The 51,352-nt window shown below is 43.1% G+C and overlaps 6 protein-coding genes across 7 annotated transcripts in view; 4 read left to right on the forward strand and 2 right to left on the reverse strand.

Annotated features, from left to right (window-relative positions):
- The window catches only part of fer1l6 (fer-1 like family member 6), a 65,549-nt gene extending 64,356 nt beyond the window's left edge, over positions 1 to 1,193 (forward strand). Inside the window, exon 46 of the mRNA XM_050048643.1 lies at positions 216 to 1,193. Coding sequence (XP_049904600.1) covers positions 216 to 396 — 181 coding nt within the window. The 3' untranslated portion in view covers positions 397 to 1,193. The remainder of the gene's footprint in view (positions 1 to 215) is intronic.
- A 1,159-nt stretch (positions 1,194 to 2,352) lies between these two features.
- Positions 2,353 to 10,347, reverse strand: si:ch211-67e16.4 (uncharacterized). Of its 2 annotated transcripts, none has more exons than XM_050048635.1 (10): positions 10,058 to 10,347; positions 8,027 to 8,508; positions 7,796 to 7,945; positions 7,090 to 7,307; positions 6,470 to 6,616; positions 6,078 to 6,165; positions 5,602 to 5,807; positions 5,367 to 5,453; positions 4,759 to 4,837; positions 2,353 to 3,327 (listed from the first exon to the last, which is right to left on the reverse strand). In XM_050048635.1, exons 2-10 carry the CDS (start codon positions 8,463 to 8,465, stop codon positions 3,068 to 3,070), a joined length of 1,674 nt encoding a protein of 557 aa, XP_049904592.1. In that variant the 5' UTR covers positions 8,466 to 8,508; positions 10,058 to 10,347; the 3' UTR covers positions 2,353 to 3,067. The 2 variants fall into 2 exon arrangements, with proteins under 2 accessions (XP_049904592.1, XP_049904591.1); XM_050048634.1 differs by having other exon boundaries at positions 7,090 to 7,325.
- Positions 10,348 to 17,875: 7,528 nt separating this feature from the next.
- Positions 17,876 to 18,808, forward strand: LOC126393472 (olfactory receptor 52L1-like). The gene has a single exon (XM_050049658.1). It carries the CDS (start codon positions 17,876 to 17,878, stop codon positions 18,806 to 18,808), a length of 933 nt encoding a protein of 310 aa, XP_049905615.1.
- A 9,171-nt stretch (positions 18,809 to 27,979) lies between these two features.
- On the forward strand, positions 27,980 to 28,965 carry LOC126393473 (olfactory receptor 5AC2-like). The gene is made up of 2 exons (XM_050049660.1): positions 27,980 to 28,431; positions 28,485 to 28,965. Exons 1-2 carry the CDS (start codon positions 27,980 to 27,982, stop codon positions 28,963 to 28,965), a joined length of 933 nt encoding a protein of 310 aa, XP_049905617.1.
- Positions 28,966 to 29,660: 695 nt separating this feature from the next.
- Positions 29,661 to 44,593, reverse strand: LOC126393077 (uncharacterized). The gene is made up of 24 exons (XM_050048933.1): positions 44,537 to 44,593; positions 43,086 to 43,797; positions 42,708 to 42,839; positions 41,921 to 42,067; positions 41,169 to 41,340; positions 40,386 to 40,537; positions 40,042 to 40,252; positions 39,663 to 39,748; positions 39,110 to 39,311; positions 37,485 to 37,628; positions 36,683 to 36,841; positions 36,101 to 36,223; positions 35,946 to 36,020; positions 35,405 to 35,484; positions 35,050 to 35,125; positions 34,751 to 34,968; positions 33,309 to 33,442; positions 33,020 to 33,209; positions 32,645 to 32,801; positions 32,145 to 32,530; positions 31,717 to 31,928; positions 31,429 to 31,601; positions 30,669 to 30,888; positions 29,661 to 29,977 (listed from the first exon to the last, which is right to left on the reverse strand). The coding sequence occupies exons 2-24, from the start codon at positions 43,194 to 43,196 to the stop codon at positions 29,803 to 29,805; spliced, it is 3,735 nt and encodes a 1,244-aa protein (XP_049904890.1). The 5' UTR covers positions 43,197 to 43,797; positions 44,537 to 44,593; the 3' UTR covers positions 29,661 to 29,802.
- Positions 44,594 to 47,588: 2,995 nt separating this feature from the next.
- On the forward strand, positions 47,589 to 48,536 carry LOC126393475 (olfactory receptor 2F1-like). The gene has a single exon (XM_050049662.1). The coding sequence runs from the start codon at positions 47,589 to 47,591 to the stop codon at positions 48,534 to 48,536; it is 948 nt and encodes a 315-aa protein (XP_049905619.1).
- The last annotated feature ends 2,816 nt before the right edge of the window (positions 48,537 to 51,352 follow it).

The following is a 51,352-nucleotide window of genomic DNA, read 5'->3' on the forward strand; positions in this document are numbered from 1 at the left end:
TAGTATAGCATGTCGTCCAAAATCATGAAAAAAATGTCATGACTATGGTGTACCCACCCACTTTTTGATGCACTGAAAAAAAGTAACGTTCATATGTCATTTATAGTCAGAATTACCCAAATTATTGTCTCTCCTTTAAGTAAGCTGATTTCAGTGCTTGCTAACTTTACCACGAAATGAAACTAATTAACTCTGTTCCCCTCTCTATCCTCTAGTCGTCCAGACACCTCCTTTTCGTGGTTTGTCAATCCATTCAAGTGTTTCTTCCACTTGGTGTGGCGAAGCTACAAGAAGTACATCATCATCGCTCTGGTCCTGCTCATCTCAGTGCTGTTCCTCGCCCTGCTGTTCTACACACTGCCAGGAGCCATTTCTCAGAAGATAGTCAATGGATAACATACACACAGATTATGTTCACACTGTAGCTCTCAATATGTATTCAAAATTATGGATGACTTTTAGATGACAGATGTTATGACATCATAACAAAATAATAAACATGTTCATTTCAACAGCTTGACCAAATGGGACCAAGAACTGTTACCTTTTCTTGCCAAACACACCTGATGCAGTGTTTTTCTCCCATTTGAATAACGTTGGGTAAAACCTAGCCAAGCCTTTTCCTTTAATGGAATTATATCTATATAACCACTTTTTAGAGATGTATGTCAATTAGGAACAAATGAGCTTAAGAGACATTCGTACCTTGTTAGGTGTCATGAGAGCAATTAGCATATTCATTTTTGGACTTTTCAAAGGAACTGTTGACTATAAAAGAATCTACAACACCGAAAGCCTCAGCCTTTAAAGCCTAGGTTTGGATTTTTTCAAGCCTAAGTACAACACTTGCATGCCAAATGTACATTAAAGGAGTTATTGATCACTGAAATACATCACCCTCTCCATACTGGCTATGGAAAACAAAATTGAATGTTCTTGTTCTTTCCAGAAATGTGTTTTGTTAAGCCAAAGCTTTGCAAGTTTGCAAATTGAGTGGGTATTTTCCAAATTCAAGGTCTTGTTATTAAGAGTCTGCTGTGCTTTGCTGCTGCGGGGGGAAAAGTGGCAGTAAACCTGCACATGTATGCCTACCAGCAGGGAGATACTAATTTCAATTGGATTTTACCATCAGCTTCAGATAAATTATGATGCATTTTAGACAAAACAAGAACTGTGGATCTTATCCCAACACAGTGCATTATAGACAGTATTCAGAGGAGGGATGATTGCAGTGTTGTCTACAGATAGACTTTAAAAAATCTGAACCTAAACTTTTAGGTTATTGACATTATTTTTACAAAAGAGACAAGCTTTGTTAAATAAAAGTTCGACACAGTGCTTATTTTAATCTGCATTTATTGTAAGTGAACAAGGTATTAGGCTTCTTTTGTTTTATCAGGAATGAAAGTTTGTTTTCTTAGCAACTTTGACATGTTTTTGGTATAAAGCAAAGTAACACTTCCCAGTTCATTTCTTTGTGTACTGATACTTCAACTCCACAACAAATTGCAATGATTACAATCACCCCAGCACTGGAAAACCCATTCTGCCTAATATTTGAAAGACAGTCAAATGCTCAATTTAAAAAAACAAACATAATAAATTGTCCCTGTTGCACTATATTTTTAGAGCCCAAGAAGGAACATAGAGGGTAAATCTCGGCAAGATCTCCAAATCTTTTTCATTTAGGTCTTTGTTATTCTGGGTCAGTTCAGCACTATGGAAACAACCGCTGCAATGGAGGGCACACACCCATGAGATTGGTCTCAAATATAAAATCTCTTTAGTGAGACATCTGAAGAGAATACCTAGCGCAAGTGAACACAGTTGTCACAAAGCATACCCTGATCTGGTACCCTCAATCGTCTTCCAAATCTACTTTATATTTTCCACCAAAATCAGCAGGGGTTTTTTTTAAACGCGGGAAAAAACCCGTTAAAAATAGGCTATAGATTCCTTTCCTATTGCAAATGGACAAGAGATGTGTACACGGCTTGGCAGCAGACGAGTGTGCCTTTCTGTATGTGTGGTGTGCCAACAGGCTGGTAAACGGGTTAGTAAACAGCAGAGATTTACATTAGAATTACTTTTAGAAAAATAAAACGCAATGTATCGCTTTGCTTATAGAAATGCAGTATTTTGAATCATAATGCCCATGTATCTTGATTTGTATCATATAGCCAGGTTCTTGCCAGCGCAAAACTCTATAGGACCCTAGTTTATCGCCAGGAGAGCCGACAGCAGCTCTGGAGACGGGTCTGCAGTAAGCGAATGAAGCTACTCTGCAGTGAGTGTAACAGCAGCAACAGAAAGTTTGCTGATCCCTGACCAACTCCCGACCAGATCAGCAAACTTTCTGTTACTGCCGTTACACAGGTTAGACCCAGCTCCGCAGCTGGCCACCAGCCTGCTGTGACATCCTGCCCTATGGTTTGCACTTCCATCATTGTGGTTGTTTCCATGGTGCCCAACTGACTTTGAGGTATGGTGTCCTAAATGAAAAGTTATAGTGAGAGCTCATAAAAGTAAACATTTTTTGTCCTCAACTTAATTTTTTCCCCTCCATGTCTCTTCCCATGCTCCGTAATATTTCAGTCAAATCAAACAAACATTTAACTATAAAACACATCAACAGTAAAGACGAACAAGAAAGATAACGATAACTTAAAAAGATAGCTTTGAAGGTTTCTGCATAAATACACTTTAAAATAATTTATGTTTCCTGTGTAGGAGAATGAGTTTATATAAGAATCTGAATGTTGTGTTTTTATTTGAATGTTTGACATTTTATAGAGTATGTGATTTAACGTAAGGACAAAAACAAGGTGATGCATTTTGTCTGTACATACGTGTAGGGATAAGGTGCTTTTAATTTTAACCTGTTGAAGATCCATAATGCTTTTCATTTATGCTGAATAAAGAAATGAATGAAATTGGCTCTGCTGTTACTGTGTTAATAGAAGTTCAATGTAAGGTAAGCAAATAAGACCAAATGCTTGATGGCTATGTATGTGACTGATTGTTCATGAACACCAATTTGACAAACACGTTATTAAAAATCTCTAGTTCATTGCAAGATATCTGTGTCTGTCAGAGAGATACTCTGCTGTAGGCTGACCTGGGGGTAGGAAGAGGATGGTGAAGATGTTGTGACCGTGTACTGATGTGGAGCCATGTTGGAGCCTCTCAGGAGCAGAGTAGAGGAGGAGGTGGAGGGGAGGAAGGGGAGAGTGGCAGAGATGCTGTTTGCTGCTGATGTGTTGCTGAGGAAGCTGTTGGACTGCGGCAGCGCTGAGCTCTGTCTCTGCTGACTGCTGGACGTCGCAGCTGAAACACAAGATGCAAAGTCTCTTATACTTTTCAAACTCTTTATTAACGACATCCAAACTCAAAACACGACTTCTACAAAATCTGAAAATGAATGAACCAATGTTCCAAATGAAAAACAGCCAGCCTGCTGTCATTGTATTCATCCATCTTTATCTGCACTTCCTCCTTAACTAGATCCAACCACAATTACAGTAATGTACAGTAAAACTACTTCAAACTTTATGTGGCCATACAAGATTTTTGCAGCTACTCAGCAAACCCACAGTAAACTGTAAAACCATGCTACGGCCTAAGCCTACTGGGAGGTGAGTTCACCGTCCTCGTCCTGCCAACACTGAGGGAAACTGGAGTAACTGGAGTAAATGTTTGTCAAATAATGAACTTAACCCTAACTTCACTGCTGTGCGGTGGCCATGTTTTTGTGTGTTTTTAGCCTCATCCTTCCGTGCCCTATCAGTGTCCTCTTTTAATGTCACAACGTTATCAGTTATAAATTTGTCCTTCACTTTGTGAGTAAATGAACGTGTGGAATGAGAGCATTTGAAAGCTGTCAATTGTAGGGATGCTGGATCGTGGATCGAAAATATGCTGCGATCCAGCCAAAAAACGTGGATCGGATCGCACTGCAGGGGAAAAGTGCGATACTAGCACTGTGATACTAGCACTCCATTCCACAAATCCGCTCCAGCTTTTCCATCCAGCACTTCATTGTAACCCACAAAGAAGAGAGGAGAGTGGGTCTGTGTTTGGTGAACTTTGGTCCCTGCAGTTCTCTGTTTTACACACAGCAGCAGTACCAGGCTGCCACTGGCAGTAGAGATAACTGACTTTGGAAGTTATGACTTTTTTATTTATGTAACAGATGTCAAACAAAGCCTTCTTTTAAATTTGTATGATTTTTTTAAATTGGCCTTTTCTAATTTGTCTCAGAGTCACTACAGAGATGTTATTTTATTTATTTTATTTAATGCTACTGCCTATTTTATGGTAAAAATTTAAATATCTAATAAATGGCTCAAGTTTTGTCATAATAACCTACTGTCGTGGACTATTCATCTCGGGAAATATGTTATTCTCATTTTGAGTAATAGCACTTGATCAAGCCTTTTCTATTATTCCACATTACAAAATAAGTACTAAAAAAGTGAACCTATTGGTCAGAACAGAGAGATAGAAATATGCACTGGTATTGGATCGGTATCGCATCAAAAGTGAAAAAGTTGGATCGCAGCATTCCTAGTCAATTGTGTGGTCAATGTGTGAGTGTTGGCAGCCCTACGAGGTCACATTCACCAGTGGATGTCGAGCTGAGAAATACATGCAAAGCTCAATATTATGTGCACCATTAAAATTGGTGGGACATGGAGATGGTTAAAAACAAAACAAGTAACAGGCTATTCAGTGCTATATAGGCGTGTGTCAACTTACCACAAGACACTGTGAGCTGCTGATGCTGACTGCTGATGGGAAAGCCGTTTTGAGAAAGACCTGCAGCGCCACCTAGAGCCTGAGAACGAACAGGACAAGACAAAATGAGGGCTTTGTCTCACTAAGAAGGAAGGTTCCTTCCATGTAAATGATACTTGTGTGTAAGGGTGAGGTCAGTAGGTAGCAGCTTACTCTTTAATTATTAAAGGCTAAAGCATGTAGCAGATACTGTGCAATTAGGTAATGTGTCGACCGTGAAATCTTAAGTAGGACCTGATGCTGTGATGTTAATGAAGGTATCAGTTACTAGCTTGAGTGCAGCTACTGACAGCACTTAAGTTGTGCATGTCCATAGTTACATCTCTAACACAGAATAAACTAAAATTTATCACTGAATGTGTTGTTTAAAATCGTACAAAACACAGACCTCTTGACTAAAGGAATTTTCATGCAAGTTAACCTGAACAAGACAGCTGTGAGACCTAGAAACATCAGTGTTACACAGAGAAATCCATGCTGAATAAGACACTTCCTTGTGACAGGGGCATTGTGTTCCTGTACATCATGTTCTTCTTTCTGTGATAATAAAAGCCAAAGCCATTACTGACCTGAGCCTGGTTAATACACGCCTGGAGTTTCCTTTTTGCCCTCCATCTGGCCACCCTCAGTCTGGTCTTCTCTCGACGCTCTCGCACCTTCAACACAACAAAATCATCATGTTTTATATCAAATATAGGTAACTGTGGTAAAATTTGTCCCTTAAAATTCTAAACATGATTAATATATGTCACACAGATTGATATCATAATTCATAGTCTGACGTAAACATTAAGGTTTACTAACTAGATCTGCGAGCAGCGGCTGAGGCAGCGTCTTCTCCAACTCTCTGCGTCTGGTGATGCTTCGCCTGCGGAGCTCATTCCTGCGCAGTTTGTACTCTTCATAAAGGCTGAGGTCTTTAGTCCAGGGCCGCACTGCCTGGCGAGGTGGGATGCCAGATGGCAAAGCCACCATTGACTGCTGGGAGGCTACTGGCTGAGGCATCGGATCTGAGGGCACACACAAAGAGGTTTACAGTGGTGGAGCTTTTAGAGATACATCAATAAATCAGGTTGCTGATTTATATCATTAATGCTGGCCTCCAGTTATTATAGCAGTGATCAATACTGCTTTTGGGCAAAGGGGAATAAGTAGGGGAACCACATCTTTGCAACCCAAACTCCAAATGCAAGAAATAGTACTCAGCTTTTAAAATCTAGCCAAGCAGTATAAACTCAGAAGCATGACATCAGCCCTCAAACACACACAGATCTACTCACAGGCGCTTGGTCCGGCTGAGCTGGAGGCTGCAGTGTGATTTCTTTGGCTTGCTGGAATTGCCGACCACTCTGTTACCGACCTTTGAGTCTGGAGGAACAGATAATAACATTAATTCTCCTCCACAGATTGTTCTTAACAGTCTGTGATATTCAGAGCATTCCCAGAGTTATCTTGTGATCATGATGCAAAACAGAAAGAAACCATCGTTTTTTTCAGAGGGACTGAGACCAGACAGTATTGTTGACCACTGAGATTATCCAAAACAAACTATGCAGACACTGTTCTTCTGTTCACGGGTTCCTAAAAATCTATCTCTTCTTAACAGCTTGGAAAGAACTCTCACAAGTGCCGACTTGGTATTGTCAGATTTGATATTCAGTTCTCACCTTACCTCTGACTCTTGAAGATGACCCTGCTGCACCTGACAGTCCAGCAGAAGGGTTGCCATCACCTCCTGCTCTTCCTCTGGCTCCTCTTTGATACAGATCACCTCCTCCTCCTCCTCCTCTTGCTGCGGCTCCTGGGCCTCCTGCTTCACCTGCGGTACAATAGGAGACAACCAGGGCTTTAGGACTGATGAGAAATCAAAGTGTAATAACAAGAAGACATTGACAGCTGAAGATGGACAGGAGAGGTGGAAAAGAGGGGGAATGACACATAGCAAAGGATTGGAATCAAACTCCGGTTGCTGCAAAGGACTCAGCCTATATGGGGCGCACACTCTATCAGGTGAGGTAGAGGTCGCCGCCAACATTCTCAATGATGACCATCAAATCAAATAGCATGTAACTAAATAACAGTTTTTTTGTACCTAAAGCACAAATAAATAACTATAGGATATGGTTTCTCTAATCTAAGTGATTTGTTTCTTCTACTGTGCTCTCCTACTACTAATGCAGTAGATAATAGTCAGGCATTTCTCTTTGTTCTTGTTTTAAAAGAGGTCAGGGGTCAAACATGAAGCAGGTATGGCCACACCAGTAGGGTGTGCGTATGTGTTAGTGTTGTCACCTGCAGAGGAGCAGAGGGCAGCGTGGAGCTGTCGGCCTGGGTGGAGCCATCAGGGGACGCAAAACCAGCTGCTGACTGCTGCCCTGGATCCAAAGTCAGAGTCTGGACAGGAGCAGGGACAACAACATCATCCACATCTCCTGTATGTGGCTGCAGGGTGATGGTCCACTCACAGTCGTCCTCCTGATCTTCATCTTTGCTCTGAGCTGTGTCTTGTTCTGCAGGACAAAATAAAACTGCACAACATACACATCTGTTCAGGTATATGCTGTGCTAACAATGATGTCATGCAAATGCAGCCGACTCTCTAAAGGTTTCCTGATCCTCATTTAGAGCATCGCCTAACCAACACTAGAATTTCAAGGCCAAATCTGGCAACAATATTTCAATGTTTAAAAAACACAATAATTATCAAATAAATATAATACATTAAGAAGTAAAATATTTGCCTCTGAAAACGAGAGGAGTAGAAGTATAATGCAGCAGATAATATAAAGCCTGGCATGTACTTTGTACGCAGTGCTTGAGTAAATATACTTGTTTACTTTCCCCTCCTGACTTAAGGCCATGACAAGACCTTTCAAATCTCATGCAAAGAGGACAGCAGAGGATAAGAAAATAAAGGTGACCGAGAACAAATGTGAAAAAGCATGCAGCAGGACACACACATTCACTCATCACACTCCCAAACCCCTCAGTTTTGTACCTGTACTGCTGTCCAGAGATTCTGTCGGTGTGTTCACAGAGACTGAGACGGGCAGCAGCAGGTCAGACGGGTCAGAGGTGGCAACTTCCACATCTGAATGGGAGCGCATTCTGACTGTACGTCTGCTTGTGCTGTGTGGAGAGGTGCATTCTGGAAGTACAAACAAAGAAGGGAGTAAGACTCACTGGAGTCGACAGCCAAGAAGGAGTCAGTCATTTCCTTTGTCATTACCTTGATTGCTTATTGTCAGTGATCCTTCAGAGGTCCTGCTCTGAGTCGAGCATGAGGGAGAGGTCTCAGCAGAGGAAACACATCCGCTACCTCTCTGTCCTTGAAGAAAGGAGGACGGATGGATGCGAACCAGAGTGGAGGTAGAGGCTCTCTGTTGCAGCTCCTCCTCCACTCCCTGTCTGTAGTATTTCAACTTCAGCTCGGTGTAACGCAGCTTGGCTCGAATGTTGTCATTCTCCTTCTCTTTCTGGGCCTTTTCCCGCTGCAATGATGCAACGTCCCTCTTCATCAGCGCAACTTGGGCTTTCAGTTCCTCAAATTTGACTCCGACCACTTTGAGCATTTCGGCCAGCACTGTCTCCACCGCTCCGTTCACTGCTCGCTCAACCACAGTACCCATCTGACCTCGAATCAGCGACACGGCAATGCTGACATCCATTTTGAAGAGACCTCAAAACAGCTGGAGAGGGTTCTTCTTTTACCTGCATGCACAAGTACATCACACTTTAGAAGTTCAATTTAGGGTTTAGTCTCTTGTTTGGGATCTCACAACTTCTAGTTCACTGACATTTGTTTGAACATTTGCAAATTTTCGTAACATTCGTGAAGAGGAGTTCCCGCAGTATGAACAAACCTCAAAATAAACAAAGAAATTGACACAACTTTGTACCCTGTGCCCTGTAGAGCAGTAGTTCCCAACTGGTGGGACGTGACTCGCAAACATGTCAACTTTGTAAAAAACACTTTATGTTGAAGTGCAGCGAATTTCTAGCACAGAGCTTTTATTTTAAAGTGTTGTTTCCTGCTGCAGAGTGAGTGAATTACAGACAGCTACTCAACAGAGACAGCAAACTAGCTCAATGACATGGCAAAACACAAGTATGACACTGAATATTTTAAACTGTGTGGACATGATTAATGACTAAGAATGAGTCTGGGCTCTGGACCAGTTGAGAACCACTGCTGTAGAGAACAACTAGATATAATAATGTCCATGTCAGACCTTATAAAACATCTTCATGCATCACTGCTTGTAGGTACATTTTAGGTTAATGTAAGGACATTCAACCTTATGATAAGATAATGGTTAAAGCTAAATTAAAGATAATTTAATACCACCCACAGTCATATTAAGGTAATTTCGTTTCAATAACAGTGACACCAGCGTAAATGACCACAAGAATAAGATTAATTCTCAGCATTAATTACTGTACTTTGTATTTGGTGTTTGGATCAGGTCTGGAATGTGTAGGAACATAATGTAACAACGAATCTATAGTGTGTAACATATCAGAGACGGGATAATGAGTCACACTGAGTTGCAAGACCAGACACAAGAGAGCTAACGACGTAATTAGTGGTGCAGTTATTGTAAATACATGTAAGTCTGTAAGATTAACGTTACGTGTACGTTAGTACAAAATAACCTTCGACCAGTGAAACGTAGTTTAACACTCGAATTAGATTAAATCAGAACACTTTAAAGTAACATACCAGTTCAGAAACTTTAGCACACTTCAAACCCTTGAGAGCAGTTAGCATGCTTAAGCTAACGCTAACAACAGAGCGGATGCGGTTTGGGAGCAAACGTTAGCAACTTTCTGTCTGTCCATAGTTTCTTTAGTAGTCGTACTTTTTAAACGGCGCCTTTTAAAGTGAAAAATAAGGAGGAGAGAGAGTTTGTACTTGTTTGTATTAACAGCTGTTAGCTACTTGCTTTGCTAACGGAAAGCCTCTGGTAGAACGTTAGCAAAGTTGGCAACACTAGCTAACGGATCACTGACATGTAGTTTAGCACACGAATTAGATTCAATTGGAAAACTATAAAGTTACATTCCATTTAAAAAAAGTTAAGCACACGATTCATACCGTTGCGGGTAGATAGCATGTTCATGCTAACATTAGCAACAGTGGTGCGGACGCTGTTTGAGAGCAGCTTTCTGTCTGTCCATAGTTTCTATACTAGTCAGACTGTGTCAACCGGCGCTTTTTAAGTGAAACATCAGATGAAAGAGAAAACATTTGACTCACCGTTTGTGCTTGCTTGTGTTAGACCGTTGAGCCAGTTAGCTAACTGCTAACTTGGCTAACGCGAAGCCTCCTGTGGAACGTTAGCTAGCTAAGCAACACTAGGTAACGTTAGCGCTTCTTAAAAACTCCTCGGTATTGTTTTATCCTTTAACGTTACATAGACTCCCGTTTCATTCGCGAGTACCGTTTCATTGAACATACATTTGGGAGGAAGTCTGATCAGTAGTGTAGTTTTGCTAACACAGCGGTGGTGCTTCCATAGACTGTAAAATGAGAAGTGTTTCCGGGGTTGTAGCATCCGCAAACCGAATGACGTTGTGCTTTATTGACCTCTAACCGGAAATACGCCCCTGGAGGCGAGAGTGCGCATGCGCACAGTGAAGGTGGCCCTACATTCCTGACAAGCAGGTTAACTGGAGGAACTTACCTGGCTAAATATGGGTTAAATAAACATAAATAAATATATATACATATTTTAATGTTCTCAAGACTTTGGAGGGAAAAATAACTTTAAAGAACCATTAGAGAGTGTTTCCTTGAGGTTCACTGAAGATAATTAAAAGTTTTTTTTGTCTAAATGTATTCTAGAGGTTTTGGAGAAAAAAAACATTCACAGAACCTTCTCTAAATGTTCTCTGAAACTGTCATGTTGATGTCTTCAGGCTGGTACAATTATTAACAGTGGTGGGTAGAGTACTCAAAGTATAAGATATGTTTAGAGTGTGCAGGCCAGTGCAAAATCATGAAAAAGCAGCACTTATTGAGAAGATATTTATTTTTATGTTTTTCACCACAACTTGCAGGTATGCATTAACCAATAACTGCGGTCAATATCACATCATATATCAGGGCAATGACAGACACTTACATAAACAAAACAGAGCACAATAACAAAACAAAATTAAGACAAAAACTGCCTGACCTTCTCTTAAAAACATCAAAACTCATATAATACAGCTCTACGGTTATGACAAAGACAACAAACACAAACAAGTAACTCAATATATAAACCTGCACCTGTTCATCAATCCTCAACCCTGACCTTTCCCATCCCCATGGGTCTTTCTCTAAATTCTACAAGTATACAGTTTCTCAAACGTGCACTATAGAGTAAAACTGCATGCTGATAACCATAGCTGCCTTTGAATGTGATTAAAGTTCTGCCCTGAATCATCATTAAGCAGCATACATACTGGAAAGCTGTCAACTTTAACACCCAAATCTCAGATAGGCGTTTTGTTATTTGTTCCCAGACATTATTCACTGATGATCCGTCCCACATGATATGTAAGAAAGTCCCCAATTGATTTAAATCACACAAGGTACAGTTTGGAGAAGTAGATATATTCATCATGTAACGCTACTTTGGTGTCAATTAAGTTTGAAATATGAAATTCAGGTTCCTAACCCCTTGTGATGAGGATGAATGAATTCAGCCGACAGACCACTAGCTACAAGATAAGTTAATGTCATTATCATAACATCAAAGATTACACATGAAAAATTAACATACTGGTAGTTAATGTTAGCTAGCTAACTACATTTCACCCATGACATGTGCAACTTCAATGTGCGTGCAGGGTTTTTAAAAGCAAAGATCTCACTGTTTTCCAGTGTGGAATCAAAGCTCAATATAATCTGCCAAGAGTCACTCAATTGCAGTAAAGCTGAATATGAACACCATCTTCCCAGTTATTCACATGTGCCACACAGTGATAATAAAGATACACTCTGGCAGGGATACTCAACTTGCATTGCACAAGGACCACTTTAGCAAGATGACAGGAGGTCAGGGGCCAGTCAGCAGCCCCGCACATGTGTACAGGGGCATTTCTAGGATATAAGGATTTAGCCTGGACATCTATCAGGGGGACAAAAGGAAGTCATAAGTGCTATATCATAGGCAACTGGACTTGCTTAAGTTTCTTGAAGACATTTCACCTCTCACAAGATGGCCGGGTGGGTCAACGACTCACATGTGACCTCAACAACTCTGTAAGGCTGACTCCGCACCAGTCATTTAGAACTGAAGAAGTCTCTTGGATGAGAGGCGAAACGTCTTCAAGAAACTCATGTCCAGTTGCCTACGATATAGCGCTTAGGATTACCATGACCTGGATGACTGAGAATCTTCACCGACAACAAGAGGAAGGCATTTATATCAAGTTCAAAACAAAAAAAGGGGGTAAAAGTAGGGGAGGCAGCAGGAAGGAGCAAGTAATTATTAGCAGATTGAGAACAGGTCACAGCAACTTGAATAGCACACTTTTTGTATTAGGGAAACATCCAACAGGTTACTGTAGTCAGTGTAGAGTAAAGGAGTCAGTTCTTATTTCTTGCAGGAAAAATGAGAAAGTAAGAAGGGGGATGATGGCAGGACTACAGAGGGTAGGACAAAGGGAGGCCAGGATTAAGGACGTGCGTGAGAGTGGAGACACATTGGAGGGGAGAAAGGTGATATTTAGGTTAATTAGGTTTCTGAAAGCAGCAGGACTCATGAGAAGACTGTAGAAAATTATGATGGCTGTGGTCGGATAAAACCAGAAGGAGGCAGTAATGCAACCTGAAGGATGCCAACAAAGAAGAAGAAGAATCTTGTCAGGGGCTTCAGTGGATCCTCCCCTGGTACTTTTTAAAAATTTTTAAACAAGCTCTATTTTGATTCTTTTTATGCACTCTAGCACCTTAAACTGCTTCCACACCACTATGCAGTAACTCACAGCCTTATTTCAAAAAGAGGAAGGTGGCAGAAGGGAAGGGGTTTCCAACACAGCAGTAGGGGTATGAAGCACTTGCTGCCACAGAGTTTGCTGTAGCGAGCTCATAATGTTTCCAAACATGTAGAAATCTTTGGTACTTTCGGTGATTCCCACTGTCTTATTACAGTATGCTGTTATCTACATGGCGCCAAGATAGCTTGCACTTCCGTCAGTGACATTCACCAAAGCACCTCGCTGTCGTCACAGCCCTGGATTGTAGTTGCAGCAGCTGCTTTGCTTTGTTAGGGAACACTCTTGCAGGTATGGCGGTTGCCGTGCGGCAGTGAAAAGGCCCAACACCTTATCAGGGGCCAGATTTTGCCCACAAGCTGTAAGCTAAGGGGCCCGTCCCAATACCCCCCCTTTGCACGTTCCCATGAGGGTTAGGGGTGTCCCAATTCTTTTTTGCGTGTAGGGGTAGGGGGCATAACGAGGGGTAGTGGGTATGAAACTAGCCCTTCGGAGCGAGGGATTTCAGGTGCTGACTTGCCAGCGATGGGTGGACGTCGCCATGGCTACCACCACCGAGCAAGAGACGGGGAAAAAAGTTCATATATGTACGTATAATTTCGCAAATAAACATGGAACTTTTGTAAAAACTTTTTCGAATAACTGTATTTGTGTAGAGAACGATATCACAATTTTTTATTGCTATTCACGATGTCTAGATTGGAGTTGATAGAAAGCTAGCCAGCTAGCTAACGTTACCGTCATCGTTGCTTGTTAGCTAGCTAGCTAGCTCGCACTATCTGGTGTCTGTCATCTGTCCTGTTCTGCAAAATTGTCGGACTTTTCACATTACGATAACACGCCAGCTAGTATAACTATGCTGCCTCGTAATGTTAGCTTGTTAGCTAGCTAGCAGAAGTACCCTGCCGTACATATCATTTCGTCGTCTGTCATTCATCAAATGAAGCATGATGAATATAGCAAACGCGATTGGTAGGATGAACTCAACTGGAGACTCCATTGTAGATGCCGGTTGGAAATGTGGATGGCTCACGGCTTCCTGTTTAAAATAGTTACGTATGCGTGAACGTAACTGACGCGGTGACATAGTGAGTGGTGTCCCAATTCCTAGGGAAAGATTTCAACCCCTACCCCTCGTTGCTTCATTCCGAGGGCCAAGGGGTAGTGGGCAAGGGCTAGGGGTAGGGCCAAGGGCTAAGGGGTAGTGGACAAGGGGGGGTATTGGGATTGGGCCAAGTATCACTAGACTATGGCAACTATCAGACAGTCCTAAGTTTTAAACAGGGAACCCAAAAAGAGATTAAGCTTTTAAACTACACAAGTTTCTAATTATTATTCTAATGACGGACCCTGGGCCACCACTGCTTGCAGCTTGATTGCTTGACCTGATGTATCTATTGTATGTAAGTGTTTGTACATTTTAGAAAAAGGACACTGTCCACTACAGATTTAGCAGCTGTGTCAAAGATACAAAGGTACATGTGACATCTTTTGTTGACATTCTGGTGGAGAAAAATCAATCCTATAGTTTGAGACGAGAAACAGCTCCACAATTTTAAAGCTGAAATAATGGAGGATTCAGTCTGGGTTGCTTTGAATCATTGCAGCTCTGCGATGCTGAATTTGTTGTAGCGCCGGTTGGCCAGTTTAGAGGGAAAAATAAAGCAATTGAGCCATTTTGACGAACAGTTGGAGCTTATTCTGCTGCTCTAGTATTACATGAGTAAAGACCTACTTTTTCCAACACTGTGTTTGGTGTTTGCTTAGAGGAGCCTCCCATGAGGTCAACAGACATTAGCTGCTGGGTCATACAGTAATTAGCTGTGTGAAGTGTGGCCGTAGCCAGTCCTGCTCCCTGAGGCCTGTTTACAACCATAGACGTGGCACACTGGGGAGGTCACAGTAGAGGACCTAATGACTCTCATTACAGTGAGCTTACATCACCTCTGGGCTTGTGTGTGTGTGTGTGTGTGTGTGTGTGTGTGTGTGTGTGTGTGTGTGTGTGTGTGTGTGTGTGTGTGTGGCCCAGTGCTGTTGAAACTACTGTAAATTTACTGTATCCAAATAAGTTTTAAAGTGGGTTAATTACATCACTTATGTTTCATCATAGTGACAGAAAAATAGAAGGCCGTAACACACAGGCAAGATCCCTGCCAAGTTGCCACTGTTTGAGACCAAAGAATAACAAAACCGATTGTTTATTAGCGAGTCATCACTGTTTGTAGTTGGGATAGTGCAACAAAAAGTGGTTGTTTTTACCAACACATCACTGCTTTATCTGCTGGGATTGTTCCTGAAAAGCGGTTGTTTTTACTGAGACATCGCCTGCAGGGATTTGCCATATAAAGTGTTTTGTTTAAGCCATAACATGATCTTTTCCTACCGATAACCCAGTGTTTTTTGTGGCTTATCCTGACGTTAATCACAGCATGGTTGGAACATAAAGAAATGTTTCACTGTACCTGCTTCAAATAAACAGAGATCAATTCCAAAGGGTTCTTTGTTTCACCGCATCATCACTAACCATCACAGCTCAAAAGTTTTCACTGTCCATTAAGTGTAATTGTTCTTTTTGTACGCTTTTGTACAGTCATGGTCCACCTCCTGGTCCCCCAGCAGGATAATGCATTGGAACAAAATAATCAAAGCTGTTCACTTAACCTGTCAGTGGTGTTAATGTTTTGGCTGATGGGTTTATAATATCATTGATCCATTCATCCATTTTCGTAACCGCTTTTCCTGTTAAGGTGCTGACACACCAAACCGACATCAAAGAACTAGCGGCGACGAAAGCCAACTGTTTCGTCATCTACGTCGCCTCACATCGCCCTGTGTCAGTTGCATTTGAACACACTACAAAGACTACATCCAATGGCCAAGTAGCACGTACGTTCTGCGCCTGCGTGAGAGAGAGTGGAGTGAGTGGTACATCCTGTCAGCCGAGGAGTTTCCTATCTGTACAGCCGAGCACCACAGCACCTCCACAGACTATTACATCCAGACGCTCCCGGTGTTTCCTCCGCAGGCTCCACTTCACTCAGCTGCCCGACAAACCCGCTGCTTCTTCCCACTTTAACCTGAATAACAAACCATGGCTCGGTGCTCCAGTTCGATCCAAACGGAGAGCCGGGGCTAGCTGGGAAGCTAGCGGAGGCTAACTGGCTGTGCTTCCCTCCCGTCATGCTGCGGCTATTCAGGTTAAAGTGGGAAGAAGCAGCGGGTCTGTTGGGCAGCTGAGTGAAGTGGAGCCTGAGGAGGAAGCACCGGTTAGCCCCGGTTTCACTACAGGCAGAATCACTCGCTACAGGGGTGAGGAAATAAAACCTGAACAGCCAATCAGAGTGATATCTCTGACCGACAAGCTCCGCCGCCGATTGAACATGTTCAATCGGCCGAAAAGCCGCCGACGCCGAAGTGCCGACGGTGCGGGACACACCGCAAAAACTAGGGCGACAAATGCTCACTGACTTTGACCAACGGCCAACCTTAGGATTGGTGTGTCAGGGCCTTTAGGGATCGCAGGGATGCTTGAGCCTATCCCAGCTGACATTGGGCGAGAGGCAGGGTACACCCTGGACAGGTCACCAGACTATCACAGGGCTGACACATAAGCCCTTTTTAGATAGGAATTGTGCAAATTTGCCCAATCAGTCTTCTTTCAGCATTGGCAGTATAAAAACAAAATCGGGGAGTGCAGCAAAATGCCGCCTACCTAATTTTGTTTATACAGAATGTGCCTTTTTCGGGGCAATGGGGGGCGTGAGCAAGTAACAAAGCATGTAGCTCAGCGTGTGACGCAAACAGTGACGTGGGAGGGAAGCCACGGCTAGTCAGTCCTTCGCCGATTCTCTCCTAAGTCGGCCCGTTCTTCACCGTTCCCGTCATCTGACGGTTAATGGCCTCTTTGTTTACGAGGGCAAGGAGGGTGCGCAATTCCTTGTCTCCCCAGTTGCTCATCTTTACAGTGTCTGTCAGGTTTGTGTTTCCCTCTTGCTAGTAGCTGCTTGCTAATTCCTGCTATCAGCTGTTTACTGTTTATCCACCAGCAGTGGGTCACATGTGCGGCATCATCAACAGCTCCTCCCACAAGTTTTCAACAGCTCCTCCCATTGCGGAAGGCCGCCTCGGTCTGTTTAAACTAAAAGGGTTCTGCCAATATGACTACCCTATGAGGCGGAAAATTGGGCACCTCGGATCAACTCGCCAATCCGGCTCTGTGTGTCTAAACACTCGCAGCTTGCCGGCAAAACGGCCCAACATTCACAGAAAATCTGGCAGTGTGAAAGGGGCTAGAGACAGACAACCATTCACGCTCACAATCACACCTACGGACAATTTAGAGTCACCAATTAACCTGCATGTCTTTGGACTGTGGGAGGAAGCTGGAGTACCTGGAGAAAACCCACACTGACACTGGGAGAACATGCAAACTCCTCACAGAGGGGTTCCTTCACCCCAGGTTCGAACCAAGACCCCTCCTGCTGTGAGGCATCAGTGTTAACCACTAAACTTGCTTTGTGGTACAAGCCTCAGGTCAAAGTTTGCCGACTACTCATCTTTACACGTCACATTTCCCTCCAAATAAATGCTTTTAAAACAAAGTAAAACTGTGACTGTCCATCTCAGTCCTATCAATGACTAAAACCACAAGGGGACGTTGAATGAAGCTTGTTACAGCAAGGCAGAATAAATAAGGTGAGGCAATAAGTATACATATTCCATCTAAACACTGAGCTGCATCTTAATTAAGCCCTCAGCGTGCTTGATGTGTGTGTGTGTGTGTGTGTGTGTGTGTGTGTGTGTAGCTGCTGAAAGTTGAGTATTAAGTTTAGCAATTGTGTCTGTTTGTCACAGTAGGGAGCGGAGGAGTATATCAAACACATGTATTGTAGCTTTTTGAGGTTTTATATCGTTAATGCTTTTAAATACAGGTTTTTATGGGATGTTTTAGGCTTGAACAACCTCTTCCAAAACTGGGTTTTAATATAACTGGGGGTTTTCCCAGTAATTTTTACATTCGCATTGATTTAAATGCATTTTTCTAAATCTGCAGTCAAAGAAAAAACATTTTTGTCTTATTACTGAAGTCATGACAAACTCAACAGAGATTGTGTCCTTTGTGTTGACTATGTACATTAACATAGGGAAGTTTAAGCACCTGTATTTCATCCTGGCAATGCTGTTATACATATCCGTCATTTTTGCTAACACTTGTCTTATTGTTGTTATTTACGTGGACAGAAACCTGCATGAGCCCATGTATCTATTCCTGTGCTGTTTGTTTGTAAATGAAATCTGGGGCAGCACGTCTTTGCTGCCCTGCTTGATGGTACATATCTTGTCAGACACTCATGAAATTTCTGCCTTTTACTGCTTTATTCAAATATTTAACATTCATTCATACGCAGCTATTGAATTTGGGACGTTGACAATAATGGCATATGACAGATACGTATGTATTTGCAAGCCTTTACATTACAACGTCCTGATGACAATTGGAAAAGTACAAATTGGCATCCTTGTTATTTGGATGATTTCTTTTTTAGAGGTTGGAGTTTTGTTGTCTTTCACTATTCGTCTAAAGTTTTGTGGGACTGTTATCCAGAAAATATCTTGTGATAACCATCTCGTCGTTGAACTGTCTTGTTCACCGGACAGAACGATGTCGTATCTGCATGATGTTGTTTTTGGCCTTCTTTTTACTGTTGCAGTTCCTCTCAGTTATATTTCATACACGTATGTTAGGATCTTTGCTGTGTGTTTAAAGGCATCCAAACAGACCAAAATGAAAGCCTTTGATACGTGCTTGCCACATTTATTTTCACTCATGAGCTTTGTCTTTGCTGGTTTTTACAACCTGATCAGTCAAAGATTTGACATGACGTTTGTTCCACATGAGCTGCGTGTTATTTTGACGATGTACGGACCGATCGTTCAGCCTCTTCTAAATCCAATGATATACGGTCTGAAGCTGTCAAAGATTAGGCACGCTTTCAATGTGGTTTTTAAATTAAAACAGTAAAAACACTGTGACTTTAACATTCAGTATTTAATTTAATTTGATTTTCCTTGTTTTTATTGTCTTATCGTAACTATTCTGATTATCTGCTTTTATTAAAAACACTTAGTTCCTTAATAATGGCAACATATAAATATACATCATGTGAATTTTGTTTCTTCGACATATTTAGACTATTTAGAGAACCAAGACACATGATCACATCACTTCAGTTTCAGCCTCTTTACACGGGCTCCCAGTATGATGTAGAACAGATTTTCAGATTATACTGATTACTTTGAAGGCTCTTCATGGTCTCTCTCTAAGCTATATCTCCAACCTCTTGGTACCGTACACGCCAGGACGTACTTTGTGGTCCTCAGGCAGGAGATGTCTTTTGTCTGTTCCAGAGGCCCGGCTGAAAACTAAAGGGGACAGAGTGTTTGCTGTCAGGGCCCTGTGGCTCTGGAACAGTCTGCTGACTGAGTCAGTGATCTCTTCTATGTCCCTTCTTAAAACATACTTTTATCAAAGAGCCTTTCCTGATTTTACTTAAGTTTTAAGTTAATTTAAACTGTCTTTTATTGCCTCAGTATTTATACACCAAAGTGTTTTTATCAGTTGTTGTTTTCATGTCTTGTCTGTCTTAATTATTGACATGCAAAACACTTTATAACTCTGTTTTGAAAAGCGCTTTATAAGAAGATTATTATCATTATTGTCACATATAGCTTGTTCTTAAAGATCCCATACAGACATGTTTGAAGACATAAAAATACTTACTTGAATAATGATAATATAATTAATAAGACTTAATTTCTGTATTTAAATTATCAAAAATAATTTAAAATGGCATCTCTGCCTTTGCCCTCATTACATAATCCAGATTCTATTAATTGTGTAAATATATTTTCTATTCAAAAGTTTAACTGCTAAATAAAAGATGTCTCCCACTTCTACTGAAAAATCGATTCTCATTGTGTGTGTGTTTTGGAGGTTTCACATAGTGTTGTTTTTGGCGGCCTGTTTTAATTTTAGTTTTAGTCTAGTCTTTGTGTCAAACTGTCATTTTAGTTTTTATTAGTTTTAGTCACGTTCATACTCTTTTTTGTCTAGTCAAGTTTCAGTCAACTAAAAGTCTGAGCATTTTAGTCTTATCTTAGTCAGAATAATCCATGACTATTTTCGTCTCATTTTAGTCGATAGTTTAGTTTTTATTAGTTTAATAATACACCAATGATGACATATTTATGAATGCAGACATAGATTTTTCCCAATAAAGAACTGAAAATGTTACACAATGTCCCTTTAAAGAGGCAAGAGATAGGATTCGTTTTTTTTTAAGTTTGGCGCCACCTAGCGTCAGTGGTGTTGCATCGCACTGTCGCAACGACCAAATTGACCGTGGGGATCAGAGATAATCAATAATATGACTCTATTAGACTCTCTAAATTAAATAAAATGTAGGCTGTAAAGCCACCAGTATACCTCTATGTATATGTAGAATGAGAAGGTGTGTGGACATGCTACTAAATAAATGAGTAAAGAGACCGAGCAACAATTATCAGATTTATCTGAAGAAGAAACAAATAGTAATGCAAATAACTATACCAGAATGCACAGTACCAGTACAAACAACTCACAGTAAATTATACCAATATGTACAGTATCAGTACAAACAACAGTAGACACAGTGGAATTATACCAATATGCACATGTAAACAGTCCCCATTCTAGAATAAACGGTACCGCATGGAAACGATGCGGCCGGTTGGAGCTCAAATTGAATGGGAAACAAAGTTTAGTGTTCACTTAGCTGGGCGTAACTTAGCTGGGCGATGTCCATGGATAGCTGCCTCACGAGGATGTCAGCCGACCAACACTCGCTACCTGGTCCCTGGTTGCCGCGATTTGCGATGCTAGCCAGCTAGGAATTAACTAGCAGCCAGTACAGTACAGTTCTCTTTCGTCTAGCTAACATTTAATAATAATAATAATAATAATAATGATGATAATAATATATTTTATTTGGAGGCGCCTCTCAAGTCACCCAAGGTCACCTTTCAGAGCATAGAAGATAAAAGACATCATTAAAACAAAACATCAACATTAAAAACAAGTGTAGTGCACAGTGTCCAGTTAGAGTGAGTATGCCAGTTTGAACAGGTGGGTTTTGAGTTGGTATTTTAATGATGTGATGGAGTCTGACTGTCTTATGTTTGGGGGGAGGGAGTTCCAGAGTCTGGGTGCCGAGCAGCTGAAGGCTCGGGCACCCATGGTACTGAGGCGTGAGGTGGGGATGGTGAGGAGTTCAGCAGAGGTTGAGCGGAGTGTGTGGGAGGGGGTGTATTCCTGAAGGAGGTCACAGAGGTAAGTCGGGGCTAGATTGTGGAGAGCTTTGTAGGTGAGGAGAAGGTTTTTGTAGTTGATGCAGTATTGTACAGGGAGCCAGTGAAGTTGGATGAGAACAGGGGTGATGTGGTCAGATGATTTGGTGCAGGTGATGATCTGGGCGGCCGAGTTCTGAATGATTTGCAGTCTGTTGATGAGTTTGGTGGGGAGGCCGGAGTAGTCGATGTGGGATGTGACAAATGAGTGAACCAGGATTTTGGTGCTGGATTGGGACAGTGATGGGCGGAGTCTGGAGATGTTGCGGAGGTGGAAGAATGCAGTCCAGGTGATGTTTTGAATATGAGGTGCAAATGAGACGGTGCTGTCCAGAATGGCACAGAGGCTCTTGACTTGGGAGGAGAAGGGTACAGGGAATCCGTTGATGATGATGGGTGGAGCTGGGGTGTGTTGTGACTTGGTGAGGGTGGATTTGGAGCCGATGAGCAGGGCCTTGGTTTTATTGCCGTTTAGCTTCAGGAAGTTCCTGCTCATCCAGCTCCGGATGTCTTCAAGACAGGTGGTGAGGGAGGTGGGAGGGATGACAGTGGTGGGTTTGGAGGAGATGTAGACCTGTGTGTCGTCGGCGTAGCAGTGAAAATGGACCCCATGGTGACGGAGGATTGTGCCCAGGGGGAGGAGGTAGATGATGAAGAGAAGTGGGCCCAAGACTGACCCCTGGGGGACAGCCAGTGAAACACCCTGACACCCAGACTTGTGGTTCCTTAATTGCACAAATTGTTGACGGTCGGTGAGGTATGATGTGAACCAGGAGAGTGCAACACCAGTGATCCCAATGCCAGCCAGGCGGTCCAGGAGTAGTGGGTGGGAGATGGTGTCGAATGCTGCGCTGAGGTCCAGGAGGATGAGAATGATGAATTGTCCGGAGTCGGCTGCACGGAGGAGGTCGTTGGTGATTTTGACCAGGGCTGTTTCAGTGCTGTGTTTTGGACATAAACCAGATTGGAAGGGTTCGTGGAGGTTGTTTTTGTCGAGGTGGGACTGTAGTTGTGCTGCAACCACCCTTTCAAGTGTTTTGGAGATGGACACCAGTGGTGAGGGAGGCTGTCAGGGTGAAGAAGGAGGCCTTTCGGGTCTGGCTGGCCCGGGGGTCTCCTGAAGCAGCAGACAGGTACCGGTTGGCCTGAAGGGCTGCAGCTGTAGTGGTCGCTGAAGCAAAAACCCAGGTGTGGGAGGAATTCGGGGAGGCTATGGAGAAGGACTTTTGGTTGGCCTCAAGGAAGTTCTGGCAGACCATTAACCGACTCAGGAAGGGAAAGCAGGGCTTGTCTCAGGCTATGCTCAGCAGAGAGGGAGAACTGCTGACCCGAACTGGGGACATTGTCAGGCGGTGGAAGAAGCACTTTGAGAACCTTCTGAACCCGGCCATCACGTCCACTGAGAACGAGGCAGAGCCTGAAGACTCAGGGGACCTCTCACCCATATCCCTGGCAGAGGTCGCTGAGGTAGTAAAAAAGCTCCCCAGTGGCAAGGCGCCGGGCGTGGATGAGATTCGCCCTGAGATGCTGAAGGCTCTGGGCACGGTGGGGCTGTCTTGGCTGACACGCCTGTTCAGTGTCGCGTGGAGGTCGGGTACGGTGCCTGCAGAGTGGCAGACCGGGGTGGTGGTCCCCATCTTCAAAAAAGGGGACTGGAAGGTGTGCTCCAACTATCTGGGTATCACACTGCTCAGCCTACCAGGTAAAGTTTATTCCATGGTGCTGAAAAGGAGGCTCCGACCGATTGTCGAACCTCAGTCTACATGTGCTTTGTGGACCTGGAGAAGGCTTACGACCGCGTCCCTCGGGGGGTCTTGTGGGGGGTACTGCGGGAGAATGGGGTTCCAGGCTCGCTGCTACGAGCCATTCGGTCCCTGTATGACTAAAGTGAGAGCTGTGTCCACATACTCGGTGTGAAGTCGACCACGTTCTCGGTGGGTGTTGGCCTCCGCCAAGGTTGTCCCTTGTCACCAATGCTGTTTGTGATCTTCATGGACAGGATCTCAAGGCGCAGCTGGGGGGAGGAAGGGGTCCGGTTTGGGGACCTCAGAATTGCATCCCTGCTTTTTGGAGATGATGTGGTTCTGTTGGCTTCATCACACCGTGACCTCCAGCATGCACTGGAGTGATTTGCAGCCGAGTGTGAAGCAGTTGGGATGAGAGTCAGTACCTCCAAGTCTGAGGCCATGGTCCTCCGTCAGAAACCGGTGGTTTGCCCTGTCCGGGTTGGGGGAGAGTTACTGCCTCAAGCGAGGGAGTTCAAGTATCTTGGAGTCTTGTTCACGAGTGAGGGTAGAATGGAGCGTGAGATGGATCGTCAGGTCGGTGCGGCTTCTGCAGTGATGCGGGCGCTGCGCCGGTCCATCTATGTCCCAACCCTCACCTATGGTCATGAACTCTGGGTAGTGACCAAAAGAATGAGATCGCGGATACAAGCGGCGGAAATGAGTTTCCTCAGTGGGGTGGCTGGGCTCAGCCTTAGAGATAGGGTGAGGAGCTCGGACATCCGGAGGGAGCTCGGAGTAGAGCCGCTGCTTCTTCGTGTCAAAAGGGGTCAGTTGAGGTGGCTCGGGCATCTGATCAGGATGCTTCCTGGGCGCCTCCCGCTGGAGGTGTTCTGGGCACGTCCCACTAGTAGGAGGCCCCGGAGCAGACCTAGAACACGCTGGAGGGATTACATATCTCGTCTGGCCTGGGAACGCCTTGGGATCCCCCAGGAGGAGCTGGAAAGTGTTGCTGGGGAGAGGGATGTCTGGGGTGCTTTGCTTGGCCTGCTGCCCCCGTGACCCAGCCCCGGATAAGCGGATGAAAATAGATGGATGGATGGATGGATGGAGGGCGTTCTTGTAGTGGTGAAGGTGGGCGGTGTTACTTACTGATCCATAAGAAAGAAAGCTAGCTGGACATTGGTTTTGAAGCCTCTTTAGTCACGAAGCTCCCTCCATCTCTTGAACGTCTGACTGAGGTCTACTCTTGTTTTTCCTCTTCTTTTATCACTCTCCTTTTTGCTCTTCTTTGCCTCCTCAGAAAGAGGAGCTTGTTTTCTTTTGCTAGGCCGTTTTTCACTTGTCTCCACTTGTCCGTCTGCCATTGTGCTCGTGGCTCAACTATCTCATGCCCAACTCCTCATAAGGACTCGCTCCAGTCCCTGATTGGCTGACCGACCAATTTCGCAATACATGACGCGTTTCCTGCCGTAAAGCAGATTTTTTCCGCGAAATTTCGGCACCGGTGGCAGAAGCTTATTGCAAAGCCACTAAGTAACCTATGTAAACGCTGATAATCTGATTTTACTGTGGCCACTACCCTGTGCAACCCACATTATTTTCATATTGATATATTTAGGAAAAAGATGCTATCTGTTGCTTCTTTAAAGCAACACAATGGAGTTTTTGAGCCCTCAAAATATATATCCAAGATCCTTGTGATGGTACATCAACTCACAACAGGTTGGATGACACCTCTGTCATTGCTTGAGAGCATCTGTTTCACTTGCACTGGCACTATGCAGTTTCGGGGTTCGGGTAGGAACCCAGACACAAAAAAGGATGACAAAATGTGGCTGCTTTACGGCATACATCATATCCCCCTCCTCGTCATATCCCCCTCCTCTATTCAGAGTAGCCAAACCGAGGTGAACGAAGTTAGACGTGGTTGTCATGGCTGATGCGACAAAGAAAAGAAAGAAGGTGAAAGTGTTGTCTGAGGAGACAAAGAAAACAGGAGACCGATAAAACAAGAGCTCGAACAAGGATTAATATTGGCCCGGCTTTCACACGCTGGCGAGAGCTGAAAGAGGAGGAGGGATGCCCGACCAATGATGACCTGGCGCTGTTACTGCTGTTACCCTCTACTGAAGAGACTCACTGTCTGCAGGTTGGCTGCCTCAGGTACATTTAAAGATAAAGTGTTAGCCTACATACATACAGCTTTCATTTTAGTTTGTCTTTAACTGAATGCTGTTAGCACCACGAGCGCGATGCGCTTGTGTTGACTGTGATCGTAAAATATAGCTGTGAATGAGAGACTGCGGACAGAGCAGATTGAAATATGGCTTTCTACATGCTGATCACATGTATTGATAAAGTATTGGCTTGGCTGGCAGAGGTTTTATTGCACTTACTCACAGTAACAAGCTTCAAGTCATCTTGAAGTTATATTCCCTTCATCTGCACCGCGGCCTCTCTGCTGTTGTCTGACTTCACTCTGTTGAGTTTGTGTGTGTGTGTGTGTGTGTGTGTGTGTGCGCGCGCTATGAGGAGGAGGTCAGCCCTGAAAATGAATAAATAAATAAAGCAATCGGCCTAATCATGTATACAAAATGCTATAAGGCTACTTTACCTGTTCTGAAGACATGATGATCGTGCATTATGTCCAGCATAATAATAATATATTTTATTATTATTATTATTACACGGCCAGCTGAATTTCCTGATGCTGTAATAATGATAATAAAATGTATTATTATCATTATTATTACACGGCCAGCTTCAGGAAATTCACTGGTATTGTTGGCTTGTCAACAAATGCATGCACAGAAAGATTTTTGCGACAGTTGTAACAGATAATACCGTTTTTGTCTGTAGGGGGACCTTGTGAGGTAAAATGCGCAATCCTCCATTGTGTTGCTTTAAGCCATAACATGATCTTTTCCTAACAATAACCCAGTGTTTTTTGTGGCTTAATCTGACCACATATTAATCACGGCATGGTGGAACATAAAGAAACGTTTCAATGTGCCTGCTTCATAATAACTTATCCGTGGTTTGAAGACATGAACAATGCCAACAATAATTCTGGTGACTGGGTTGAAAAACATACATGCCAACACAGCTCAGTAGTTTTCACTTTCCATTAAGTGCAAAGGAAACACTTTGCACATCTATTAAAAAAAGACAGGTGCGTTGGAGAGAGAAGACCAAAAAGTTGCAAAAGGACTCCTGCACACTGTCTAACTTGCAATATATAATTTATTTGCGACGTTTTGGTACTGAACCTTCATCAGGCAAAACCAGTGTGCGGGAGTCCTTTCCATTAAGTGTAACTGTTCTTTTTGTACGCTTTTGTACAGTTATGGTTACAGACTGTCTCCACCTCCTGGCCCCCCCAGCAGGATAATGCACCATGCCACAAACATCGCTCAGGAATGGCCCAAGGAATGTGACAAAGACCTCAAAGTGTCAACCTGGCCTCCAAATTCCTCAGATCCCAATCTGACTGAGCATCTGTGGCACGTGCCATTAACCCACCTCACAACCCACTGAACTAAATGGATCTGCCGCCAACGCACTGGTGCCAGAAACCGCAGGACACTCCCAGAGATCCTGTGTCCATGCCTCGACAGGTCAGAGCCAAGTCCCATCTAAGGAGGCCCCACCTTGGATTAGGGGTACATCTGGGGTACCGGCACATCACAAGAATCCTTGAGCAGATTGGGACCTGGGAAATTTAGAAGCCAGGTCGACATCTTGAGCTTTTTGTCACGCTCCACTGGCCATTTCTAAACCGTTTTTGTAGCGTGGCATGCTGCTTTTTTTCTGCTGGGGGGCCACTGCCACTGGGGAGTACTGTTGCCATGAGGGGGGGTACTTGGTCTGCAACGGTGTTTGAGTGGGTGGAACATATCAGGTGGTATCCACATGAATGAACCAAGAACCAAAGGTTTCCCAGCAGAACAATGCATTGGAACAAAATAATCAAAGTTGTTCACTTCACCTGTCAGTGGTTTTAATGTTTTGGCTGATCGGTGTATATTATTACTAATCATGTAGTGAAAATCTGATGTCGCACCAGCCCTATTGTGAATGCAGTCGTAGCTGGATTGGTGAACTCAAAGTTAACAGGACCAGTTAAGTTTTTGATTCTGATTATTTAGGATGACAAATGTTCAGTGAAGCCAGGTAACCCAAAGACTTTCTTTCATTTTCCGTAACCGCTTATCCTAATAGGGATCGTGGGGGGGCTGGAGCCTATCCCAGCTGACACTGGGTGAGAGGCAGGGTTCACTCTGGACAGGTCACCAGACTATCACAGGGCTGACACATAGAGACAGACAACCATTCACACTCACATTCACACCTACGGACAATTTAGAGTCACCAATTAACTTTCATGTCTTTGGACTGTGGGAGGAAGCTGGAGTACCTGGAGAAAACCCACACTGACACTGGGAGAACATGCAAACTCCGCAAAGAGGGGTTCCTTCACCCCGGGGTTCGAGCCTCCCACCCCAGGTTCGAACCAGTTAGTTAAACTTGCTTCATGGTACAAGCCTCAGGTCAAAGTTTGCCGACTACTCATCTTTACACGTCACGTTTTCCCCCCAAATAAATGCTTTTAAAACAAAGTAAAACTGTGACTGTCCATCTCAGTCCTATCAGTGACTAAAACCACAAGGGGACGTTGAATGAAGCTTGTTACAGCAAGGCAGATTAAATACGGTGAGGCAATAAGTATACATCTAAACACTGAGCTGCATCTTAATTAAGCCCTCATGCTTGATGTGTGTGTGTGTGTGTGTGTGTGTGTAGCTGCTGAAAGTTGAGTATAAAGCAATTGTGTCTGTTTGTCACAGTAGGGAGCGGAGGAGTATATCAAACACATGTATTGTAGCTTTTTGAGGGTTTATATCGTTAATGCTTTTAAATACAGGTTTTTATGGGATGTTTTAGGCTTGAACAACCTCTTCCAAAACTGGGTTTTAATATAACTGGGGGTTTCCCAGTAATTTTTACATTCGCATTGATTTAAATGCATTTTTCTAAATTTGCAGTCAAAGAAAAAACATTTTTGTCTTATTACTGAAGTCATGACAAACTCAACAGAGATTGTGTCCTTTGTGTTGACTATGTACACTAACATAGGGAAGTTTAAGCACCTGTATTTCATCCTGGCAATGCTGTTATACATATCCGTCATTTTTGCTAACACTTGTCTTATTGTTGTTATTTACGTGGACAGAAACCTGCATGAGCCCATGTATCTATTCCTGTGCTGTTTGTTTGTAAATGAAATCTGGGGCAGCACGTCTTTGCTGCCCTGCTTGATGGTACATATCTTGTCAGACACTCATGAAATTTCTGCCTTTTACTGCTTTATTCAAATATTTAACATTCATTCATATGTAGCTATTGAATTTGGGACGCTGACAATAATGGCATATGACAGATATGAATGTATTTGCAAGCCTTTAAATTACAACGTCCTGATGACAATTAGAAAAGTACAAATTGGCATCCTTGTTATTTGGATGATTTCTTTTTTAATTTTTTAATTTAATTTAATTTTTTAATTTTAATTTTAATTTAATTTAATTTAGAGGTTGGAGTTTTGTTGTCTTTCACTATTCATCTAAAGTTTTGTGGGACTGTTATCCACAAAATATCTTGTGATAACCATCTCGTCATTGAACTGTCTTGTTCACCGGACAGAACGATGTCGTATCTGCATGATGTTGTTTTTGGCCTTCTTTTTACTGTTGCATTTCCTCTCAGTTATATTTCATACACGTATGTTAGGATCTTTGCTGTGTGTTTAAAGGCGTCCAAACAGACCAAAATGAAAGCCTTTGATACGTGCTCGCCACATTTCTTTTCACTCATGAGCTTTGTCTTTGCTTGTTTTTACAACCTGATCAGTCAAAGATTTGACATGACGTTTGTTCCACATGAGCTGCGTGTTATTTTATCGATGTACGGACTGATCGTTCAGCCTCTTCTAAATCCAATGATATACGGTCTGAAGCTGTCAAAGATTAGGCACGCTTTCAATGTGGTTTTTAAATTAAAACAGTAAAAACACTGTGACTTTAACATTCAGTGAGGGTATATTTTATGTTCTTATCTTGCTGTTTTAATTCAATTTAATGTGATTTTCCTTGTTTTCACTTCTGTAAGCTGCATATTGGACCAGCATTGCCTTTAAAAATGAATTGTGATGTCACAAAATCCTGCTCAGGTGCAGGTATTAAATGGAAATTTAAGCTAAACACAGAGAAACTTTAATGACTTGAAGGTTCAGCTTTATCTCAGTGCACTTTGTATAGATATTTATGTCGTTGTACCTTTTAATTTTTAGAAAATTATTAATATTTAATGTATCCTTTACACTATGGGTGGTTCCCAACTGGTCCAGCCACAGGGTCCAGATTTCTCCTTAGTCATTACTTCAAGGTCCACACAGTTTAATATATTCAGCGTCATACTTGCATTTGGCCATGTCGTTGTCTAATCTGGCTAGTTTGCTGTCTCTGTTGAGTAACTGTCAGTTATTCACTCAATCTACAGCAGAAAAACTGCACCCCAAAGTAAAAGCACTGTGCCTTAAATTCACATAATGGCTCTCTTTTTAAGTTGAATGTGGAAAACCAAAACAATATCAGGACAAAAACAAATGCTGTAAACCTACAGTGAATAATACAAGGACAACATGATTTAAAACTTTTGTCTTTTATATAAACAAAGGGAAAAGTAAGCAGGTGGGTTGGACATCAGAGAATGTTCTTTTTTTATACGTAGGAGATAAACTTAGGTTTTGCCCTAATTTTTCACCTTAACTCTCAGGGCTTCTGTACTGAACTATTTTGTCAAAAAAAAAAAGTTTTCATTTGTCCATCATGGTCTCAGTTGTAGGTTAAATGTCAGAGGTCATGGTCTCACCTTTGGTTGGATTTAGACCCAACAGCTGTAACAAAGTGAAATAAGAGTAGATCCAGGGTCTGGAGATGCCCTGAGTTTTCTCCAGACCTCCAGCCTCCAACTTAAGACCCCTCTTAAAAGCCAACTGCTGCTGCAACAGCGCCATCTGTCTGTATGAGGACAGTATGAGAGAGAGAGACACAAAGAGAGACAGAGCTGGACAATTTAACTTGCTGGAGCCTTCCTCCTTTCAGATATGTAAATCAAAGGGAATTCAAAAAATACTGCTAGACAACATACATGCATTGCGAGAGAATAAAAATGGTGCAAAGCGGCACACAGCGTCATTACTAATTTCAGACCGATGCAGTATAAGTAGCAAATGTACTTGCGCCAATCTGTGTTCCCATGGGCGTTTAGGTCTGAAAATGAGGTGAGGACAGGTGCATTGTAGGTGTATCGCTATTTTGAGGCAGCAGAAAGCGATTGTTCTTTTTTCCTAAACCCAACCATATGTGTTTGTTGTTGAAGGGAAAAAAAACGTGTTGTACCGATGTGGTGCGTTTATTTTGAAAGAGACTGTATGGAAACGGTACATTTCCTGTGAAAACAGAAGTGTATTTTGAAAGAAGAGAATGCATGTAACAGGCAGAACTTGACACAGCGTCCTAGAATGTCAACAACCAACACGTCATATGTGGACAACATGGAATGACTAAACATCGATATGTGACATGGTCGGAGTGAGGATGTGTTGTTGCCTGTTCAATCAGCAGAGTGGAATTGAACACACTCCAAAAGTACTTTAGACCATGAGCTATACTGTAGATCGTTTAAATACGGCCTATAGAGTATATGTACCTAGCGAGTAGCTCAGCCTGCAGCCTGGCCTCCTCTGCAGCCTGCAAGGCAGCCTCCTCTTCTCTCCTCTTACACTCCTCCTCTTCCCTCCTCCTGTTCTCCTCCTCCTGCTTCTTCCTGCAGAGGTACTCTATCCTCTCGTCCTCATCCATCTCCTGCAGCTTCTTGTTCTCCTCCTCCTGCCTCCTCTCCTCTTCCAGGCGCAGACGCTCTAGTTCAGCTGGAGGGGACATAACATAATTTCCAGGACATTAAATTACTGCCAGTTAACTTTTTTAGCCCTTCAATGAGCCCCGCACACCTCAGCAGTTTAAAAATGATAATGAAGGTAGATTTACTGCTCTCACTTTTTAAATGAAGAGTCTATGTTTCAGACAGAAGGAGCCAAAGGCCAAAGAAACAGGGGTCGAACTCACTCAGGAATGGCGGGATAAGGAGATTGACAGGGTGACAAAGTGGCAACCCTTCATATCATTCTTTATGACGGGCTGTAACCTTTACTGTTCTTCGTAGGGGAGTCAGATCACTACCAATGTCTGTATGTTGTCAGCGCACAGTCCAAGCAATTTGCAGATTAAACTGTATTCGATAATATGATGGAGTGTGCTGATGTTACTGTTAACTATGGCCTCAGGATGAGGGGAGACTGGTCACATGGGTACTGTTTCATCATGTTTTATTTGTTTATTTATACTGAACATAGTCTTCTGTCTTTTCCTCCTCGCTCTCACTCCTTCTTCTTCACTCCTCTGACTCTCACCTTTCCTCCTCTGTTCCTCCTCCTCCCTCATCTTCTGGAGTCGCTCCATCTGCCGCCTCCTCTCCTCCTGCCTCCTCCTCTCTCTTTCTCTTTGCGCCTGTTCCCGTCTCGCTTGCTCCTCCTTCTCTTCCTCACGCTTCCTCCTCTCCTCCTCCTCCGCCAGCTTCTTCAGTCTGGAGACAGAGAAGAATATTAATTCAGTGTTGTTTCAATTTTCATTTGGACACCTGACTCGAAAAAAAACTGTGACCCTGTCCTTTACGTTGTGAATTTTTAAAAAAGTAGGACCTGAGCTCCTCAGCTCTCTTCCTCCTCTCCTCCTCCAGCTCGCCCTTCATCCTCTCTTCTGTCTGCTCCCTCTCCTGCTGCTGCCTCTCCTCTTCCTCCCGCTCTCTCCTCTTCCTCTCCACCTCCTGCCTCCGTCTCTCTGCTCGCTGGGCCAGACGCAGAGCAGCAGCCTCCGCCTGCTCCTCCTCGTGACTCTTTCTGGGCCTGGTGGACTAAAACACACAAACACATTAACAATCAAATAATTTTATTTGCCACATGAAATCATACAAGATACAACTCAACTGAAATCTAATCCTGTCAGTGTCCTCATTCACCATCCTTGTGACCTGAGGGTAGAAGTTGTTTCAGAGCCACTCAGTGCTGGCCTGGTGTATCTGGTACCTAAGTAACATTTATTCTGGTGAGTTGGTGTCCTTTTTACGAACCTCCGGCTTTACTGGGTTCAGCATCAGCTGTTCCTCCAGCACCATAACAGTTGAACATGACGACAGGCGGCCATGTGATGAAGTGAGACCCAGGGCACTGGCCAGCGCTGCCCCGTCACAGGAAGAGGAGGCAGCAGACCTCCTCGAGCTCCTCTGGTTGAATGAAGCAGCAGCGGATCTGAGCGAGCTCATTGATCGGATGCTGCCGTGTTTGTCAGCATTGGTGGAAAGACGCTCAGGGTCCATGTCCTCCTCTGAATATGTCTTTGTTTTGTCATTGTGTCTTTGTGATGCCGAGGGCCTTTTGGTAGATTTTAGGTGAGACTCCTCTTCCATTTCCTGTTTGATCTCCGCCTCCTCCTTCTCCAGAGGATCTTTATGGTTCTCTGTGACAAGAAAAGACATGACACACGTTAAAATGAGTTGTTGGGTGACAATCTCAAACAAATCCTCTCATAATGTGCCCTTTACCTTATTTTGGATTGTTTGTAATATCTTACCATTATCTAACTCTTTATGTTCCAGCCCTCCTCTCTTCCTCCTCCTCCTCCTCCCAGCAGACTTTTCCCTCTCCCTCACCACTTCTTCTTGCTCTTCTCTCTCCTCTTTCATCCTCAGGTCTCCTCTTTTTTCTTCCCTGTTTGTCATCTTCTTTTTCTGAAAGACAGAAAAGTAATTGTAAACCTGAGTGTAATCTGATGTAATGCTTTGCTTTAGAATAGATACAGGTGTTCCTATTTTCTTGGTGTGCATTTAACACATTTAACAATCTTTTACGTACTTTGTAAACATGTTAGTTTACTCGAACTGATTCGAAGCAGCAGCTACAGCTGTGCAAATGTCATCAGTAAATCAATCAGTCGATTAATATTCACCACAGGAGGGAGAGCAGAACGGTCCTGAGTCTCTGCTGCTTCTCTGTTGGTCCTCTCTTCTTGTTTCTGGTGCCTGATTGACTGAGCATCACTTCCTGTCTTTTGCCTCTGCCCTCTTCCTTCCCTCCTCGTCACTGATGTTTTCTGTCCATCTGATGAGGGACTTTTAACTGTTTTCACGTCTCTGTTCCTAAATAAAGAAAATGTGTGTGTAAGTGTGCAACTCAGTGTGTTAAAGAAATTAAAGTGTCTTTAATCTCATAGGAGTTTGTGAGTATTCCTCGTTCACCCTGCGGTTGTTGCAGCTTCCTCAGCATCCTTCCTCTTAGTATTCTTCCTCCTTTGGTCCACAGTTTCATCTATTGTTGCTTCATTCAGGCTGATGCTCTGCTGGCTGCACGATACATCATCTTTAAACTGCAGCTTCTCTCAGTCGTCTGCTACTGACGAATATCTTGAAAACTTTGCAGGTTTTCTGGGAAATCTCATACATATGTCTGCAGCTTGACAGAAGCTGTACATGACATTCAAAGCATATGTATCTATCTAGTCTGGGGCGGGACTGCCTGCACACAGCTCTTAACGTGGCGCTGACTGAGGCGGTGGCAAGAAGCTAATGGTGCTAGCAGTGTGATCAGTGCCGACAACTGCAACGGTGCTGATGGAGCACACTTTGGATTTCCTGCCCGACATGTTATTAACTAGCCTGTGGAATAACCGCAGGTACCAGCCCTGGAAATTAACCTGACTCCTGTCTGACTGCCGAGCGTGGACACTTCCTGTGTCTGTCCTTTCAAATTAAATTCACACATGGTCCAGTCATATAGGTTTTGGTTTATTTTGACAAAGGGCAGCTCCTAATAGAGTTTCATGTTTATTTTATGGTTGTTGTTTTTTTTGCAGTGACCAAGCGATCAGTATAATCTTGCCGACTAATGACCTTTATGGTTGACTAAGATTTGGTTGACTATTAGGGGGCAACCCTAGGGGGTACCATGAGTTACTTTTTCCTAGGATGGTAAAGGCATGACCCGCCCTCCTCTAACTTACCCTCCCTCTGATTGGCTCGCCCTGAAATTCTTAACATAACCCTATCCAATCTCCCAAACCCAAATTAACCGGAAGGAGAGTAGAGCAAGTCATGACTTTGCCATCCTTGGAAACAAAATCTTGCAAACTGGAAGGTGGCTGCTTTCTCGATAGATTTAACAACTTTTCAGATTTCTATTGAATATAATTCAGCAAATTTGTAAAATGCTTCCGTTATCCCAAATGAATGCGTGATGATGTCACCAATATGAAAATGCATGCATGACGCCACCATCTGGTGACTTTTAGCAACTTTTGAAGCCAGTGCTAATTACTCAATTGGCAACACTGGAGAGTGGGCGCTATGCTTCTGTGATGATGCCGTGGGTTGGGGCTGCGTTATCAGCGGTAACTGCTGTATGACTGCAGTGCAGAGTGTCAGTGTTTAGCTAGCCAGTGGTATACACCCACAGAGAATTACATGCACTCACATGTACGTGCAGCCAGACCGTCAGCCACAACAAAGAACAGAGAAGCTTGGGTTAGGACACACACAGAGGGAGCGTGACTTCATTATCTGCTCAGGATACTCCACTGTATCTTTATATGGCAAATAGCAGTTTGCTGCTATATTAATGCTCTGAATATCAAATGCAGCTCTTTTGATTGACAAAAAGACATCAAATTTAATATGAATTACACCAACCTTGGCTGATGTGATCCAGACAAATGACCTTTCTGTCCTGTACTGTCTGGCTCTTCCTCTTCATCTTCCTCCTCTGCCTCAGTGTTGCCTCCTCTTGGCTCCTCCTTCCCTACCCGCTCCCTCAGTGGAGGCAACCTAACCTTGTTTTTAGCATTCTTTCTCCAATTTTCTCCCACTGCATCTGCACCCTTTGTTTTTTTCTTGGTCCCAGCGGCTGAAACAGCAAACATAAAGTTTGGATAGAATTACTTGAAATTTAAATCATTTATTTAAAAAAACAGGTGCAGAGTTTTACCTGCGTCTGTGTGGCTGCTGGCTGAGCGTGCATTCGTTTCTGTTGATGTGTGAAGATCTAGGAGCTGGTTGGAGAACTGAATTGAAAAAGTCAACAAATAGTTAGATGCTATATTGTGTACACACTGTTGTGTAGATGCTCAGTGTCTAAATAGTAAATCACATCTTGGATTCTTGCGTTTGTTTTGTTTAGGAGTATAACTGCAGACACTGTGATCAGTCAGCATGATAGCAAAACTTGGAATACAAGAGCCATGTTAAAGAGACAATTCACCCCCACATCAAAAAACATATTTTTCCTCTTACCTGTAGTGTTTTTTATCAATCTAAATGTCAGTCAGAAAACAATAATTCACCTTGTGCATAGACTGATGGTGCTGGATGCCATCCACAGGAATGTCTGTGTTCAGCTGCATCTCTCCTTCTGCACACATACCTAATGAGCAGGCAGTTGTTAGAGCAGGGAACAAACAGTCTGGGTAGAGAATTTTGACATGATGAATTTATGACAGCAAAAATAACTCAAGACAGAAGGAAACAGCGAGGCGAACAGTTGGACAAAAACACAAGCAGACCAAGCTGATAAATCACAGGTGTCTTGACTGCATCGCAACAATGAGAATGGTACTGTGACATGTCTTCTGTCTCAAAAATGTTCCGAGACCTACCTAACAAAATACAAAGGGAAAGGTAAAGGGAAGGTAATACTGAGCAAACAACTACAGGTACAACAAATATAAAGAACCTATGTCTACTAAAAAAACATTGAGAACTTGTCAAATTGGCTTTAACACATAAAGAAGTACACCCCTGAAGAGCATCAAAGAGCAATGCATACTGCACCTGCCCCACCAACTCTACAAATGACCACAAGAATGTACATTTGTGCGTGCAGACCTGTATGTGCGTGTTCAGGCTGCAGCACAATGACCCAGGGCAACTCCTCTCCTTCTGCAGACAAAACCTGGAGAGCTGCAAGACAGAAAGAGTGACTTATAGATTTGAGATTCCCTGAACATGAAGGTTTCCACCTGAAGGCCCACTGAGTGTACCTTGCCCCCGTGTGTCATCGTCACCCTGAGATGGGTCCTGGCTGTTGTCGTACAATGACAGTTGAATGATTTCCCCATCAGGACCTAAGATGAGGCTGCCAACAGGTCTGCCATTCTGCAAATCTGACAACACACAACAACTTTTAGGAACAGAGACATGGACACCTTGACAGGTAAATCAAAGTGTAACAACATAATTTTTCACACACTGAATTAATGAATTTCTATTTAATTCTTTTCCTATTGCTATTCTAGTACCGCTGTCGCTGCAGCCCTCTCTCGCAATACTGGATCAATTTCAAAAAATGCTGATTCCACGAGTCACTTAGGCACAAAAATATAGGGGGAAACAAGGTTCAAGTTGAAAAATACTGGAGTTCCCCCTTATCAGATATTTATTCAAATGAAAATCTTTGAGATTATTACTTTAAATCACTCAGATTTGTTGGTGGGAGTGGTTCTTGCATGTGGCTGATTGTGTCCTCATGACAGTTCAACGATTCACAATAGAACAGAAACACATACAGAGGAGACGGTGGAGTTCCTTTGAAAACTGAATCATTACAAAGTAGCTCCCCTTACCTCTCAGCTCCAGAGGAAGAATGCCCCTAACTACGCCTCTGTTAGCTTCACCGGACTCACTGGGATCCTGGAGGTTCTGTAAGAAGGCCAAAGAGCTCTGCTTGCCCGGGCCTTTCCGTCCTGCAACACAACCCAACACTCCTACTGGAGGAGGAGGCTCTGAAGGAGAGGACACAGTGTAAGAATGTCAACAGTGTGATGGACACAAAGAACATACTGAAAATGTACAGAAAATATTCAGCAGCCAAATCACACATGAGCTACAAAACAAACAACATGCGGACACACAAAGAGGTATGAATAGTTATAAAAAAAAAAAAATGAGTATCCAAAAAAACTTGACTGGAAAAAGAACTAACACAAAAAACTGGGACAATTCTTGATTGTACATGGTAAGTGCCGTCTTGTATACTGTAAATTGTCTAGTATTGATAGGGCATGGTGCTTTTGAACTTGGAGTTGAGAAAAAAGAACAAGTAATAATGTGGTGTTGCTGTTGAGATGATAGCTTCAACATTTAGGAGTTTTCTGGGCAGAATTACACTTGCACACATCATCAGTTCAGAAGTAAATGAGTTCATGTTTTTCCTTAACAAAGTAAACCTTTTAAGGAATTCTGTGCAACTGTGTAAGTCCCTCAGCTAAGGAGAAATTAAGCCTTAAGTGTCATACTTTAGGAGAAAATGTAAGGTGTTTTGTGCAACCGGTCCGTGAACTCTAGGATCTGTAGAATCATCCATCAGGCTGAATTTATCATTTAAATCTACAATAAACACAGGCCTGTAAAGTGTGTGTGATGTACCTTCTCCTGGCTCCAGCAGAATCACAGAGCCTTTCTCAGAGGGTAGCCTTCCTCCTCCTGCTTCACCTCGTCCTACTGTCTCTTTTTTGAAGTAGTGAATCTCTGTTTTTTCTCCTCCTCCTTTTTGCTTCTCACCTATCTTTTCTGAAAGACAGAAGGAGAAGAGTCAGAGAGTAACCCAGCATCTGTACATAGCTAAGTTGTTCAAGTTATCATTTTCGATTTAAGTAATATCAGAAAATTTCAATGTTTCACAGGCTCTGTGTTCGTAATGGCAAGCAATCGCGTCTTTAAAACTGCAAAGTTCGCCAAGTGTTCACAAGTGTAGAAATTTACACATTACTAAATTAAAATGGGTTAGGTCCCATCACACACATGGAAAGATTAGTTGTCACTAAATATTTCACCCACTAACTGCAGGTGTAACTGCTGCATAGCTACCTGAACAAGCCAGCATTACTAATAAAGCTAATGTAGGTTTGCTGCAGAGCTGTGGACTCCAGTCACATGACTTGGACTTGAGACAGAATTGAGTAATAAATTTGATGATTTTAGACTTAACTTGACAAAAGCAAAAAAGATTTGCAACTCGACTTGGACTTTAACACCAGTGACTCGTGACTTCACTTGGACTTGAAAATACTTGGTAGTTTCTCCAGGCCCAAAGACTAAAAATGATGTCATTAAAAAAGTGCCAAAAATTAATTTATTTCCCTTAATCAAATAACGTTAATGCTGTTTATTCCCAGCAAGTTGACGTTTAATTCCGATCCACTTTGTCTGAAACAATTTGACAGCATCCAATCAATCTGGGGAGAGAACCACGGAGAACTAACGTTACCTTACTGAGCACTAGCTGAAAAAAATTACACCAAAGATGTTTCCTCCACAAAAGCTATGTAGTGGTCAACATGAAACAAATTGCAGTATGCAAAACATGCGGGTGGAAAATTACAGATGGAGATGCAACAACTCCCAACAAACTTTTTTTAACAAATAAATAAATATTTTTAAAAAACATTCATGATTTTTCAATTTAACATATTTTTATTCTGTTGTTAAAATGTCTTTACATTTGGTGAGCAGCATATTAGGACTTGTTTAGGGCTTGAAACTCAAAGTTTAGAACTTGGGACTTGAGTGCAAAGACTTGAAATATTCTTGTGACTTGGAAAACAATAACTTGATCCCACTGGTTTGCTTATGACCCATTTAGGATCAAGAGCAAAAGAGGTAATATGGAGTACATATCTGACCTGACACTTGATCGAAATGCCGTTTAATAATTATGTTAGATGGGAATATTTGAAATTACATTTCACAACAAAACATTAAACCACACATTAAAACTAAAACATTATGCCAATAACAGACTAAATCACCCCGTTTCTTAATTTAGCAATCTGACATTTCTCTCTCATTCTAAGCTGTATCAGTACTACCTCTGAAACAAGCATCCATCTATGTATTATCTATAACCGCCTCTGCTATTCAGGGTGACAGGCAGGCTGGAGCCTACTGGGGTGAGAGGCGGGATACACTCTGGATAGGGTGTCACACCACTGTGACAGTAGTCACAGAGTCAGTCTGTGTTACTCTGTGAGTGTCTTTGTTACCGTCCTTACCAGGAAACAGCAGAGGAAGAAACAGAGGCTTCAGATGGACTCTACTCAGATTTTCCTGGGGTTGGAACCCAACTTTTTTTGTTTGGGCATCTTCCTGGGTCTGACCCTGGATCGTCTGGCCAGGGACGACAGTACGACTCTCTTCTATGGGAGGTAGGCGCGGTGCATGGTATTCATCACTGCTGGGGCTCGCCAATCTCGGCTGAAACAATCAACAGAACAGGGATGGATTACTGAATGGGCCTATAGGGCAGAGGCCCAAGGGCCCAAGGGGACAGGAGCCCCCTGGACTGGAGCCTCTGTTTGAAAGGATTTTGATCATTTCTCAATGGAAATCAAGCCACTACAAAGAGACACAATATGACTAACAAGAAGAGCCAAGAGTCGCAAAGAGACACAAACAGTTACATAAAGACACAAAACAACTACGAAGAGACAAACAATGATCAAGACGAGCACCGAGCTACTGTCAGTGGTTATATTCTATTGTGGTGAACAGTAAAATTGGAACATACGTTCATCATTGCACCACTGTTACTCCTGACAGTCTTACCCTGTCTATCTTTACCCTGTCTGTCTTCTCCCAGCAAGGTCCATTACACACTGAATGTCCCTCTGGAGGAAGAGGAGGAAGGAAGCCTGCGTGTGGGGGAGGCCATCAGAGCATCATGGTTATCAACATATACCGTAGACTTGTATGAGGTAAAGGTTTGGTGTTTGCTCCACAAGGTCTGACGAGAGAACAGTCAGGAAAATGCAGTTTTTCAACCCAATTCTCTTCTGGCTGAGTATCTAATTGATATACCAGAGAGGAAGGCGAGTACATGAAGATAATTTGCATTTCAGGCAATCTTGCTGACTTACATTCATTAGACATTACAGCTTTAACTCGGGACATCAATTTCTGGTATTATGACAGCTCATAATCACACCTATCTTCTCTTGTCCGATCCCACTTATCGATCTTCCACCTTTGCCTTCGTCGCTGGTCATTCCACTATCTTGAATGGTACAGCCTTGATCATCTGCCACATCACAGACCTGGTTCATGTTTGGGGAACTGACCTCCCCTCCTGAACTTTGGTGACTTGTTTCAGAATGCTGTGAACTTTCAGTTTGCTGCAGATTCATATCTACGTAAGCCTGAAGGTGGTAAGAAAGACAATCAGCCAATAAATTAAACAAAATCAAAAATCAAAATGATTCACATACATTTCCAAAGGGAAAGAAGCATTAATATATGTCTCTAGATGTGACTTTCATCATTAGCATGCACCTGAGGTACTTCTGGTTCTTCAGGGGTCGTTGCTACATAGTGTACCCAGGGCTGGGGATCCATCTTTGGAGTTGGAGTCCTAAGGGCGCAGGGTATCTGGAGGAACAGATCCAGCCTGACCCTCTTCCTGCTGCCGTGCTCCTCCTCTTTATCTGCAGAGAAGATTAATGTTAGGACCTAATCATACTGGGTGGCTTTCACTGGGTTTGGGAGAGTTGACGTGGTCGCATTCTTCCTCTTGGTTTGTTTTACTTCAATGAGAAGCAAAGCAGGACTTGCAAGATAAATGTGACACTTTCTAATGTCACAATGGAGGGACAACTACGCAGGTTGATTTTAGCGCTGCTCATCGTGGACTATATTGCTGTCATTGTTCATTTTAGTCAAACCATACAGTTTGAAAACGAGGCGCGGCTCCAACTAGAAAACAATGTTTTGATGCATTGGATGTGCTGAATGTGCATATTAAGGCAGTACAGGAGGAGGTGCACATTAATAATCCTCCAGGACTGTAACATGCTCATGTTTAACCCAAACATCATGTGACTGCAGTTGGTTCACATCCAGGTCGGAACATGTTCCAGCCACAAACGAACCACACCAGAGTTGTTTGTAACCGGACCGAGACCACCTCTTCAAGAAGGTCTCAGTCTGGTTGTTTTGGTGATCACCCGAGTGCGACTACTGTGTCCACACCTGCCCAAACAAACGGCACTTAGGGGGCAAACGAACTTGAGTTAGTTTGAACCAAACCAAACAGGGCAGGTGTGAAAGCACCCTCACCTTCAGAGTTTCTCTCCGCAGGAAGCAACTGGGGATTCAACTGTACAAGCAGCTCAGGACTGGGCTGTTCTTGTGTTGTCTGAAGGGGCAGAGGACTGGGACAACGAGGGTCTGAAGCAGGAGGGAGATGAACAGGAGGAAGGAAGAGTGGACCAAGTTTGGAGGAGTTGAGCTAGAGGGAAGACAAACGTTAGACTTCCATGAATCGATTAATCCCCATACCCCCTGAAAATCCCTCTGGTATGTTCTGGGTCTAACAGGTAGGAGGCCCCGGGGTAGACCCAGAACATGCTGGGGGGATTGTATATTTCATCTGGTCTGGGAAAGCCTCAGCATCCCAAAGGAGGAGCTGGAAAGAGCTGCTTATCCGGTCCCGGATAAAGGGGATGAAGATGGATGGATGGAGGGAATTGATTAATGGCCACAAAAAGGCAGAAGAAGTCCAGCCAAAGCTGACAGATACACAGCCCTGACATTTTATAGCCTCATAAAGTTAACAAGTTATTTGACAAATATCAATTTTTAAATCCTTAAGACATAAAGCAACATAATCATCCAGTTAAAGGTTTGGTTAACACACTGCTGGTGTGGAAGGATTCTCAGCCTGAGCCATTATTATCAGCAGCAATCATCTTAATACATGCAGACAAATCTTTTAATGTAGGACAAGGTCTACATGAACATCATACACACACAACATGCATACATACAAACACACGTAGTATGCCTACAGAGGTTATTCTGGTCCATACCTGAGTGTTGCTGTAGCCCATAATGGAGGCTGTTAGCTCCTTGAGGGTGCTCAGCTGCTGTTTCACTTGTCGAGTATAGCTCCCAACAACACGCTGCTTCCTGTCTCTGGTCTCTGAGTTACCACTGGTTTCTACAGTAACCAGGTCCTGGTGACACAAGAAGGTCAACCTGAAAACAGAACTCTTTGTTTTTGTATGTCAAAGCTCTATGTAGCTCATGTAATGTTTTCAAGAGGTTCAGCAGGTGTGTCTGTCTTGTTGAAGGTACAGTTCACCCCCTGATCAATAATACATATTTTTCTACTTACCTACAGTGCTATTTATAAAATCTAGATAGTGGAACTAGATGGCACTTGGCTTGTAGCGCTGAAAACAACAATCCATAGATCTTGTTGTGGGCAATTGGTGGGTGTAGTTCGGTAGAAAGAATAGTTCCTACATGAAACTGCTCACAACAAGGTCTGTGGATTATCTTGAGTAACCAGCTCATGATTTCTGCAGAGGGACATTGCTGTTGAGTTTTTCAAATGTATTTTTCGGGTGCTTTGAGCTCCACAAGCCGAGTGCCACTTAGTTCCATTGTATTGGAGAGAAGGCAGACATCTCTACGGTCGATATATCAAACACTCAGCAACTCACTCCAAAACGATCTAAACTGATAAACAGCAGGCAAGAGAAAACATATGTATTTTTGATTTTGAGGTGAACTGTTCCTTTAACTGTGCCTTACCAAAGTTGTTACATTATGACGGTGAGTGTAGTTTCCTGCACAGACACACACAGATACCTGTGAGTACAGTAGAAGTGGCCCCCTACGAGTGCTGTAAGTCTTTGGAAGGGCTGATTCTGCCTCCACAAACAGATGTCCACTGTTAGAAAGTCGCAGGAGAGAGTCCTTGGACTTCCAGATGTAGTAATCCTATTGATCGATTGATGGATAATATTGATTATGAGGCATGGAATGTTTGAATAATGATTGAAAAACAGATTCATTGGTTAATTAGTTTGTTGACATTATTGTGAGAAAATTTAACGCAGATACATTCCATAACAAAGACAGTAAACCAGCAACAAACAGGCAGTCTGACCAATATAAGATGTAAATGTATTTTAATACCAGTATGTTGGGATTTGTACCACAACAGCCTTTGTGGTGTATGAGTACCTGCGGTGTGAAGCAGACATCCAGCCGTCCATCTTGTCTCCCTGTGTTTCTGTTAGATGAAATGAATCGACCACACCCTCGACTCAGCAGGGACAGAGACAAATCCTTCATGATGTCTTGTTCCGAGGTAGGCAAGATAACAATGATTGCGTTACATCTGGATGATACTGACTTGATTTGGTAATATAAAACTTGACTGTTACGTTTTAGATTTGTTTTGAGTCTTGGTTTTCTCCCTGGTTTCGATACACAGGTGAACTCACAGCTTTTAAAGCTGGGGTGGGCGAAAATCTGGAAAGGCAACAAAAAAAATCGTAAGCATATGAAAATACACTGTCCTTCCGCAGCTGTCACCTCAATGTCCTAAGCTCGTCCCACCAGACGAAAACGGGCATATGCATGCGCTCCACACAGTAAATCAGTGTTTCCCATACATTGATTTATGTAATCTTATTTCATTGTTGAGTTGCATGCAGCTCATCCACTGATCTCCTCCTTGCCTCGCTCTCTCTTTCTGTTTATGAGACGACAGATGAGGGAAGAATTAGCTGCTAGTCCCCCCACAGTCCCTCTGACTGCTTCCCTGGGAGGAGAGCAGGCAGCATCTCTGGAATAGACCTTCATTCAGTGGCTGTGGTGGCGATTCTGGCCAGTACAAACCCTCCACTGCAGGTATAACCGCAGGCTGGTGACCAGCAGCAGCAGGTCTAATCTGTGTGACAGCAGTCAGGAAGGACAAATAGTTTTTGACCACTGTGGCGCAGAAGATTGTTTGACATGCTGAAAGTTGTGTTTGGTTTTTGGATGAAAAATGAAGAAATTGACATTTATTTAAACTTATGTATGCTTAGTATGAATAAATATGATGATTGTCCTGCAACTGCAGCCTGCAGGTTATTTTCTGATTGCAAAACGACAGAAGGGAAGCTGTGGCATCAACCGAAGCCAGCACATTACCCAGGTCACGCTGTGTTAAATATCTCAGTAGCTGCAAGTAGTAGACCTAGCTCTATACCAAGTCTACTACACTATACTCTACTGTACTGTACTGTGCTGTACTAGGAACAGTATTGTAGTAACTGGATATAAATCACAGCAGCCGGGACATGAAACTATACTATACTGTATCGCAGCTAGAACATGAAGCTGAGGGGACAAACTTCCAGTGAAAGTCACAAATCAAGTTTTCAGTTTAGCTAGTCTCGATTCAGACAGAGTGAATAAACTTAAATTCCTCAATCACCAACATTACAAGTAACAAACAGTGAGGAGATTTAGGATTAGAGCCTTGAAAGTATTCCAGAAAATAACTGCCTTAATAAAAAAGTAAATTACTGAGTCAAGGTTTAGATTTCGTGTCGGTCAGTTTATCAGCTGCTTGTCAAAACTTCTGGATTTGTTTGATGTTTTATAGCAGAAACAAGCATTCAAAGACAAAACGTTGGACGTACCTGCTGTCTCCCTCAAAAAGACTGCCCTCTGTGCATGTGTGTGTGTGTGTGTGTGTGTGTGTGTGTGTGTGTGTGTTCAATCCCTGTTGCTAGGTTGTCCAGAGTCGGTACTTTGTGTTTCTGTTGCCTTGGCTGCAGTGACATTGGAAAACACACACACACACAAACACACAAACACACACACACACACACACACACAAAGAAAGGAAAATAAGGCTTTTATATGTTGCCTCCAGCCCAGGTTATGCAGGGCATTGTTAACGGTGCGATAACTTGTAGTTTATTGCTACTCGTTCGCTGGCACAGCGTGTACGTACAGTTCGTCTAATGGTCACTTGAGGCTGGCAGTAATAAACATGCCTACAGCCTGGTACAAAAAACAGTTTTTGTCTTTACAGCTAATTTCAACATTCATGACAACTGTACAGGGGGTGAATTTTTATATAACTAGCAATGAAGAACAAAGGACACAGATGTTGCGCGACACATCTACTGCAGCATGCCCACAGCAGAGCACATTCATTGTAATCAACTGAAGCTGCTATTCTGACCACGGAAACCACGCTTGCCTGCAGTGGCAAGCTCAATCAGACCCAAACTGGCCTAGTCACTCTGCGCTTGCTCCACACTGTCCAACATGGCCTTTGACCCGGAAGTCAAGTAGCATTTAATGCTTTACCGAAGAAGAAGCCAGTAACAACATGCCGAAATCTACATCCAGAGCCGTGCATTTTTGGACGAACAAAATGTACATGGCTGTAAGGTTCGGGTAGTCCACCATGGTACCAGTTTGCCACTAGCTAATCGTAGCTAACTTGTTTGTTGATTGTTTGGTCTGAGACACAATAGATCACCCGGAAGAAGGTCCCATACTAACAAGCTGAAAGAGGGCATACTGCCACCCATTGTAGCGGAGTCGGACATGTTTAGGTCAGTGAATTGATTGCTCTCCCGTGCTTGTATACTAGGACAGGGACAGTGGTCCAATTAAATGGCCTAGTTGAGTCGACTGTAGCTTGGCATACTGAATGTTACTTTTATGCGGCTGGTCTATTTTTTTCTCTCTATGTGCAGATCTGCAGCCCTCCAACAGGTAAAAACGATATAGAACAGTGTACGACTACAATCTGTTTAAAAATGATAAAATGAATACCTCATAGTACCAGAGGCAATGCGAAGCAGCAGAGAAACCTTGTGTGTTTTCACATTTCACATTAAAATAAATCAATCAAATCAATGCATCCTATAGTTAAAACAATCCAGTTGATTAATTCATCCATCCATTCATCCATTTTCAACCGCTTTTCCAAAGTCAGGTTATGGGGGCAGCACGCTGAGCAAAGTATTCCAGACGCTCCTCTCCCCAGCAACGCTTTCCAGCTCCTCCTGGGGGACCCTGAGGCCTTCCCAGGCCAGACAAGATGATATGTAATCCCGCCAGCATGTTACCAGTTGGACGTACCCGAACACCTCTAACAGGAGGCGCCCAGATTAGATGCCCAGATGCCCCATGAAGGAGCATCGGCTCTACTCCGAGCTCCCTCCAGGTGTCCAAGCTTCTTACCTCCTTACCCTATCTCTAAGGCTGAGCCCAGCCACCCCACGGAGGAAACTAATTTGGGCTGTTTCATGACCATAGGTGAGGGTTGGGACTAGGCTTGTGCCAGTTTGAAAATTTTCCAACCGGTTTGATTTAAAGTCAAATATCTAGCCGAACCGATATATCGAATTATATACCTAATTTTACCACTGGGGGTCACATTTGAGCTATTTTTCCCAATAAAAGCCCATTATAGGTGTAATGCGCTTCCAATCCACTAGGTGGTGGTAATGCTGTATTAACCACCAATACACACAAGGTTACACAAGAAGAAGAAGACGCAGAAAGACACCAAGGAACCTTTCTCCGACTCCACTGGTGGTTGAGAGGGCCGAGCGAGAGGACGTTCCTGTAGTGGTTCCAGCCCCCCAAATAGTACCAGGAACTTCTTCAGTGGAAACAGGTTACTAGGGCAACAAACTGAATGACTGCTGACTCCCTCGCACTTTTCCCCGCCCCCAATGAAATTTGATCTCTCGCAGCAGCAGCAGACAGCTGAGCGGAGCGGAGCTGCTGAGTCCCTCTGAAGCCTCTGAGACAAACTAAACAAAACACTTGTAGGCTCCTCCACTTCATTTATAAACAAACATAAACCTTATTAAGTTGTCATAATGCATGTTACAATGCAAGATAAGTTGAATATAGTCCCTTGACACGCCGCTGATGTGAAAAGCTTGTTGTTGTTGTTTTTTTTCCTCCGGTTTATCCGGTTGACGTGAATTAAACCGGGTGGAGCTCTTAAACCAGACCTAACCGGTTAAACCAGAAATCCGCACAAGCCTAGTTGGGACGAAGATTGACCACTTAATCGAAAGCTTTGCCTTGTGGCTCAGCTCACTCTTCACCACGACGGTCTCGCTAAGTGCCTGCATCACTGCAGACGTCGTGCTAAACCACCGATCCATCTCACACTCCATTCTACCCTCACTCATGCACATCATATGTTGACATGGAAAGTTCATGACCAAACGTCAACATATGATGATGTCGGAGTGAGAATGCGTTGGTACACGCCCATGTGCTTGCTACACCCATACATGCATTACGCACGCATACACGCTGCATTCCACAAAAAAGAATACCTCAGTGTTGATTGGTTTAACATTCTGCTTGTCATGTTTGACTGCCAGAACATCAGTATAAAAGGTCCAACTGTTACTGTTTGTTAATGTCAGTAGGGGGGGGGGGGATTTTCTGTTGATCATCGCTAAAACTGCTTGTTTAATTTGATCTGTGATATGATGATATGGAGACATGGTATATATATCTATATATAAAAAAAATATATGGTATAATTGATGTTCATACCTACAGGTTTTTTGGACGTGCTTTGATAAATGATAACATATACTAATAATATAATGTCTTCAGGTAAAATAACCATACTTTTCTATAATCTATAACCTTGAATTCATCTGTTGTTTAAGCTGCTTGTGTCTTTTTCCTGAGCAGATGGAGAACTCAACAGAGATTATGTCATTTGTGCTGGCTATGTATGGTAACATGGGACGCTTCAAGTACCTGTATTTCACAGTTGCATTGCTATTTTACATGTCAGTTATTTTTGCCAACGCTTTTCTTATTGTCATTATTTATCTGGACAAAAACCTGCATGAGCCCATGTATCTATTCCTGTGCTGTTTGTTTGTAAATGAAATCTGGGGCTGCACGTCTATTTTGCCCTGCTTGATGGTACATTTCTTGTCAGACACTCATGAAATTTCAGTCATTTACTGCTTCCTTCAAATATTCAACATTCACTCGTATATAGGTATTGAATTTGGAACTTTGACAATGATGGCATATGACAGATATGTATGTATTTGTAAGCCTTTACATTACAACGTCATAATAACTAAAAGAACAGTACAAAAGGTCATTCTTGTTATTTGGGTGGCTACTTTTATAGAGGTTGGAGTTTTACTGTCATTCACTGTTCGTTTAAAGCGCTGTGGGACTATTATCAACAAAGTTTTCTGTGTACACCACCTTGTAGTTGAACTCTCTTGTTCACCAAACAGAACATTGTCACTCATTCATGATATGGTGTTTGGCCTCATTTTCTCTGTTGCTACTCCTGTCTGTTATATTTCATACACTTATGTAAAAATTCTGTCTGTTTGTTTAAAAGGTTCCAAAGAGACCAGGATGAAAGCCCTGGAAACCTGCACTCCGCATTTTGTTTCAATCATCAGTGTTGTCCTTGGCTGCTTTTACAATTTGATCACTCAGAGATTTGATGTGCGCTCTGTTCCATATCCGCTGTGTGTTTTCTTTCATATCTATATAATGGTCGTTCAGCCTCTGCAAAATCCACTCATGTATGGCCTAAAACTGTCGCAAATCAGACATGCTTGTAAACATTTGTTGGGCTCTACCTTTTCATGGAGAGTATTTTAATTTTAAACTTCATTATTAATGAAACTAATACAGTATAGTTTAGACTGTGACCATAAAAATGTCATCATTTTAAATACAAAACTTGAGTCTTCTGGGGTTGGCGGCCTGTAAGATGTATATTAATATCACTCAGAGCAAGAAAAACGTTTTGTTTTTACAATGGTCCAAATGCAATAATAATGTGTTTTATGTAATGATAAAACAGGCTGCTGTGTATCCACATAAAGAGAAAAGAAGGCAGAGGAGATACCCGCACACCAATGCAACTGGGCTGGACAGCCACACAAAAGGTTCACAGACTGAGATCAATGCAAAAAATGTCAGTTTATTTAAGACATTTGTGTACAAAAGAAGAGTACTCAAAGTGCAATAGTAAAAAAAAAAAAAAAAAAGTGAATAAAAAAAAGCAGCAAACGTCTCAGTCCTTGACTTTTATCAGTACTGTTTTTATTCACTTTTTAAATTTCAGCAATGCCCTGAATTCACATTCATAAGAACTAGCTGGATAAAGAATATATGATAACAACCACAATTAAATGATGAATGCTTTCTTAAAAGCCCAATATCTATGCTATTCCCTAAAGCAGGGATACTTAACTTGTTTTGCCTGGGAGCCACTTTTGCAAAATGACAGGAGGCCAGGGACAAGTTATTAAAAGGCAAATTGCATCATGGCAGCCCCGAGCAGGTCAGGTGTACACAGAGGGTTTCAAGGAAATGAAGATCTTCGGGTCTTAGCCTGTACCTTTGTCGAGGGGTCCTAGGAATAATCCCCTGGCAGCTAAAATGGGTTTTTCTGCTCTCTGGCACCTTCTTTACATTCAAAGTACAAAAACCTTCTGAATGAATGAGTGAATTAGAAAATGGTCAGCAGGTCACCCTGCACCCTATCACGGGCCAGATTTAGCTCATGGGCCGTGCGGGCCCCCTGTAAGAAGCCTTTCACCAAGAGGTGACCCCCTGGCTGTGAGGCAACCTGGGCCATCGTGGCCTGCTGTAATGGCCACCGCAAACACCCCCAAGGTAGATACTGCACGACCCCTATCGAATAACTGTCTGTGTGGTTGATGGCGAAGCCCAGCTGCATGATATGTTAGATGACCAGCACTGTGTGGGTCTCTGCCTCCTGCCTGGACATGGTGAGGATCAGCCAGTCGTCTATATAGGTCAGAATTCTCACGCCTCTTTCCCTGAGTGNTGGGGGGAGTTTTTCCTTATCCGCTGCGAGGGTCCTAAGGACAGAGGGATGTCGTATGCTGTAAAGCCCTGTGAGGCAAATTGTGATTTGTGATATTGGGCTTTATGAATAAAATTGAATTGATTGATTGAGTCCTTGACTTCTATCAGTACTGTTTATAAAATTGAATTGATTGATTGAGTCCTTGACTTCTATCAGTACTGTTTTTGTTCACTTTTTAAATTTCAGCAATGCCCTGAATTCACATTCATAAGAACTAGCTGGATAAAGAATATATGATAACAACCACAATCAAATGATGAATGCTTTCTTAAAAGCCCAATATCTATGCTATTCCCTAAAGCAGGGATACTTAACTTGTTTTGCCTGGGAGCCACTTTTGCAAAATGACAGGAGGCCAGGGACAAGTTATTAAAAGGCAAATTGCATCATGGCAGTCCCGAGCAGGTCAGGTGTACACAGAGGGTTTCAAGGAAATGAAGATCTTCGGGTCTTAGCCTGTACCTTTGTCGAGGGGTCCTAGGAATAATCCCCTGGCAGCTAAAATGGGTTTTTCTGCTCTCTGGCACCTTCTTTACATTCAAAGTACAAAAACCTTCTGAATGAATGAGTGAATTAGAAAATGGTCAGCAGGTCACCCTGCACCCTATCACGGGCCAGATTTAGCTCATGGGCCGTGCGGGCCCCCTGTAAGAAGCCTTTCACCAAGAGGTGACCCCCTGGCTGTGAGGCAACCTGGGCCATCGTGGCCTGCTGTAATGGCCACCGCAAACACCCCCAAGGTAGATACTGCACGACCCCTATCGAATAACTGTCTGTGTGGTTGATGGCGAAGCCCAGCTGCATGATATGTTAGATGACCAGCACTGTGTGGGTCTCTGCCTCCTGCCTGGACATGGTGAGGATCAGCCAGTCGTCTATATAGGTCAGAATTCTCACGCCTCTTTCCCTGAGTGGCGCCAGTCCCATTTCCATAAACTTGGTGAATGTGTAAGGAGCAGGGAGTATCCGAATGGGAGGCGGCAGTACTCCTCACTGCCCGCCTACAGCGAAGGACAGGTATTTCCTCTGGCATGGAAAAATGGGGACATGGAAAGATTCGTCAGTCAAATCTATGCAGGTCACCCAGTGCATTCAGGATGCGCAGATCCAGATCAGCCTCATACCCCCGATTTCTTGGGCACCAGGAAGTACGGGGAGAAGAAGCCAGGCTGCGCTTCTGAGAGGGGAACTGCCGCTATGGCACCATGTTGGGGGAGAGAGAGTATGTTTTCTTCCAAAGCCGCTTTCTCCGCAGGTGTGGACTCAGCTGCATCTCTAGTTTCATCCAACCGAGAGGAAGACGCAGAGGATGGTGGATAAAAACCCCTGCCTGGGACAGGCAAGACCACTATATCTTCCCCAGGCCTGCTAGGTGCACTAACAGATGAAGGAAAAACTCACCTGCGAGGCATTTTTGACAGAAAAAAGCTTTGCTGTCATAGTGTCATGGCTGTCATCTTTCGTTGAAGCTGTAGTGGTGGTCGGGATATCTAGACCCTGGACCTTGTTACCACAGACCTCATGCATGGTCACGGGGGTGAGGGAAACAAGCTGGCGGCAGCTCTGAGGAGGGGCA

Source organism: Epinephelus moara, chromosome 7, assembly GCF_006386435.1.
Source record: "Epinephelus moara isolate mb chromosome 7, YSFRI_EMoa_1.0, whole genome shotgun sequence".
Lineage (NCBI taxonomy): Eukaryota > Metazoa > Chordata > Actinopteri > Perciformes > Serranidae > Epinephelus > Epinephelus moara.

Coding starts and splice junctions, on each gene's coding strand:
- si:ch211-67e16.4 (XM_050048634.1), bottom strand. CDS start 8,465: ATGGATGTCAGCATTGCCGTGTCGCTGATTCGAGGTCAGATGGGTACT. Junction 6,617..7,089: donor TGCCCTCTGCTCCTCTGCAG/GTGACAACACTA, acceptor ATTGTACCGCAG/GTGAAGCAGGAGGCCCAGGA. Junction 4,838..5,366: donor CGTGTATTAACCAGGCTCAG/GTCAGTAATGGC, acceptor GTTCGTTCTCAG/GCTCTAGGTGGCGCTGCAGG.
- LOC126393472 (XM_050049658.1), top strand. CDS start 17,876: ATGACAAACTCAACAGAGATTGTGTCCTTTGTGTTGACTATGTACATT.
- LOC126393473 (XM_050049660.1), top strand. CDS start 27,980: ATGACAAACTCAACAGAGATTGTGTCCTTTGTGTTGACTATGTACACT. Junction 28,432..28,484: donor GTTATTTGGATGATTTCTTT/TTTAATTTTTTA, acceptor AATTTAATTTAA/TTTAGAGGTTGGAGTTTTGT.
- LOC126393077 (XM_050048933.1), bottom strand. CDS start 43,196: ATGAAGGATTTGTCTCTGTCCCTGCTGAGTCGAGGGTGTGGTCGATTC. Junction 42,840..43,085: donor ATGTCTGCTTCACACCGCAG/GTACTCATACAC, acceptor ATCGATCAATAG/GATTACTACATCTGGAAGTC. Junction 33,443..34,750: donor GATCACATCAGCCAAGGTTG/GTGTAATTCATA, acceptor GACTGAGAGAAG/CTGCAGTTTAAAGATGATGT.
- LOC126393475 (XM_050049662.1), top strand. CDS start 47,589: ATGGAGAACTCAACAGAGATTATGTCATTTGTGCTGGCTATGTATGGT.